Here is a 72089-nt window from a genome sequence, read left to right as displayed (position 1 = left end):
GTACCAAAAAAGTTACGTGAAACACTGCAGACCACTGATTGGTCAGAAGAGAGAAGCGTCACACTTTAATGCCTCGCATAGGATTTCATTATTTGTTTGCAGCAGGAACAAGTGCAATAAACAAAAAAGGATACATTCACTGTGTATTCTGCCTCATTTATTGATGAAACAAAACCAACATCAACACAATTTACCACCGAGCAGAGAGTTTACTCTCACAAAAAGATCGCTGATTTGTTAGCTTATGTGATTGCGTTTTACCGTTAGCATTTGGCTAGCATACATAGCGTGCACAGATCAATATAACTCGCTATTGATTGTTTCTACTAGTAACGTTAATGCTAATGTTAACGTCATCATCCATTTTAAACCGGTTATTACCTAATGCTAACGTTAATGTTAGCAGAATAGACACGAGAGGTAGTGTTAACTTTAGCAGAATAGACACGAGAGGTAGCGTTAACGTTAGTAGAATAGACACGAGAGGTAGCGTTAACGTTAGCAGAATAGACACGAGAGGTAATGTTAATGTTAGCGGAATAGACACGACAGGTAACGTTAACGTTAGCGGAATAGACACACCGAGAGTCTGGTTAATGTTGTTATTGATTGAAAACTGTGTTTTACTCTGGCTTGCTCCAAGCCCCCACGGACATAGCTATGCTCACAGAGCTCATGCTGTACGCCAGCGGCCCCGCCTCCCCACACGGAGACAAACAGAGTACTACCTGCAGTGGAAAAGGAACGAAGTACCAGGTACCTAAAGTGAGTAGAGTAGAGTAGGGTAGAGTCGAGTAGGTACTATGCAATGGAAAAGAGGCAGAGGTGATGGCAGAGAGGGGGATGAGAAGGAAGCTGGCTGCTATCCTGGAGAATCCCTCCCACCCCCTCTACGAGCTCAAGAGGATAACCAGTAGGATAACATTGATGTGTGTGGACTGAGTTTGGTGACACTACACTCTATAAGAGTGAAGATATTTAATGTTTTTTCCTATACAAAATCCCAAGAATTATGAAAAAGCATTTTTTCCAAATCTTAGTGTAGTATAACACTATAATAAATAGGATACAACAGATGATGTGTGGAGTGATTTTGGTGACACTATACACTGTATGACAGTGAAGTTAGGGCTGGACGATATAACGATAACGATAAATATCGCGATATATTTTAATAATCGATATCGAATATCGAAATAAAAAAAAATCGAAAAATCGTTTATATATATATATATATTTTGTTTGTTATATTTTTCGATTTTCTTTTTATTTCGATATTCGATATCGATTATTAAAATATATTGCGATATTTATCGTTATCGTTATATCGTCCAGCCCTAACTTCACTGTCATACAGTGTATAGTGTCACCAAAATCACTCCACACATCATCTGTTGTATCCTATTTATTATAGTGTTAACAAAATAACAAAAAAAAAATATGTATATATATATATATATATATATATATATTTTTTTTTTTTGTGACCTGCAACAGGGCAGTTTTAAAACCAGAGACAGTGGACAGACTTGTCTTTCTTGCCTGCAACTTAAAGCAATGGCTTTGCTTGTCCAAATGACAATACTGACCAAATTGAGATTTATTTTTCTCTTGTCCATTTATTTTGTTTGCTTTCTAATTTAAAATACAGTTTGAAACCGTCTGTACACAGTAGGCTATGTGTGCTAGCAGAACTAGACTCCAGTCACAAGTCACGGTGCACATGTGTGGTTTGTCCACCAAAAAAGCGCCAAAAGATCGAAAATAAACTAGCAGAGCCAGAACTGTTCAACTCCCCTGGAGCCACAGCCAGCAGAGAAGCCGGTTTACTTTCGCTTTTAAACCAGCTGCAGCCTGAGAACTGGAGTGTGAGGGGATGTAACATTAAAGATGGCGGCAATGACAAAGAATTGCTGCAAAATAAACATACATCTGTTGTTAAAAAAAAAGGGGGGGGGGTTTCCATATCGCCCAGCCCTAAGTGAAGTTATTGAATCTTTTTGTAGTGTCTCTTTTCGGCGTTGCACTTTTTAGACAGTCCCTGGCTGCGCACTTGCCTCAAGGCCGACTGCACATATAGATCAATATTAGTATTATTAAATGTACAGCTCCGAGGCCGGCTCGCCTCGTTTAGGTGAAAATAAGGTTGTAGCTCATTGTCTACCTTACTACGATAGGAAAGAGGTGTCTTTTGTGTTTTAAAAACATTTTGCTTAAAGGAAAACTCCAACATTTTGGGAAATTCGCTTATTTAACATCTTCCCTGGAGTTATTGACAGCGGAAATTCGAATCTGTGAATATATTTCTAACTTTACCTAAGTCTCCCGATTCCGATACAATAAAGCGAGTCTTCATCACAAATCATATTCTCAAAATAATCTGACGGGCAGATTATTGCTGGCGGACCTATTTCGGCCTGCAAGCCGCCTATTGCCGACCACTGAACTAGGATATCTGTATAACGTGCGTTTAGACAACACTATTTGGGATTGATTGATTGGTTGAAAACTTTATTAACAGATTGCAGAATGGGTACAGTACAGCTCAATGCACACAATTGTTAAGGGGATGCAGACCAGAGAAAGACTTTCATCTTGTTTACATCAGGGTCCCCCATTTTCAATTCATCAGGACATATATGACATACATGACATACAGATAGACAGTACTGCTACATCTATACATTTATGACATACCAGATTTGCAAATACAGTACTGTTTGTGATACAAAAAGAGTCCAGAAAAGAGAGTATATACATTTGACGTAAAAACTGTACATTGGGGGAGGTTGGGTAGGTGGGGTGGGGTTGGGTGGGTGGGTGGGGGGGGCTGTACATTGGACGTGGTTGGTTAGGTGGGGGGGTGGGGGGGTGGGTGGGTAGGAGGGGTGGGTGGGGAACACTGTACAAGCAAAACTGTACATTGGAATATTGACAAAACCATACTTGGTAATTTACTGTACATTGGAGGCGGTTGGGTTAGGACATTTACAGGGGCCAGTTTTGAATTGCAGTCTCCCTTAGGTGTTCTTTGAGAGTGGTTTTGAAAGTGGGTAGTGATTCACATTCCTTTACAGCTTTGGGTAGGGCGTTCCACATTGATGTGGCATAATTGCGAAATGTGTTTAGTCCCTTGTTTGAGCCGAATCTGGGTTTAACATGATTTGTGGAGCTCCCTCTGGTGTTGTGATTGTGGTATTCACTGACCTTTGGGAAGTATTTTGACATGTACACATGGGTACCTTGGTCGTGTAGTGTATCTTGTAGACCAGGCCCATTGCAAGTTGCTGTACTCTGTCGTCTACTCTAAGCCATCCTAGGTTGTCAAAGTGGGCAGGGGTGAGGTGGGTTCTAGGAGTAAGGTCAAGCAGTAGTCTGACCAGTTTGTTTTGAGATGTTTGTAATTTTGTTTTTAGCGCCTTTGTCATAATCACAGCACGGGCCTAATTCACTCCCCCTCCTTTTCCCCTCACGTCCTCCACACGCTCCTCTTCATCCCCCTCTCTATCCACTGCGCACTCCTCATCATCCTCTCTTTCTTCAGTCACCCCTTCCTTCACCCTCATTCACCCAGCTGTATTCCATCCCCCTAATTCACACACGGGCAAACACCCCACTCTCCCCAGCTGCACCCTATCCTCCCCTGATGAGGGGACTATATCTGCACCTCGACGCTGACCAGAAGCTGTCGTGGTATTAATTACCACTGCCCAGGTACGACGTCTCTGCCACAAGCTCTACTGCTAGATACCCTCCGTGTATTGGCTTACTCTAACCCGTTTCTCTCCTGTGCCCCAAAGGACCACCGTCCCTGTCTGGACGTCACCTGTTCCCGAAGAGGAACACCTGTTCTCCCGCTGCCACCCAGCAGCTCCAGCGTCCCTGTCTGGACGTCACCTGTTCCCGAAGAGGAACACCTGTTCTCCCGCTGCCACCCAGCAGCTCCAGCGTCCCTGTCTGGACGTCACCTGTTCCCGAAGAGGAACCCCTATTCACCCGCTGCCACCCAGCAGCTCCCCCGACAAGCACCAGGACCGCTTGCTCGCTCACTGCCGCCGTGGCAGCCACAGGACAGAACATTAACCCCGTTCTATTTCCCCCCAATTCCTGTGTTGCTCAATTTCCATTAAACACCCTTGAAACCGCTCCTTTCTCTTCTCGTGTATTCAGCAATTGGGCTGTGCTCCAGACTCCAGTTCTCACAGTATACCACGACCATGATGACAGCACCAGCTGTACACGAGGCCGAGGAATGGAAGAAGTTTCAGAAGCAGTCTGTGAGTATCATTAACGGCCAGACCGCCCGGGTAGACCAACTCGCCCACTCCCTAGACGCCGTCACGGCACAGCTGGCCGCTCTCGCCCTCGACTCCGTTGAGCGAGAGAAACAGTATCTACTTATCGAGGCACACTTGGCACAGCAGGGCTCATCAGCCGCTACCCCCGCTGCACCAAGCCCCCCGCATAAGGAACCCCCTGTCCCCGCACCAGAACGTGACGGAAGCGTCTCCAAATGCCGTGCGTTTTTATTCCAGTGCTCGTTAGTGTTCGAACAACAACCCCACACGTTTCACAGCGATAGGTCTAAAGTGGCTTACCTGTCGGCGCTGCTCACAGGCGCGGCGTTGAGATGGGCCACCGCTCTCCACTTCAACAATTCCTTCCTCTGCAATTCGTACTCACAATACGTCGACGACATGCGTAAGGTGTTTGACCACCCTCCAGATGACTCAGAGGGGGCCTCCGGCTTGTTTTCTATCCGCCAGGGAAGCCGCAGTGTAAGCGAATACGCTATCGATTTCCACATCCTCTCCGCCGGCTCCGACTGGGGGAACACACCGTTGCGAGGCGCCTTTCGCCAGGGCTTGAACGACGCTATTAAAGACGAGCTTGCGTCCAAAGAAAGACCCACCTCCCTGGGCGAATTAATCCATTTGGCCAGAGAACTGGACCTGCGTCTTCGGGAACGTCGTCGAGAGAAGGCTAGCACCACTCGTCCGCCTGTACCCGGTCCGCCTCGTCGCGCTGCCCGCGCCGAAGAAAATAGGTCCTCCGAGCCCATGCATCTCGACCGCTCACGTCTCCCTCCCAGCGAACGCAGACACAGGCTCGCTACTGGAGCATGCCTGTACTGCGGTCAAACGGGTCACTCGGTTGCCTCTTGCTTGCTTCGCCCAAACGACGGGGCTCGACAGTAGCGCTGGGCGTCTGTTCGAGTTTAGATATCGCTCCCAGCTCTGGCCCAAACATGGTATTCCGCGCCACGCTGTGTCTGAATAACCAAACACTCCCGTTATCTGCCCTGGTTGACTCAGGGGCCGACGAGAACCTCATCGACGCCGGAGTAGTCTCCCGTTACAACATCGCTACTGACGCCCTGCCGATACCCCGCAACGCCCGGGGGTTAAACGGGAAACTACTCATGCGGATTACTCGCCACACCGTACCCCTTCGCCTTCTGCTATCCGGGAATCACAGCGAGAGTATTCGGTTTCACGTTACCAACTCTCCCCACAATCCCATCGTCCTTGGCATGCCTTGGCTCAAGTTACACAATCCCGTTATCAATTGGCCTACCGGCCTGGTGACCAGCTCGAGCGCCCACTGTCACGTTGCTTGTCTACAGTCGCCTCGGCCGCCACTAGAGGGCGCCGGTTCGTACCCCCCCAAAGAGAACATAGATCTGTCTGCTATTCCGCCGGCCTACCACGATTTGAAGGCAGTTTTCAGCAAACAACAGGCTCTCTCCCTGCCTCCCCATCGCCAATACGACTGCGCCATTGATTTACTCCCCGGGGCGCCACTCCCCGCTAGTCGCCTGTTCAACCAGAGAGAGAATCAATGGAGAAGTACGTTCACAAATCCCTGGCCTCGGGCATAATCACCCCCTCTTCTTCTCCTGTCGGCGCAGGATTCTTCTTCGTTTCCAAGAAGGATCGTTCCCTTCGCCCCTGTATCGATTACCGGGGTCTCAACAACATCACAGTAAAGAACAAATACCCCCTACCTTTAATCAACTCTGCTTTTGAGCCCCTGCAAGGTGCCACCATCTTCACAAAACTGGACCTCAGGAACGCCTACCACCTTGTCCGCATGCGGGAAGGAGACGAGTGGAAGACAGCCTTCAAGACACCACTCAATCACTTCGAGTACAAGGTAATGCCTTTCGGTCTGACCAACGCCCCTGCTGTCTTCCAGGCCCTCGTCAATGACGTTCTCCGTGACGTACTCCACCGCTCCGTATTCGTCTACCTAGATGACATCCTGATCTTCTCCCGCTCCATGGAGGAGCATGTCCAGCACGTCCGCCGGGTCCTCCAGCGTCTTCTAGAGAACAAGCTGTTTGTCAAAGCGGAAAAGTGTGAGTTCCACGTCTCCTCCATCGGCTTCCTTGGCTACATCATAGAGGGCGGCAAGATCCGGGCGGACCCCGAGAAGATCAGAGCGGTGTCCGACTGGCCCCGTCCCACCAACGTTAAACAGCTCCAACGCTTCCTGGGATTCGCCAACTTTTATCTGCGCTTCATCAGGGACTACAGCCTGGTCGCGGCGCCTCTCACCCAACTCACCTCGCCTTCGGTGCCCTTCGTCTGGTCCGACGCAGTGGACTCCGCCTTCGCCGAGCTGCGCCGGCGCTTCACCACCGCTTCCATCCTCGTCCAGCCGGACACGTCCCGCCAGTTCGTGATGGAGGTGGACGCCTCCTGCACCGGAGTAGGGGCGGTTCTTTCCCAGCGCTCTGCCACCGACCAGAAGCTGCACCCCTGCGCCTTTTTCTCACGCCGCCTAACCCCAGCCGAGGTCAACTACGACATCGGGAACCTGGAGCTCCTGGCGGTCAAGCTAGCCCTGGAGGAATGGAGGCACTGGCTGGAGGGATCGGAGGTCCCCTTCCTGGTTTGGACGGACCACAAGAACCTCGCCTACGTCTCAACGGCCAAGCGCCTGAACTCTCGCCAGGCTCGCTGGGCGCTGTTCTTCGCTAGGTTTAACTTCACCCTGACCTACCGGCCTGGTTCCAAGAACACCAAGCCAGACGCCCTCTCCCGGCAGTTCATCCCTGAGGAGGGGTCCACGCACCCTGACACCATCCTCTCTACCTCCTGTCTGGTGGCCACCGCCACCTGGGAGATCCAGTCCGTCGTCAGGGAGGCACAGCGTGCCCAGCCGGACCCAGGTAACGGTCCACCTAACCGGCTTTTTGTCCCTGACCTCGTCCGCTCCCAGGTGCTCGAGTGGGTTCACGCTTCCCGGTTCGCGTGCCACCCGGGGATCGACCGGACGCTATCTCTGCTGAAGAGGTACTTCTGGTGGGTCACCATGAGAGAGGACACCCGCGCTTTCGTCCTGGCGTGCACCGTGTGTGCTCGTGCGAAGGCCTCCCACCGACCGCCCGCCGGACTCCTTCGTCTACTCCCAGTCCCCGGTCGGCCCTGGTTGCACGTCGCCCTGGACTTCATCACCGGCCTTCCCCTCTCACACGGTAACACTGCCATCCTCACCATTGTTGACCGTTTCTCAAAGGCTGTGCACTTCGTTGCTCTCCCCAAACTCCCCTCTGCTGCAGAGACTGCTGACCTGATGGTACTCCACGTCTTCCGGCTCCATGGGATCCCAGCTGACATCGTCTCCGACAGAGGCCCTCAGTTCATATCCCAGGTCTGGAGGGCTTTCTGTCGGGCTCTGGGGGCCACGGTCAGCCTCTCCTCCGGGTTCCACCCTCAGACCAACGGCCAGTCGGAGCGGGCCAACCAGGACCTGGGATCCGCACTCCGCTGCGTGACAGCCCGGGACCCCTCCGGCTGGAGCGCCTTCCTGCCGTGGGTGGAATACGCCCACAATTCCCTCTCTTCGGTGGCCACAGGTCAGTCCCCCTTTGAGTCGTCTTTGGGCTACCAACCCCCGCTGTTCCCTGCCCAGGAAGAGGAGATCGCCGTGCCGTCGGTGCAGGACCATCTCCGTCGCTGCAGGACGATCTGGGAGGAGACGAGGGCTGCGCTGCTCCGGACTGCGGACGCTTCGCCGACCGCCACCGGACCCCGGCTCCCGCCTATGTACCAGGTCAGATGGTATGGCTCTCGTCTCGGGACCTGCCACTCAAATCCGTCTCACGAAAGCTAACCCCCCGTTTCGTGGGGCCCTACAAGATCCTGTCCCTCATTAATCCCTCTGTTGTCAAGCTCCAGCTCCCCCCCATATGCGCATTCACCCTTCCTTCCATGTCTCCCAGCTCAAACCGGTGGTCTCCAGTCCCCTGTCTCCCCCTGCTCCAGAGCCCCCTCCTCCGCTGGTGATAGACGACCACCCGGCCTACGTGGTCCGGGAGTTGCTGGGCGTGCGGCGACGCGGCCACGGCTTCCAGTACCTGGTCGACTGGGAGGGCTCTTTTCGGCGTTGCACTTTTTAGACGGTCCCTGGCTACGCACTTGCCTCAAGGCCGACTGCACATATAGATCAATATTATTATTATTAAATGTACAGCTCCGAGGCCGGAGCTGTACATTTAGTAAGCTACTATGTGTTCTACCCCATAATGCCCTGAGTGGGAGGGTAGTTTGTTTACCAGTGTTGTGGCTATGTTTGTGAAGAAAATGTTTAAGTAATTGGCTACATCCAGCTTGTCTGTGATGAGCGTGTTGTCCGTCTTTATGTTTATGTTTGAGAATCTGGTTTTATGTTTTTTACTGCAGCCTAGTTGATTGTTGAGTAATTTCCAAAGTTCACGTGGTTTGTTTTTGTTTTCCTCAGTTTTGTCATTGATGAAATTCTTTTTTGCAGTTTTGATCATGGAGTTTACGTCGTTTCTTAGTCTGTTTCTTTCCAGTTTGAGTTCAAAGCGGAAAAAAATCTAATCTACGAATTCCAATCTGGCTTCAGAACATCCTACTCCACTGACACATGCCTTCTCTATTTGAACGACCACATCAAACAAGAGGTGGACGCGGGCAAATACTGCGGCATGGTCATGCTGGACCTACAAAAGGCCTTCGACACTGTCAATCACACCATTCTGATTGATAAGCTAAAAGCAATTGGTTTTGATAGTCTATCAGTGAGCTGGATACAATCCTACCTGGAGGGGAGAGAACAGATGGTGGAGGTAAACGGTACCCTACCCCCCCCCCCCCCCCTCACAGTGAGCTGTGGTGTTTCACAAGGAAGCCTACTAGGACCGCTACTATTCCTAATTTATGCAAATTACATGTCGTCAGCTTGTGACTGCAACTTGTTCCTGTTTGCGGACGACTCAGCCCTGCTGGTCTCTGACAAGAACAAGTTACAGGTTGAAAAAGCCCTCAGCTTGGAACTAGGCAAAATCTGCATATGGCTCGCCGACAACAAACTATCATTACACATGGGCAAAACAGAGTCCATTCTCTTCGGTTCAAATAACAAACTCAGCAAGACCGACGGCTTCTCGGTTACAGTGGGTGACAATATTGTCACAAGGAAAGATGAAATTACCTACCTGGGTTCCATCCTAGAGGCTAATCTTTCCTGTGACAAAATGGCATCCAATGTAATAAAAAAAGTCAACCAACGAACTCGATTCTTGTACCGGATCTCCTCTCTGGTAAACAAGAATACCCTGAAGACTCTAGCAGGAGCACTCATTCAAGGGTACTACGACTATGCTTGCACCTCATGGTACCAAAGCACCTCAAAGGCACTAAAAAACAAATTACAAACATCTCAAAACAAGCTAGTCAGACTACTGCTTGACCTGACTCCTAGAACCCACCTCACCCCTGCCCACTTTGACAACCTAGGATGGCTTAGAGTAGACGACAGAGTACAGCAACTTGCAATGGGCCTGGTCTACAAGATACACTACGCGACCAAGGTACCCATGTACATGTCAAAATACTTCCCAAAGGTCAGTGAATACCACGATCACAACACCAGAGGGAGCTCCACAAATCATGTTAAACCCAGATTCGGCTCAAACAAGGGACTAAACACGTTTTGCAATTATGCCACATCAATGTGGAACGCCCTACCCAAAGCTGTAAAGGAATGTGAATCACTAGCCACTTTCAAAAACACTCTAAAAAAACACCTACGGGAGACTGCAATTCGAAACTGGCCCCTACAAATGTCCTAACCCAGTTGTACAGTAAATGACCAAGTATGGCTTTGTCAGTATTCCAATGTACAGTGTACAGTGTGTGTCCCCCCCCCTACCCAACCCCCCCCCCCCCACCTCCAATGTACAGCCCCCAATCACCCACCCAACCCCACCCCACCCCACCCACCCAACCTCCTCCAATGTACAGTTTCTACGTCAAATGTATATACACTCTTTTTCTGGACACTTTTGTATCACAAACAGTACTGTATTTGCAAATCTCCTATGTCATAAATGTATAGATGTAGCAGTACTGTCTATCTGTATGTCATGTATGTCATATATGTTATGATGAATTGAAAATGGGGGACTCTGATGTAAACAAGACGAAAGTCTTTCTCTGGTTTGCATCCCCTTAACAATTGTATGTATTGAGCTGTATTTTTTTTTGGAGGCCCCTCGTCACTAGAGGCCCCAAATATTTGTTTATTTTTTTTTAACTTTTATTTTAAACATTTTTGGAGGCCCCTCGTCACCCCACATTTTATTTTTTTCTTATTTTGGAGATCGATGTCATACTGTGACACTGAATGATTGGCACTGACTGACGCTCTCTGATTGGCCACTGTTTGCCCAATCGTGTGACGAGCTGTGTCTTTGCCCATTTCCTCGTCAAACAGCCTGCAAACTACCTGGCGTTCTATCGCCATGCTCTAAGACAAACTCTAACCTTAACCAACTTCGAAAGAGTGCCTAAGCTTAACCGTCGAAAGAACTTGCCGTCAGCCCGTCACGCTCTAAGACAAACTCTAACCTTAACCAACTTCGAAAGAGTGCCTAAGCTTAACCAGTGTAGAAACAGGCATCGGCCAATCAGAGAGCGTCTTGCCAGAAATGCGGCTAGGTTTAGAAATAACGCGACTAGGGGCCTCCACACTACACACTAGTACTAGTACTAAATACCTATTATGTCCCTATGCCATAAATGTCATGTATGTTGTGTATGTCATAAATGTCTATATGGGGGACCCTGATGTAAACAAGACAAACGTCTTTCTCAGGTCTGCATCCCCTGCCTTAACAATTGTGTGTATTGAGCCGTACTGTATTGTACCCATTCTGCAATCTGTTAAATAAAGTTTTCATTCATTCATTCAGTAAAAAAAATAAAAGAGATGCGAAAATTAGAAATATAGGCCTCTCTCTTATACATGCCTCCTCCTAATACAAGCCTGGTATCCACTACAGTTGAAACAAATACAAGCCGGGGTTACTATTAGAGGAATTACGGTATTCTATATATTTTTTAAAGTGACATATAAAAACGCCACTGTGCGTGCGTGCACGTGTGTGTGGGGGGGCCTCCACAAGAATCTGGCCCAGGGGCCTCTGAAGTCTTAATCTGGCCTTGATTGAGCTGTACTGTACTGTACCCATTCTGCAATCTGTTAATAAACTTTTCAATCAATCAATCAGTCACGTGGGCTTGGAGTTCAGACCACACAGGCCATCTATTACTTCACATAAAAGATCATGTCTAAATGAAATGCACAAAACAAAAAATGTATGTATCACAACGTTACCCTGGTATCTGTATTTATGTATTTTATTCATAACGTTATACATATTCGTTAACGTTAGATCGTGCATGGCTTTTACATTGAAAAATGTACTTGTCACGTGGTTCCGTTCTCCATTCTTCACATCAAAAACGAAAAACGAACTATCAAAACGTACACGGACCAAAATCGGCCCATTATTTAATAATAATCTTAATTAATATTTACTCCTTTTTTTCATTTGATTCTGATACCAAAATACGAAAAACAACTCCATATTTCAGTTTCCCCCTTTTTTTCGATTTTGGTTTCAAACGGAAATAGGAAAACATTTCCGTTTTTCTTTTTTTCGTATTTCCGTTTGAAACGAAAAACGAACTCACACAACGCATAGATATATATAGAACACAACGAACTATCAAAACGTACACGGACCCATGCAGTATGCGTGTACTATACCAAACCAAGCCGCATTTCTCGGAGACGCTCTCTGATTGGCACTGACTGATTGGCCACTGACGCGTTTGCCCAATCCGTGACGAGCTGTGTCTTTTTCCCATTTCCACGTCAAACAGCCTGCAAACTACCTGGCTTTCTATCGCCATGCTCTAAGACAAACTCTAACCTTAACCAACTTCGAAAGAGTGCCTAAGCTTAACCGTCGAAAGAACTTGCCGTCACGCTCTAAGACAAACTCTAACCTTAACCAACTTCGAAGAGTGCCTACGCTTAACCAGTGTAGAAACAGGCGTCGGCCAATCAGAGAGCGTCTCCGAGAAATGCGGCTTGGTTTCAGAAGCTAGGCAGAGGGGTCTGTGCGTGGTCAGGTAGTCTCGCATACAAGTCTATTCGATCATGTCTCTAGCACCCCCACAGCCGTATCTGCAATCACTTAATTGTCAAGGCTCTCATCCACATTCATTCATTTGACCCCCCCGCAATCTCCTCTCCGATTTCAGAATCCCGGAAGTGTTGCGGTGGGCGGTGACGACACGTTTCCTGTTGAATGAAAGGGGAAGTGAAAGCTAAACACACTGGGACGCCTAGACTCAGGCGAGCGTTGTTGTTGCTTAGAGATATAGAAACCACGTTTAATAATAGCATTTAACAACACCTAACTTTGCCTACCGAACCAATACAAATTATAGTTGCATTTGCTATTGGATGAAAAGGTAAGACAAAGCGCAGCGATCTTAAATGGTTCACTCGTTATGCTGTAAACTACTCAGATGATGTGACGAATAAACAAATCTGAACTGTCGTATCACGCTAAATAAGATGGTCCCGACTTGTAGTTGAGTCCGGACTCCGAAGTGCTCTTACTTTTAATAACCCTCTGCTTAGGGGTCATTCCCTAGACCGATGACCCCACACTGAGACTATAATATAGGTTCCCAAAATGAATGGAAGTGAACGAAGAGCCAGACACCCGGGAGGATGGTAGCAGTGGTCGCTAGCTTACTTGTAGACTAACTTCTGAAACGTGACAAGTTTTACTAAAGTGAAATATGTATTATGTCTTTAACCATTAAAACCCTGTCGCTGTGTTGCCACCAGCTATTGTCTGTCTGGACTCCAATTCATAGTCCTGAAGTGTAAACAAACTAATGTTGTATATTATAGTATTATTTTGTTTGTATTCCCCCTGTATACTACATGTTTACATCAGGGGACCCAACCTCAAGTTTGTTTGATTGATTGATTGAAAACTGTATTAACAGATTGCAGAATGGGTACAATACAGTACAGCTCAATTGTCACACTGATGTCGAGGCATTTATTAATAAGAATTAAAATCAAGTTGTATTATAGACGTATTATGTTATGTAGGGCACGTGGGAGGTTTGTCTTTGTGTGTCTTGTCTTTTCGAGTCTATCAAACATCTTGTCTTTTTTTTTGTACCTCATCAGCAATGGATTATCATTTGCAAGACGGGAATATACCGTTCTTCATCATAATAGAGACAGGCCGCATATGCCACATCCGGGAGTCCACATACATCAAAATAAAAAATAAAAAAACGTTAAAGAAGTTGACCGTCACATGCATGGGCTCAATGATGGAATATGAACTTGACGTTTCCAAAGTGGAGCCTTTGAGTATTCAGCAGGCGGAACTGATGCAGGCCTTGGAGACGGACCGTGACAGGCTGAAGTGGTTCAAAGAGAAAGAGACTCTACAAACAGCGCAGGGCCTCACTGAGAACACAGAGGTTACTGTGGAGCTTCATGGGAAATGGCTGAGGGGGATTATCCGATATATTGGAAATATCCTAGAGAAAAGGCCCTTGGATCCCATAGCAGGAACCTTCTTTGGGATTGAACTGCAGGTAAGGATCTAAGCGAAGTGAAGTATTTTACAGCAATCTATTTGTGTCAAATGTGCAGTTTGTCTCAGGCCATCAGGCAAGTCTCTTGACTTCCAAAGTCTAGACTGAAAGCAAAAGGTGATATTGCTTTTTCGGTTTCTGGCCACTAGACTTTGGAATAGCTTCCCTAAGGTTATGTTTGTAGATTAGGTCTGTTTCCTCTTTTAAGTTTATTTTGAAACCATGCTTTCCTAAACTTGGCCTGGGATTGTTGTTGTGTGTGTATGGTTGATCTATATAATATGTAGGCTAATGATTTGTTATAATTTTTTTGCAATAATGAGACTTTATTATAGGGAGGTGTAGTGGTTACGTCATTGTTGTTTCTGGCCGGTCCACCTCTTGAAATCGCAATGTATTTGCCCATTTCTAAATTGTCTCGTTTAAAACAAATAAAGCGTGAACATTTGCATGGTGTACCTTTCTGTGCGTATTCATCCACAATCTATAGCTCAACATGAAAATATTCGCAATTAATCGTAAAATAATTACGTTGCATTTTATTTCAACCAAAAATGCTTAAACAATAATGTTAGTGATGGAAGGGAACTCATTTTGTGCAAAAATGGAATGCTTGCCAATGTTCATGAGGCAGAATTGTTACAATATAATTCATTTTCCCAATGATAAATCCCTAAAATGGGTGGACCTCGCGGGCGGTCCAAAGTGACGTCAGACTACACCTCCCTATTATGTTCTGTTTATCTAGTTTGTTATATTATATAATTATATTGTAAAAATTACATATTATATGTGTAATTTGTCTTTGTTTGTTCTGAATACTGTATGATTTGTTTATTATTATTATTAATCATCATGGTTATATTGTAGGCAATGTGTGGGAAATCCTTCAGTGGTGTTTGTGTTGTTTCATTCAATCCAGGGGAATGACAGGGGAAAAGGACATACTGATGGGACAAGTCATAGCAAAACCCGCTTCACCTGTAACAAAGACTGTGGTGTTTTTGCCCCATTTTCAAGAGTCAGGCCTGTAGTGCCCACCTCACTGCCCCCCAGAGTTAGAACCCAGCCTCAACCAAGGTAACTAAAGGAGGAACATACTGCACAATGGGTGCTACTGTATATGTATCGCACAATTCTTAGCATGTATGCGGAAAGCGTCATCTATTTGAGACCAGAATCCCAATTGGAACTAGAGGAATGCACTCCATAGAGTCAACTTTACTTTCACACTCACTCAACATTTTACTGGGTAGATGACCGAAATGAGAGTTCCCTGTATTGCCATGGCTCATCAACTATCTAACCAATGCATATTGATACCATCAGTAGGATATCACAAAGGGACGACACATTTCAAATCTCATCACGAGCGGACAAGCTGTTGAGTTCATGGTTTTAATTTTGTGAGAGTTGCATCACCATAAGGCTACTCCAAACTTCACAGGCCTTTTCGCTATAGTAGGACAAACACATCTGTCAAGTTTGGAGCACTGATAAGTAGGGATGGGAATCGAGAACCTGTACTACAGTTCCTAATTGTCAGTTTCCTGGAATTGCATGCCTCTGTGACTATCGATTCCTCTCATCGCTGCCATGTTTTTTCAACAGTTGCACATTTTAAAACAATAACGTTAGCGCCACGCATGCAGCCATAGCAGACTATTTGATTCCTTGACTAGGAAAACATAAAGGGCTCGAAATTGCGACAGTTTTTGGTTGCATATGCTCCTGAAATGCTCCCGCTGTTTCTATGTGCAGTGAAAAGTGAAAGTGCTTTGCATTCCTAGTCATTCATTTACGTGTAAACTAACGTTAGCGGCTAGCTAGCTAAATAGCCATGCTCATGATGACAGAGAGAGAACACTGAGCTGGCATGGGTGGGGGCTCTCGCGGGAGGGAGACGTCTCTCTCTGTGTGTGTGTGTGCAGCCATCAGAGGAGGTAGAAGCCTCGGAATTTCGGTAGGTGAATTGGGGCTCAACAATAAATGATAAATGACAATCAGAAATGTCAAGTTGCATGTTGTTATTCTAACCAGCTTAGTTCTGTTGCATTTCCAATTTATTTATTGAAAGTATAAATCGATCAGGAATCGATAAGGGAATCGGACCGATAAGCAGAATCGATAATGGAATCGTATTGGTAAAATCGTATCAATTCCCATCCCTACTGATAAGTAAGACATCAGTTCCTGTTTACCATGTTTATCTAAAATTCAATTGGATCTGGTGGTCACATGATTTGGCCTATCAACTATCTAAGATAGATGCATTTAAAGGAACGCGGAAAGCGTCTTTCTCCGGAGTCAGACAAGAGGATAGATACCAATCTCCTCTGTGTGTTCAGTAGAAAGCTATCTGGCTGCAAGCTAGCCTAGCTGTTGGCCAAAAACATCTCTCCCGGAGTTTTAAGCTAGGCTAGTGGTCTGTGTCCACTTATTTGTGCTAAGCTAGGCTAGTTACATTGCTTGACGTCTCAGTGTCTTACGTGCCTAGGCCTCTGCCGATCCCCAAGTCCCTTGTGGATGTCCGGACCCCCCAGTCCAACACTGATGTCCTGATCATAGGGGACAGGGTCACCTTCTATCCTGACGGCCGCTACTTTGGTCGCCACGGAATGGTGATGGACCTGGAGGATCGGGAAGGACAGCAGTTTGTTCACATCTCCACAGTAACTAATGGTTTTGTAGTTTGATTCATTTGACAATTTTACAACAAACGCCACGTGCAAAAGTGTAGCTTTACCCTCTTAAGCCCGGAGCCCTATTTTCTGAAAATCCGCCTAAAATACATACCTATGTAAATGGAGTATTGCTCCACTTCTACAAGGCCATTTGCATGTTCTTGGTATCTAGGGACATCTATGGACCTCAGTGAATGTATTCCCAGTGTCAGAAATATTGTGTCTATTACTAGGCTTGCTTAAATTGTGATGAAACAAAGGAGAATATGTATTATGATTTTTCTTTGCATCTTTGACCGTGAATAACACCATGCAAAAAATTACCAGACATGAAAAACTGCCACTGAGCTCATTCAGTACCTTCTTGAGATCACGTGTACAAAACATCTAAGGAAATGAATAAAGGGAAGATGATTAAACGGAAGGTTTTGTAGATACAGTACTGAATTCTCCCATCCGGACCAATGCAATTTGAAATATTATTATAGAATATAGAATAGCAGGCCTATAAATGACTTTATTATAGCCAATTTGCACATTTATGGATTGGGCCAAATCTTATCTTTCAAATGGCCGAGTTCAATTTGGTTTTAGTATCACCAGGCGTGCATGAGGAACAGATAATGAAATCTACTGTATGTACAGTAGGTTTCTTATTCTTGCAAGAGCTCTGCCATTTTGAAACTGATTTCAAATAGGATGGTTGCTAAATGCTCAAAATAGGGGAGACAAACTAACTGCGCTCCAATATATGCCAATAATGTTCAGTTTTGTGGTATACAATCCTGAGTAAAAAAAAAAAAGCAAAAAAATAATCAGGAAGTCATTTGTCAAAATTCTAAACGCTCAGTGAAAGCGCTTGATGGACTTCTGGTTTGAGATGTTCGGGTAAGCGGCCATAGAAAAGGGCTCCCGGTCAAAGAATATCGAAAAAAGGAAGTAAAACTATCTAAAACTAAATAAAAAGTGACAATTCAAGGATATAAGAGAAAAGGAAGGATGAACACAAGAAAAAGCGAGAGAAAAGGGACCCAGAAGAAGTACAAACACCGGAGGAAAGTTATCGACACAAGGAGGTGGCGCAGGAGGTAATTCAAGCTACCATGACGCAGGGCGACAGACCAGAGATACCCACCTGGGTAGCGGCGCTACAAGCTAGCATACAGACTAGCATACAAGCTAGCGCAATAGCTAACCAACAAGCTAGCGCAATAGCTAACCAAGCTAACATGCAGAGCATTCGGAGCGACATCGACAGACTGGGAAGAATTAAAGAAGGGTCAGGACGAGCTCAGAGAAGAAATAAATAAGAGACTCGAGACAATTGATGGAAAACTACAGGAACAAGAGAAAGATATAAGGATGCTAGAAGGAAGGACAGCTGAAACGGAGGAATGGAATACAGAAATACAAAAGTCAAAGAAAACATTCTCAGAGTAGCCTGGCAGACGAAGATGGAGGTGGAGAGGCAGAGAATAACCTTCGACCATGACTATTCAACAGAGGTGGCTGTAAAGCGTCGGAGCTATGTTCAGATAAAGACTCTGAAAGGGAAAGGAATCAGATTTCAATCACCAATGACCACGCTGAAGGTTCATTGGAAAGAAGGCATAAAGGTGTACAACGACGTGAGGGAAGCGACGAGGGACATGGACCGGAGAGGATGGAAGGTGCCAGGAGGAGAAGAGGAGAGACCGATGCAGAGGTTGGAGGAGGCGAGAAGATGGACCAGGGTCGGGGGACAAAGAGGAGAGGAGAGGAGGACGGGACGGTGAAGGAGATCTGAACCGATTCAAAGCGGATCAACTGAGAAGAAAGACGAAAAGAAAAGACACAGAGAAGGGGAACAGAGAGGAGACGAGAGGAGACACGGTGATCCAGGGAAGGATAAGTACAATACACGTTAAACTGGTATACATGGGACACACACAATACAAGTAAAGGTAAACATGAAAAGGACTTATACAATGAGAAGATGGTAAAGTACATACGAGATAATTATACCAAAAGTAATAAAAAAACAAATGGAAATGTAAATAAACAATGTAAATATAGAATGGACCGAAGGACCCATGTCACCCTTTTTTCTTTTCTTATTTTTGTCTTTGTTTTTTATTTTTATTTCTTTTTGATACTGTCTTTATAATTTTGTATGTTGAACTGTATTGTCTATGTTGTTGAAAAAATGAAAAAAAAAATGTAGTAAAAAAAAAAAAGCTCTGGATGTCCTCTTCTCAAAATGACTCAACATGACTATATTCACGACGGCCGGTAATTCAAAATGGCCGATTACCGCGATAACAACAACACATTTAAAAAAACTAAAATCGCACTAATAACACTTTAACCTATTGGTAAACAAACGTATTGATGAAATATACATTATAAGAACTGCTGTTGTGACATGGTTATGATGTTTATTCTTGAATACATTTGAGAAAAAAATGCGATAATTATGTCGGACAGTCTGGAGAGCTTGATTCATGACGTGATGTCATTTGCGGTCCGGCCCAGGGCGGGCCGAAGAGGCCCAATCTGTGATACAAATATAAACAAGATGGGTAGCCGCACCACCGTAAATGAGAAATCAGAATGTAGAAATCTTCTCATTCTCTAGTAGTTGATTGATGTAAATACATAAATTATTAACAAAGTGTATCAAGGATACATACAAAGTCATGGTCTTAAGTGGTGTTTTCAGTCGTTAGGTTTAATCACAACACGTCTACCACAGGACACAGATGAGAACGGGAAGAGAGGCGGGGAGGTCAGCGTTCCGCTCGGCTGGGTCATCAAGGAGGAAGTGCTACCCGCAGGTTTGAGAGCTTGATGTGATGTTGTGTGATGCTGTTTTCCCAAATTCTGTCTTGAACTTTACACATGATTGTCTCTCGTGTCTTGTCTCTCGTGATTCGGACCGTAGAGCCTGAATACATAGATACCGACGCGCCCCTGGAAGCACCGAAGCTTGACCGGCACCCCTTGGGTCTGGACATGGGCTATCTGGTAGAGGTGGACATGGCTTCTGATAAATGCTATGGGAAAATCTGCTGGATAGGAATCCTGCCCGATCGACGAGAAACCATGGCTGGACTGGAACTGGTAAAGTATACACTACCCCCTGCTGTTTAGACTCAGAACTACACTAACGTTGCACTGAACTTGCAACATATATATATATATTTACCGCATATACTTACTGAATATACTTGCATATAATCCTTCTATATAACTACTTATACACCTGCACATAACCCATATAACTCTGTATGATAGCATGTACAATAATGCTGTATATACATATATTTATTCTTACTTTATATATATCTATCAACATCTGTCTGTACATACCTGCATAACTCTTCCATACTGTTACATATCTGTACTATATCTATATCTGTACATATCCCTTACCTACTCTTACTAGTTACGCTGCTGGCCAGTATGACTTACTACCATAGTATTGTTATACCTGTATCACTGTACTACAACTCTGTACATACATCTGATTAGCACTATTACTCGGTAGTACTAATTTATACCCGGTTTAATTACCTGTACATTGTATATTACTATTGCACTTTACTGTTACATTTGCACTGTGGTTGGATGCCAAACATCTTTTCGTGGTACTGTACTTGTGATGTACTATATGACAATACATTTGAATCTAATCTAAACGGTTCATGTAAAAAATATCTGAGCCATTCAGTTTGCCCACCACAGTTCGGGGCGTCTAGAGACCAGACCGTCCGGTTCACTTTGCTGCTATAGAACTCTTTGTTTGGCTGCTCGGAGCGGGCTGATCGCTTGCTCCCGCCTAGATCACTAGCTAGAGGAGACCCAGGAGGCGTGAATATTTTCCCTAATGGAGTTGCACTTCCGCGTTCGGTTTGCGCAATCTGATTGGCCACTGACGTTTCTGGTCATGTGACATGTGTGCCAATCGTGCGACGCCTGTTTCTATCACCGGTTAAGCTTAGGCACTCTTTCGAAGTTGGTTAAGGTTAGAGTTTGTCTTAGAGCAGGGCGATAGAACACCAGCCCTGATTCCAAACTCTAACCTTAACCAACTTCGAAAGAGTTGCCTAAGCTTAACCAGTGATAAACTAGGCGTTAGGTAGTTTGCAGGCTGTTCGACGCGGAAATAGGCACAGAAACAGGCGTCACGCGATTGGCGCACATGTCACATGACCAGAAACGTCAGTGGCCAATCAGATCGCGCAAACCGAACGCGGAAGTGCAACTATTAGGGAAAATATTCACGCACCCAGGACGAGAAGACAGAATGATGTAGGGAGGAACCCTTTATAGTGAGAGAGGGGGAGCCCCATAAGATGGGTCAAGTGGGTGGGGGGAAACACAGGATGGGGGGAGGGGTTGAAGACATGTTCTTTGAGGGGCTGAGATATGGGGGGATACTTTTTTGGGGGGGAAATACCATGATACTTTTTTGGGGGGGGGAATACCATGATATTTGTTTTGGGGGGGGGGAAATACCATGATACATCTTTTTGGGGGGGCAATACCATGATCACATCCATCTCAACTCTGTCACTGTTTCTGTCTCCAGGAGAAGGACATAGGGTTGAGTGACGACGGCACCTTCAAAGGGGAGCGGTTCTTCACCTGTCCATCCGGCAGAGCTCTATTCGTCAAGCTGCTTTGCTGCCGTCCCGACTCGCGCTTCCCCAGAGCCAATCACAGCGAGGGGACTGGGACAAGTAAAGGTCAGACTTTTACCCGTCACATAATAATAATAAACTTTATTTGTAGAGCACCTTTCATACAAGAGTTGGAGCCCAAAGTGCTTCACAGCAGTAATGTAGACACAAAATAGACATAGGCATAAAATTAGCATAAAACTGGCATAATTATAGTCATAGGCGGTGGGTGAGCTGAACATTAGGGGAGGCTATAGTTGGGAGTCCTTTTTTCTTTTTTGCTTGCGCAGTGCGCACACTGCCACAAACGGTGCTGTCCATGTTCTGATTTCATACAATACACACCCACTAGGCTACTACAGCGAGCCCCACTCATTTCATATAGTGCAAATTAAGTGTTCAAATGAAGGCATCCAATATGATTAACCATTGGCTTACCTTAATGCAGCAAATAAAAAATGCGACGTTTCCTCTTGGGATCAATGATCTTTTCTGCTTTAAGTTTGTCTGTGAGATCACTTTCAATGTAAAGCAGATTGTTGTTTTTCTTAGCCAGTTTCGGATGCGCCTCATTGCTGAGAAAGACCGTTCACAAGTTACGGTGCTGACGGCAATGAAGGAATGAAGGAAACGTTTTCCGTAATTTGGATATCATCATGCTTTGAAAACAATGTACATACAGTAGCTCTAAAAAGTTTCCACGATTTGATTAACTCTGACTCTCATCATGCCCTCGTAGAGCAAGCCCTTGTTTGCAAAGATAAAGCAACATACAATAGCCTCAGGTGATCCGGTGTTATGCCCAGGGGCAGCCCGGGCAGGGTTCTGAATTACTTTTTGTATATGTTGCCTTGAAAAAGACTGTATATCCATTTTGCTTATTGAAATTTGACAAAAAATATCGCGCTTGTGGTGTTCGCTATAAAGCGATTGGCGGGCAGAAAAATCCGGAATGCAGATGTTTACAAAAAATAAATTATGCTTTGCTTCAGGATGTGATTGGCTACATTATTTAACCTGAGCCTACCCATAATCACCAGATTGTCACCAGGGGGCTGCAGCGACAACACGCACACAATATAGTAGTAGCCTATATAATGCTGCACACATATATTATATATAATTTTCTAAATTCCCAGCATAACATTTGGGCAGGTTTAGCCTACCCTAGCCTTCATTACCCACTGCGAATGCAGACAGGCATAAAATGTGCAGAGAATTGACATTAAAACCTTCCCAAAAATGTTTAATAGATTTCTGTCATGAAGGTTAAATAAATAAAAGGGGGTTCGATTGGAGCCAACTCAATAAAACTTGGCCACACATGACACCCTTAGCAACATTATTATGATTGGAGCATTGTTTAACCAGTAGGTTGGTATTATTCTAGAAGGAGGGGCATAATATATTATCTATAAGCGGATAGATCTATCAGTTCCCGGTTGTCTCAGGCTTATTTGTTGTGAAACCTTTGTGGAGCTTAAATAAGCCTTCTTGCTACGGAGTGTTTTATTCAAAAGAATATTCAGATGCTAAGTCAGATACTTTGATTCCGATCAAGTGTGGATATCTTTGGTACTAGAGGCTGACATGTGAGTGGATTTTGACTCCCGCTCCTTTCCCGTCCCAATCCCGAGCCAAACTTTTATAGAATCCCACTCTCACCCAATCCTGCTCCGTTTTTCTTCCTCAGTATAAAATATGCAGTACATGGGTCACATCATGTCTGCCTTAGTTAAATATAAAACCACCAAACATTTACATCTAACATTGCACTGTAATTATTGAATAATAATACTTGTTCAAATATCACTCTCGTCCAAATCCTGTTGATTTTGTTGTCATAGTTCCCAGTTCCCACTCCCTTCTGCTCCCGTTGACTTTTACTCCCGTCTCCCGGTCCTGCCCAATCACATGATTCAAAGTGAAATTGACTCCCAGCCCGCGGGAATCCCGAAAAGATGTCATCCTCTATTTGGTACAACAGTTGGACTTATACCGACTATTCATCATTAGTCATGGTTGTAATGAGTTCTGTGTGTGTGCCAGCATTGGCTTATTATATGTGTGTGTCTTTCTGGACTTGTGTGCGTGCGTACATGTTTTTGTGTGTCTCCTCAGAAAAAGAGAAGTTGGAGAATGTTCCCCCGATCAGCACCGAGGACGTGGGTCGTGTTCTGATTGGACGGATGAGGGGGATCCAAGGCCACTGTAACTCCTGTTACATGGACGCTGCCCTCTTCAGGTTAGGATGATAATTGGGGGCCAAGCAGTGAAGCTGTGTAAGCCACCTTGAGGGATTGTACCGTTTCTTCTTCTTCTTCTTCTTATTCTGCTAATGGAGTCTATGGCAACCCATAGAACCGTATGGGAGAAAGTTATGAAAATTGGCAGATTGATTTGGGACAGTCCCGTGACCTCTGTCACAAAGTCCCTTGTCCCCAGCTCCTACACTCTAGCGCCACCAACGTGACAAAGTTGGAGGTGCATTTATGCACACAACTTTTGAAGCGTGAGTCAGATTTTCAAAAACAAGGTACCGTTGGAATCCTTGGCTCAAGCCGAATGACGTCATGTCATTTTCCGCCATATTGGATTGGCGCCATTTAGCATTTTGTGAAAACATTTGTCCCTCTCACGCCGTGAGAACTATATTTAGTGAATGAACACAGTACAAATGCATCAGTTAAATACAATGGCGCTTAGCTTGCGCATGAAACAAAGTGCATTTACTCAAAAGAAATAAAATACCTCGTTGGCCACTTGTCAAGAAAAGAGGTTCTTGAGTCCTTGTCCTATGAAATAGGTTTGACGGTCTGCTTCAACTCTAGCCATCCATAAAATGTTGTTTAAAACTTGTCGAGCAGCATTTTACACTTGCTCAACTGACATCCATCAGAGCGCGCCCGCTCTGTCATTTCCACAGTTAAATGTGACATACTCGTGAGACTTTGTGCCTTATCACGTTTAACTGTTGACTAATGAATTTAGCTTTTTAGCACATTATTTATCTAATTATTACTTTATACATGAAAATAAGAAATCAATCATTAAGCAATGAATTATGAATATATAATATTTATGCAACAGCACTTACAACTCATACATATATATAAACGTTAAGATAAGATATTCCTTTAAATAAATAAATAACTAGGCTCTGATGTATATTGTTCACCCTGTGACAGGTTGAACGACGACTCCCCCCCCCTCCATTGAGACCAATGGAGCCACACTCTAACTTGAAGCAGAAAATTACTGAATCAATGTTGTGTTTGTAATTCTTCACCTCTCCTACACTTTTGAAGAGAGGAAGGCATATTACACTTCAAAATGTTCGTGTGATTGTCTGGATTCAGAAGCTGCAAATAGTTAAGCCATGCTATGTATACTTTTCACCCTATTCCAATTTAAAAGACGACACACCCTCTCACTAGGGGTGGACGGTATAAACGGTATACGGTATAAACGGTATTAATTTGCTCTACGGTATGGATTTTGACTATACCGTTTAACCGGTAGAGCAGCTCTAAAATAGCAATAACGTCATGTAACCACAGCGCGACTATTTCAATCGCATTTGCCCCTAAAAAGAGATAGAATTAGTCATAGATAATAGATATGTGCAAACTGGAAAAAGTTATTTAGGAGGCTTCGCGCAGTAGGCGTGTCAACACGCAATTGTCATTTCATAATAAACACATATCACCGCGGCGCACAGCAAGTTTCAATTTCAGTTACTGGCATTTTTAACCAGTGGAGAAAGGTAAGATATTTCCCTATCGTTTTTCTTATATGAATTATTCTACGTTAATAAAACATACCTGGTGATCAACTACAGTTTGCTGTAAACATTACGATATGTGTGTAGTGTTATGATAACGACGGCAGCAGCGGGAGCCGGGAGGACGGCGTGCAGCAGTGGATTTGCGAATAGCATGCAGCCGCAGAGCCAGTGGCTCTTTCAGGTCTGGTCACAGGCCCGTCAAACAGCGCCCCCCCACCCAACGGCTGAATTGCCAATGGCTGAAATGAATGACCTGAAAGAGCCCCTGGCTCTGCGGCTCTGCAGCTACATATGCTTCTAGCAAAATCCAGCCCCGCTGTTTGCAATGGGAGCAGGAGTCTCGACTCGGGACTTATTTTATATGGAATATAATGACTTTATACGCAAAAGTAGCCTAGTTTTAAGTTAAAATATTATAAATCTACATGCCTTGAGGATGTCATTCTTTATATAGCCTGCCTATCAGGCAAAAAAAATTATTCTAACAGAAACACTGATACCGTGATATATACCGTTACCGTCTATGCTTCAAATTATACCGTGATATAAATTTTAGACCATACCGTCCACCCCTACCTCTCACTCAACCAATAGGAAGCAACTGTGTGAAGGCTGAGATGCCACAGGGTCGGCTCAATTCAGCAGATGAGGTTTAGCTCAGTTGGCAGCATGTCAAGCTCAAACACTAGGTCCACTCCAGAGTTCGAATCTCGCCCCGTCCATGTAGTGATTCATTAACCCATTCAGTGCCAACCACGAGATTAGTCGGGTTAACTCGCCATGCGTTGAGTGCCAAGACATGAGAAAACTCGGGTTTTAATCGTTATTTCTTTTATTAGCAATATCCATTCATTTTTCATCCATCCAGCCTGACGTTATCAGTGGGAATGGGTCTGAGCTCGATAAGGGCAAATACCGCCGCCTATCGTCTCCCGGATGGTATTACACATCATTGGATTGGGTGGGACTGTGCATCAAAAAAATAAGTCCGGTCCAGGTTTTACTTCTTGGGCATGCAGCTGGATACTATTGCATTGAGTCCCCCCCACTGGGAGCAGCGTCGATTATGTGTTTTGGTGCTATAACGTTGGATCAATAAACGGCATCAATATTTGGAATGGCGATCAGGAATTGGATTAATCTTTTTGCAGAACATCTGATGTGAGGTAAGGACTCTATTTTACCAGTCTTGGGTTAAGCAGATGTTTTTTTCTCCGCCATCGCAGTGTGTGTGTGCGTGCGTAACGTTAGCGCTGACCACAGCATGGATAATCGATTTTTCAGCCCGCTTCTCTAGCGTGCATAAGTACACATATTAGGGATGTCCCGATCGCATTTTTTTGCTCCCGATCCGATCCTGATCATGTGATTTTGAGTATCTGCCGATACCGATCTTTCCTGATCCGATCTTTCACATTAGTAACAAATTTGACGCATTTTTGTCAGAAACTGGCGAAGCGAGACAAGCCCCTCTGTTGCCTCAATAGCCCATCGAGCCCGGCGGCTCACATTACATTAAACCTGAGCCCCTGACTACGAGAAATATTCAAAGTTTCAATCTGTTTGCACATTAGTATACATTCACAGTGTTCGACTTATGTAATGATTTGCTCCATTTTGGTCTGAAACGCAGACAATAATCCTCAAAGCGAATGTTATCTTCATTCAAGCGAGGCATTGCAATCAATACAGCTGTTTGGCAAAGCACCAGCCGCCTCCCCCATTCCTTTGCTCGCTCTAGTCACATAACGTGACGTATTAGATTGGTCGTGTTGAACGCAGCTCTGTTCTTTTCTCCACGCGGAACGTCCGCCTTGCAAACATTGCAACTGGCTATTGGATTGGACTGGCTTCGGTTTCAATTTTAAAATGCTTCCAAACTTCTGACATTTTGTCTAGCTGCTCCGAGTCATCAGGTGGACCTGCCGGTGTTGCGGGAGCGAAGCATTGTGAGCTTGTACAGTACTGAGCTTTCGGCATACTTCACTGTCGTGCGACGGTGTAAATCAAAGGAAATGCGTTTGTTTTGGCAAATTCTTCTGCTCTGTTCAACAATAAATAAATGAATGATATGTAATTTAAAACCAAAACTAAGGCCTCAGTATGAGTTTAAGATGTGAACATGGTCGGGCGGTCAGGTGGCGTAGCGGAGATTGCGTTTGTCACCAACCCCGGAGACGCTGGATTCGCCTGTTCGAATCCAGCTCACAGCTCCGGGGTTGTCACCAGCTTGGCTGGCCGTTCACACTAATACAATTGGCAGTATTAGAGGGTGGGAGAAGCTGGCGGGGTGGGTCCGGGTCGTTGTAAACAGCGACTCCTACAGTTCGGTCGGGGCGCCTGCTAAGCGCGGATAGGATCTAAGTGGGATAGTGTGATCCTTCCACACGCTACGCCCTCTCAGTGAGAGTCCGCGCTGCCAGGTGAAAAGAAGCGGTTGATTGGCTAGACGTGTGTCGGAGGAAGCACGTGATAGCCTCCACTCTCCCAGACCGACTGTGGGGGGTAAGTGCGCAGCGACCAGGAAGGGGATTGGGAATTGGCGGAAAAAAAAATCGGAGGAAAAGGGAGGGGGAAAAAGATAATATAAAAAAAAATAAAAAGATGTGAACATGGTCATGTTTGTTGAATAAAAAATTTTTTTACTCTCGATTTTTCCCTCCCGATCTTCTGAAAATCATGTGATCGGATCGGGACATCCCTAACACATATACTATCGATAATCTAGCGTTTATTTGAAAACTATTCATAAATCAGCCGAAAAATTACAACGTGTTTTGTAGGGATGCACCGAAAATTCGGCTACCGAAAATTCTCGGCCGAAAATGGTTAAAACGGCTCTTTCGGCTTTCGGCCGAAAGGGTTTTAGCACAGAAAATATGACCGAAAGTCAAATAACGTGTTGTTGTGATGACGTCATCAAAACGCGACTACTACAGACATACCGGTAGCATGCGCAACATGTAACGTGAGCAGCTTGGCAGCTCTTACTGCATTCTACAGCCTGTGATAACTAACTCCTCTTGGGAGTAGGGATGCCCCCCGAAACCCGGTTCTAAACTAAATTAGAAAAAAACGGAGTATTGATCAGCTTTAACGGTACTGCTATCAGTAGTCTAGGAGCGGATTAGCTACGGAGCTAACAGTGTACCATCCATCTGCGACGCAACGGTGGCAGCAACAGTGGACACTGAGTAATGTTTTTTTTTTTTTTTTTTTTTGATCTTTTTCCCCCTCCATTTTCCTCCGATTTTCTCCCATCCCAATGTTAGTCGTATGCCAATTCCCAGTCCCTTCCTGGTCGCTGCGCACTTACCCCCCACAGTCTGATCATCTGGGAGAGTGGAGGCTACCACGTGCTTCCTCCGACACACGTCCAGCCAATCACCGCTTCTTTTCACCTGGCAGCGCGGATTCTCACCGAGAGGGCGTAGCGTGTGGGAGGACCACACTATCCCCCTCAAGTCCTATCCGCGCTTAGCAGGCGCCCCGACCGAACTGTAGGAGTCGCTGTTTACAACGACCCGGACCCACCCCGCCAGCTTCTCCCACCCTCTAATACAGCCAATTGTATTAGTGCAGACGGCCAGCCAAGCTGGTGACAACCCCGGAGCTGTGAGCTGGATTCGAACAGGCGAATCCAGCTCACAGCTCCGGGGTTGGTGACGAACGCAATCTCCGCTCGGCCACCTAACCGCCCTGACACTGAGTAATGTTAACGTTATGACGAGTTCATACTACACTATGAACTCGACATAACGTTAACGTTACTCCGTTTAAATGAAGTGTTTAATTAGCAGCAATCTGTTGTTGAAAATGTATCGTTAAACCGCAAATGGAAATGCGAGGACAGGAAGTCGTCATCAATCGTTGTAGTCTCTCGTAAGCTACGTCATCCCCCGCTAAGAGTCATGGGAGATGTAGTAAATGCAACAGTCCTGTGTGTGTGTCTTTATGCAATCGTTATGCAGTTTTAAAGCACCTTGGCTTTGTTCTGAATGCACTTTGTTGTAATTATCCTACAGAGAAAAGAAAATGCACTTGACTTTAATGCACATTTTGTTGTATGCAAAGAGAAAATGTTTAAATTGTACAATCTTTCAGCAGTCAGTCTGGAATTAATGTATGCATTCAAAAGTGCTGAATAAATGTTTTATGGGCCCATAATAGTGATTATTAATATTATTTAAGTTAAGTTTAGCCATAATCATGTCTTTTGCCATAATCAGGTAGCTAAAAAATAAATAAAAAAAAACATATATACCGGTATATATATTTATATTAATCATTTTTGGCCTTTCGGCATTCGGTTTTCGGCCAACTGTTTCCTATTTTCGGTTTCGGTTTCGGCCAAGAATTTCCCATTCGGTGCATCCCTAGTGTTTTGTGTATTCCAGTAAAGGGCGATTATCGCAGAATTTCTCTGGAATTACTAGACATCTCCAAAACTACAAAACTTCAAAACGGTATAAAACGGAAATGTACCAATGAAAAAACTATCCGTTTCGTACATGTTGACTGCAAGCAAGTCATTGATAAGCGAGGGGTGTTTTAGACCCATAGCCATAATTTAAGATATAGTTTAACCGTTCGCAAATGTCCCCGTCCTCCCATTGACTTGCTAGCCCTAATATGGTCAAAGGGGCGTGGCTCTGAATGAGTTAAAGGGGAACTATCTTATAAATGGCCTTTTCCAGTGGTTTGCATTGTTTTCTAGCAATGTGGGGTTGTACCAACACTGACTAGATGTGAAATTCTCATTCAGTCTCGTTCCTCCAGTTCAGATGAGACAAGATCATCCCCCAGTGAACTAAGCCGTTCAGAATTGACTTGCTATCCTACATGGTAATGCGCTGCTGATCTGCGTAACCTCAGCTTCTGTGGTTGTAGCCACCGCTCACAATCAACAATTCGAGGAAGTTAGTGTAATATTGGGTTAGGGTTAGGGTTAGTTATCCCCCAAAGTTATCTGCCAGTGCAGGTGGGTGACTGTCACTCAAAGCGCATTGCGAGTATGGGTGGAGCCCAGCCAAAAACAGCTTGGAATCTGGCAGGGCAGAAAGTGGTCCACCAAAGTACTTGATAAAAAATACAAAACAATTAATTTTATTGAAAAAAAACCTTACAGATGTGTTCCATAGACTCACAGGAATAGTGTAAAATTGCCCAAATAGTGAAAGAAATAGCTAAATAGTTCCCCTTTAACACTTTGATCGCCATGGTTCAAATTCATAATTTACCATCCCTAGCCAGCTCTATTTGTCTATGGAGAAGTTCCCCTTCTTTGCAGGGCTATAACTTTTTTAAATTTCTAAATTGCCATTATTATGGCCCATTCAATGTCCTATATCCATTGTTCAGGGTGTAGCAACGATATACGTTTTCATTCACATATTCATACTAAAATATGGTCTAAAGTATAAGTATGTTTTTATCGTTTTCTACAGCTTTCTCCAGAACTTGATTTATAGCTCCAAATGCATTATATTAATGATCAAATACAGTTTGGTAGCGATCGTTGCCAGATGAAAAATTTCAACTGGAGGTACTTCTAGAAGTTACTACATATCATCTGATATTGACCGGATGGGCGAGGGGGCGTTTATAATTCCGTGGGCAACGTTATACCATTCATCTAGTGTGGGTCATATGATCATCAGATCAGTTAGTATAGAATACGTTAGAAAATAACGCTGGATCTTACCATATCTTCCTCGCGCCGTTGGACGATCAGCGTGGAGTAGACAGTTTTCGATTATGGGATGTTGATCCTGATGAACCATTTCCAGGTTGTATAATACTATATACGTCCAAATAACGTTGTTTATTGAGTTAGGGCGAGCGATTGATTATCCAGTGTGTTGAGATGGAGTCCGGCTACCGATCGCGAGTGCCCGGACGGATTATGGATGAGCACTTCCTGTTTGGCGCGCCCCTCCCTCTTGGCCGATCTGCCGATCGGCCACCAGATGGCCCTTTCGAACCGTTAGACAGTTGAGTGGAGCTCACCAGTACATCTCATGTCTCCGGAGGAGAAATATGATTTCGATCACAGGTTTTTGAATTATTGATATCAAAGACGAGTTACGGCGTCTTCGGCAGAATGAGCATGGCGAGGAATGACGTCTAAACTCGTCATCGGCGATTAAAGTGTTAATATTACGCCCTGTGCACAACTTCATCAGTTTTTGAAAAACGAGGTCCTGTTGAATTCCTTGGCCAAAGCCAAATGCACCGCCCTCAATGACGTAATTTTCCTGTGAAAAACACTTCAAATGCTACTCCTCCTACATATTTTCACAAATCTGCATGTTCAAAGGTATGCCTATGCTTGGCCCCCACATCCCTGCTTGCAGGTATATTAAGTGTTTATTATACTTTATACTTGTACTTTATATATTTTATTTTATTTCATATCTTGCGATGATGATAAAACGTAATCAATCCTGCCACAGCAGGCCGAGGGTCAAAATAAGGTTGGAAAACCGTGACCGGGACGGAGCCCTGCCAGTGTGAGAGGCCTAAGAGTCTTTGTTTATGTGAATCAGGGGTCCAGTCATAATAATAATAAACTTTATTTGTATAGCACCTTTCATACAGGAATTGCAGAAATAAAAAAGACATAGGCATAAAATGAGCACAAAATGAGCATAAAATAGACTGCAGCAAAATAGACAGTCATTAATCGCATAATTGTTCATATTAGGCTCTAACATCTCAATATACATTGTCATGTTGCCTGTACAGATCTTATTTAAGGACCATGCTGTGGCCATGCATAAATTATCAAGATGTGCCATGTGTTTGTCTTTGCTGCTGTCAAGACTCGTTCCGACCGCCTCCAGCCAAGTCTAGCAGCGCGGCTGCTTTCAATACATTTCCGATGTAAAGGAGCATATGCAGCCACGAGGTACACAATGTAGAGGGTGTAGAGGAGTGTATGCAGCCACGAGGTACACAATGTAGAGGAGCGTATGCAGCCACGATGTAGAGGAGTATACAGCCACAAGGTACACAATGTAGAGGGGCGTATGCAGCCACGAGGTACACAATGTAGAGGGGCGTATGCAGCCACGAGGTACACGATGTAGAGGAGTGTATGCAGCCACGAGGTACATGATGTAGAGGAGCATATGCAGCCACGAGGTGCACTATGTAGAGGAGTGTATGCAGCCACGAGGTACACGATGTAGAGGAGCGTGGAACCATACAGGCCTGTTAAACTGTATTACAGGTTACATGTAGTAAATGGTTAAACCTACTGAGTGGTCCCTGACAGAACTGATAACAGGAATGGCTCTGACATCATGTCCAGCTAAACACTAGGGGGATAAAGCTTTCAATAGCAAGTGAACCAGTGGTCATTTATGTTCCAGCTCTGTTCCTCTTGTCTTTCAGCTTGTTCTCCTGCTCCTCAGTCCTGGACTCCCTCCTGTTTAAATCAACAGAGCCACGAGATGCTCCGATTCAGGACACCATGCTCCATGACATTGTCAACCCCCTCCGCAGGTGTGTGTGTGTTTGTGTGCGTGCATGTCATCATTAATCATCATTCATCATTAAAGGACTATGTACTAGTATTTCTAATTGTACCGTGTACTTGTACACTACTATGCTAATATGTCTACTATGCGCTCAGAGTGTAACATTCAAGCTTAGTATCGTCTGCTAGATTAATTTATTTTAATTGTATTTATTTATGTATTTAAAATAGGGACAGTACATATTTACGAAACATGTTCATGTTAATATGCCAGATTATAGGCAGAGGCAAATTTCCGTCTGTAGTCCTGTTGCAGGTTGATTTGAACAGAGCAGACAAATTACAGATGTACACAAACTTCATAACCACAAGAGCAGACAACAGTACATGTGCAAGTTACTAAACTACACAAACTTCATAACCACAAGAGCAGACAACAGTACATGTGCAAGTTACTAAACTACACAAACTTCATAACCACAAGAGCAGACAACAGTACATGTGCAAGTTACTAAACTACACAAACTTCATAACCACAAGAGCAGACAACAGTACATGTGCAAGTTACTAAACTACACAAACTTCATAACCACAAGAGCAGACAACAGTACATGTGCAAGTTACTAAACTACACAAACTTCATAACCACAAGAGCAGACAACAGTACATGTGCAAGTTACTAAACTACACAAACTTCATAACCACAAGAGCAGACAACAGTACATGTGCAAGTTACTAAACTACACAAACTTCACAACCATAAAAAACAGACGGTAGATGAAACAGACAAACTTTTACTATTATGCACTTTGCTACTAAGTAATCTACCTTGCCTATACTATGCTAATATGTCTTCACTACTATGCACTCAAGACTGTAGCACTCAAGTTCGACACTGTTTGATGAACAATCTTACTTACCCATAGCTGCTTGTTGTGCAGAACTTGTAAGTCGCTTTGGATAAAAGCGTTGGCTAAATGAACATGAACAATACCACTTAGCCCCCACAGGTGTACCCCTCCTGCTGACTTGTTGGGCTAAATTACTAACTGTTATAACGGTCGGATTGAGAAGAATCAAATGCTCCCGATGCATGATGTGTAGTGGATTATGTTGGCGACATGATGGACATCAATACTCGGAATCGCGATCAGATAATTGGAATATTTTTTTTGCGGTACATCCTAGTTAAGGTAAGGGCTCTATGATATCAATCTTCCGCTGATCCAAGCATGTCTTCACCTCGATCCGAACGTGTGTGTGTAACGTTAGTCCACAACGTATGCCGTTGGTGGCGATCAAAGCATCAAAAAATATAATACCTATGATAGACTTGATTTGAGAATAATAGCGGGTCCAGGCAAGAAACGGCAACGGTTATAGTATAATACACTTATAAGGCTATTCCTCAGCATTTAAGGAATTACCCCAGCCGATGTGCTGTAGTTGTGGTGGGGAGCATAGTGTAGCGTTTAGGGGGTGTGAGGTGATGAAGGAGGAGGTCGAGGTGATGAAGAAGGAGGTCGCGGTTCGGAGAGTGAGAAGGGAGGGTAAGTTGTCGTATGCTGAGGCGGTTAGCAGGGTAGGACAGGGCAGCCAAGAAAGGGTGCAGGGGGTTGTAGAAGTGCATTTGGCAGAGAGGGTAGAGCAGGAGGATAGAGAGAGGGTAAGGAAGGAGAAATTAGGTATTGTGGCCTTCGTGGCAGGGGTAGTTACTGGCCTGGCAGAGGCTAAGGGTAAAACAGAGAGGGTGAATGAATGAATGAATGAAATGAATGAATGAATGAATGAAAACTTTATTTAACAGATTGCAGAATGGGTACAATACAGTACGGCTCAATACATACAATTGTTAAGGGGATGCAGACCTGAGAAAGACGTTTGTCTTGTTGAAGATGATTGTTAGGATAGCGGTTCAACATTTGGGAATGGAAGGTCTGAAATGGGAGGAGGTGGTTAGGGAATTGGGTGTGGGGGCTGAGAGGGACCAAGCAGCCCAGAATAAGATCGCAGGGGGCAAGGAGGGTCCCGCGGAGGGGGGCTCAGACTGGAAGTAGCAGCATTAGCTGCACTCCAATGGACAATGTAGGGGATGACGGGATCCAGTAGACTGCGGGAAAAGAAGAAGAAGAGCCCATCAAAAGAATTGCGGAGGGCAGTAATACGCCACGATGCGTCTACACTGCCGGAAAATCAAATAAGAAGAAGAAGATCTAAAAACATACTTATATTCACCACGGTATAACGCGCGAATGTATGCATGGAACATTTTTCTCTTTTTTGCATCTTGACCGGAAGAAAGTCACTGTCAAATAACCAGAGTATTGTATCCATAGCTATAATATAGAATATAGTTATAGCTCTACAAACAAGGTGACGGACTCCTATCTTTTAAAGCGTGGCAGTGAATAGATGGGGCCCGAAAACAGCGCAGCACTCAAAGTGTTAAAATGGAAAATAGTGCTTAGAAAAGTACTTTAAAGTCCTTGAATTTAATTGTGCAATGTCTGTGGGAACCCTGGTTGCAGTGAGGGCTTTGTGGAAGGGAGACACATCATGAAGCTCCGCCAGCAGCTGCAGGAGCACGGCTACAGTCACTCCTTCACCACGGATGAGAAAGGTAAACACTACAGTAGGGCTGTCCCCGACTAAGGATTTGGATGGTCGACTAGGATTGGCCAAAATTTGCCGTTAGTCGACTATTGGTCGACTAAAAAATAAATAAAAATAAATATATAATATTTTTTATTTCTTACATTTTTTTTTATCATTCCATTTGGGCTGTGGGGGTGCTTAATGTCTGAAGGAGTCGACTGAAGGCTTCTTGTCCTCTGCAAAAGCATGCAATTGGTCCACTGATGGATACATCTTGATATTTGTCTAGTCTAGTGTGTTCATTGGATGGGTGAAATCCTCTTTCAGTGCCTCTGTGCCTGTTTTCGTAGGCAGTTAGCCTCTGGTATGCGTGCCATTAGCGTTAGCCACGCTTCTAGGCCTCTTTTCTTTTGGAAAGAATGATAAAAAATTTAAATAATAATATTATTTAATTTTTAATTATATTCGACTAAGAGGTTGGCCAGTCGACTACGGCTCCTTTCGACCGATTAGTCGACTAATCGATTAATAGGGGTCAGCCCTACACTACAGTCACTCCTTTACCACGGAGGAGAAAGGTAAACACTACTGTAACTGAGGGGTACAATTCCCTGACTGTATTGATAAGTATGGTATCATTAAACCACTACCGCTTTATGTACTTTAATTACTGGCCATACAGTACATGATATATAAATATGATGAACACTTCCCACAATGAATCGGTTCCACACAAAGTGGTAATTAAGTATTTATTGCAGCAAAAGGTACATAATATACTTCTCTATTTTACTTTGGATGCGCTTATAAGGCAAAGGAATGTGCGTAGGCAAATCAATAATGAATGTCCATTCTCTGGTTACGCAGGAGGTAATTATACAACCTGAATCTTAGGGAATTATATCTATGGTACACTAGTAATATATAGCGGGAGATACTGGAAGGGTCCCCCCGGTTGTAAGCCAGCAGGGGTAGAGGATCTGTCGGTAGTAGAGAGTCTGGTCAACGATGACTAAGGAGACTCCAAGTACAGGAGACGGTGCAATAGTCTCTTGATCGACAGACGAATACAGCTGTTCTCCGTAGACTGTAGCTCCACAGTGAAGAAAGCTAGCCGGCCTCAGGCTCTCTGAGGCGCAGACTCGACGTGGCTCCTCACAGGGTAAATCCCACACGTGTAGGCGTCGGCGATTCTCCGCTCCATAAATCACAGGACCAAAAACAAATATAATCCAGCCGCAAAGGGCTATGTAGTCGTCGGGTAGATTAATCCAGTGTACATGTCCACACGGTTCTCGTCTAGGTCTCCTCGGGTGAAAGCGCCATGAAAGCAGCCCAGCCTGGATAAGCACTCTAGCTGGTACGAGGAAGCGTTGGTGATGCTGGTCACTGTAGAACTTTAGCCGCACGATATACTATACACAAATAGACTATTACTGACTTAATAGAAATATGTCGCACTCGACGGTATAGCGCCAAACTCTGACAATTCAGTTATTAATTCGCACGCGGTCTCAATGCTCTATTTGGGGCCAAACAGGCCATACTTCACCGCATGGAGTATCGTGGGTGAGGCTTCAACTTATTGGGTAACTCTACTTCTGTATTCACCTGCGCCATATTTATATGCACGGCGAACAATCTAGTGCCAACCTCATTTCTGTCTCGTATCCCTGGGCAAGGCCGGGCATGTACAGACATGTCTTGACGGTGGCTTTGAACCTGACTCCGGAGGCATGGCCCTGGCGCCTGTGGACCGCTGTCCAATAGGAGAATGAAATATTATGGTCTGTACTAGGCTAAAGGGACATTCCGTGTATATGTACAAGGAATATACAAGGGATATCAAACGATATACAAATACTATGCAATATATATCAATCAATAAATATATATATTCGGTTTAATCTGATCCTTTGTAACAACTACAGTCACTCCTTCACCACGGAGGAGAAAGGTAAACACTACAGTCACTCCTTCACCACGGAGGAGAAGGTAAACACTACAGTTAGGGATGCCTCAATCACGTTTTTTGCCGCATACCGGATTACCGATCGTTTTTGGTATACAAATATATATATATATATATATATAATTTTTATTTTTATTTTTTTTATAAAAAATATATATTATATAATCATACTTGTAGTTGTATTATCTGCGAGACATTGCCACCACGCAACAAGTCAAAATGCTCGCTATCTGCAAACAGCTCCACTGTCCGTGTGTACTCGAGTAGCCTCCAGCTACGGCCAGGATTCTCCGGCGCTGCAGCTGGACCCTATTGGTATACTGTGCTTTTGTCAAATCACATTCAGCATGCCCTCAGCTCTAATACGCATTGAATCAATGTTATAAGACATTGATATCAGGAGCTATCTGTAGCTACTGCTAGCCGGCTAGATAACGTTAAGACAACGCCTCAGTGAACTATTTAGTGGGACATTTCGTTTTGAACAGTGAGCTAACGTGAGCTATCATGCACTACTAGACTATTGCTGGAGCATTTGTTGATATCAGGAGCTATCAGTAGCTAGCCGGCTAGATACCGTTAGACAATGCCTCATGTAAAAGTGAATAGTTGACTGGGTCATTCTGTTTAAACAGTAACGGTAGCTAACGTTAGCTCACGGAGGTTGCATGCACTAGGTTAGAGCAGACTATTGCCCGAGCTTGTTTACACGGGTGCGGGAGGGGCAGGAGGAGGAGCGCCAGTTTGCAGCTCCGTGTGTCTGAGACTGAAGTCAGCGAGTGAGATCTCCGCTAAGAATTGGATCATGTTTTTCGATCGGTTTTCACGATCGGCGAAAATAAAGCATTATCGGAATTCACCGATCTCATATTTATACTGAATATCGGCCGATACCGATCGCTGGCCGATCGATCGGGGCATCCCTAACTACAGTCACTCCTTCACCACGGAGGAGAAAGGTAAACACTACAGTCACTCCTTCACCACGGAGGAGAAAGGTAAACTCTACAGTCACTCCTTCACCACGGAGGAGAAAGGTAAACACTACAGTCACTCCTTCACCACGGAGGAGAAAGGTAAACACTTCTATCCCCAGGCCATCAGGCTGCTAAACGAACAATGAATGAACACTACACAACAACAACCACCAAACGCACATAGCACACACATCCACACGCACACACTCACTTTAAACAAACACACTGTAGCACCCACTCCACACACTTATAGCACACACCCACTTTAAACAAACACACTGTAGCACCCACTCCCCACACTTTATATTTATGGATGAAGGATTGCACTACAACTCGTACACCTTACTGTAAATTGTACCTAAAATTGTACCTCATCCCATTTCTGCTTTGCACTAGATAGTACTGTACATTAGTACACTGCATAGTATTGTGTATTGTATATTATATGGTAACTCAGAACATTGTACATATGTCTATACCGAACACTGTGACCTCATTTTCTTCTTCTAAATTCATGCTATATTATGTTATTATGTTATTTGATACTATCTTGTCTAGCACAGTCTCTGGAGCGTAACAGTAAGAAGCATTTTGTATGAAAGTATTCTGTACTTCTGTATGACAACTATTAAAGAACTTGAAAGAACTTGAACAGTCACTCCTTCACCACGGAGGAGAAAGGTAAACACTACAGTCACTCCTTCACCACGGAGGAGAAAGGTAAACACTACAGTCACTCCTTCACCACGGAGGAGAAAGGTAAACACTACGGCTCCGCCTGCAACGCACCGGTGCTCATAGGTTCCCCTTTGTATGTGTTTTATATTCCCTGTTTATATGTTTATATCGTTTTCCCTAGAATCCTAGATAGATACTGTATGTACATACATGTAAGATGTAAACAAATTGTTACCCGCAATGCTGCTGTGACTTTTTGTGACTTTTGTAAATATTTCACTGAGGGATTAATAAAGTAGATCTATCTATGTGTATGTGTATATATATATTAGTGCTGTCAATAGATTACAAATTTTTTACTAATTAATCTCACAATTTTCTGTAATTAATCTAGATTAAAAATAGCATTTTTCTACATAAGACCGAAGCTTGTAACAGATATTTAAAGACTATTTTTATAGCTTTCTTTGAATACAGTTTCTCTCCTATGAAATACAAATGTTCAACATTGACTCAGCTAGACCTCTTTCTTATATCCGCGGCGCTAAGATTGAAGATTTTTCACTCCATAGATTAATCTAGATTAATTTATTTTAATGCTTTAATAAATGTAAATGAATCTCCAGAGTTAAAGCATTCATTTTGACAGCCTTAACCGTTTCCCGGCCAACCACGGACATGTCTGTGTTTCGGATCCAACGCTAGAGGGCCAACCACGGACATGTCCGTGGCTAGGTTGTTTTGGCTTTTATTCCATTTTAATAACCTACTCAATGTCAGAGTCCCTACTCTTTGAATTTGAAAAAGTGCATTACCGGCCAGATCACGTGTGAGCGGCTCGACTCGCGATTGTGTGTAAATGCAGGGGGAGAGATAGAGAGAGGGAGAGACAGATAGAGATAGAAAGAGAGATAGAGATAGAAAGAGAGAGGAGAGATCGCTCCATGAGCGTGCGTGTGCGCGGCTCGACTCGCGATTGTGTGTAAATGCAGGGGAAGAGAGAGAGAGCCTCAGAGAGCCTCTCCGTATGAGAGCCTCTCTCTCTATCTCGGGGCCTTTGCTGCCTCCTCCCTCTGGAATGCCCTCCCCAGCCATATCCGTGATGCAAACACCCTGACATCTTTTAAATCAGCCCTCAAAACCCACCTTTTCAATCTTGCTTTTGACCTCTAATTCTGTCAGTTTTATTTTATTTTGTCATGTATTATTTTTGTTCTGTTTTTTGTTTTGCCATAGTTTTGTCTCTTCTACCCATGTAAAGCGTCTTTGAGCACCTGGAAAAGCGCTATATAAAATAGATGTATTATTATTATCTCTGTCTCTGTCTCTCTCTCTCCCTCTCTTTCTCTTTAGAGGAAGTGTCAGTGACAGGGAAACCGCTTCCGCATTATTCCCACTGCTCCGTTGTTGAGCGAATTGTTGATTGTGGGCGGTGGCTACAACCACAGAAGGAGCTTAGATATGCAAATCAAAATATGCAATAGACAAGCGAGGCAATTCTGAACGGCTTAGCTCACTGGGGGAGGATCTACTACCAATCGACTATCGGCACATTTTGGCCATTCAAAGTCGACTATACAAATCCTTAGTCAGGGACAGGCCTAGTGTGTATATATAATATATATATATATATGACAGAAGTTATTGATCAGCTGGTTTACAGTATACTGTGTAACTGTTTGTAATGTTTTCTTCCCTTCAGATCCAGAGGAGTTCCTTACTGTCATCATGCACCATATCCTCGCCCTGGAGCCTCTGCTCAAACTGTACGGTTATCATATACTTATCGTATACGTACTGTATATCATATATCATATATTACATATACTGCTTACTCAGTAGTGTTTTGTGTTCGTAGGTGTATAGACCTGTTCGCCGTATACGTCAGACTCAGCGTGCGCACATCACCGGGGCAGAAAGGAACGTAATCCTGGTCAGAACCACGGGGCAGACTACAATATATTTGCATTTGTTAGCCATGCTAGCGATCTAAACAATCAATCCATGCCAAAGCTAGATATGGCAAAGGTGGAAGACTCACACTCACAGCCATGCTGATTTGGCTAAATGACATCCAGCCGTTTTCGTTTGAAACCAGTTTTAGTCCGGGGAGTGCCATGGTTTCTCCATAGAGCCCCGTTGTACTTCTTTTGGCGCAGCAGCTCCCGCAGGTAGGGGGTAACTTATGGTGCTTTCTCACTCACCATCGGGGTCGAATCAGCACCGTACCGTCTCGTTCCGTCTTTGGGTGCGAACTCCCCCCCCCTCTCCCCCCTCTAGTTTGTGTACACACTTCAGTCTTGGTTCGCTCCGGGTTCTGTTTACGGTTTGCGTTTTGAGACTGGATGCTGATATAAAATAAACAAATAACCAATAAATATGAAGTTATATTTGAACCTCTGTTGTCAAGCCTTGTCAATATAACCCACCCCTTTTTCTCACGAATGGAACTGGTGTTGTAGAGTCCGCTTTTGAGCGTTTTCCAGGGCTAACGCTAAGCTAACGGCTAACGCTAGTTAGCTTAGCCTGTTCAGCAGCTAACATTATCCCATCGCTCATGGCAATTATATTGAATGTCATTGATCTACCGGTCGATCACGGCCGACTGGTTGGGCACCACTGGTCTATAGAAATAAATGCATTCGAACAAGAAAGTATAGTAGACATAGCAATGGCAAACGCTAACGCTAAGCTAACGGCTAACGCTAGTTAGCTTAGCCTGTTCAGCAGCTAACATTATCCCATTGCTCGTGGCAATTATATTGCATGTCATTGATCTACTGGTCGACCACGGCCGACTGGTTGGGCACCACTGGTCTAATAGAAATAAATGCATTCGAACAAGAAACCAATGTATAGACATAGCAATGGCAAACAAGATTGCCAGGCCTAATGCGAGCCAGGGAAGTGTGCTTTGTGTAACGTGGCTTCATGTTTTCATCCACTGAGCTGTGAGGCTCCACATGCTTGTTTTGGTTGAGGTCTGAACTCGCAAATTGCCCATAAATATAGTTTTTGTGGGTATTGTCCAGTTGTTGCTGTGGTTTTATCTGCCCAAAATCCAAGCAAGCATGAAAGCATTACAGTAACGACGTTGTGTGTGTCATGCCCCCCGCTCCCACTAGCGCGCACCCGAGACCACCTATTTCACCGGTCCAGGTTCAGCGCCCCCGGGGACGAATCAGCGGGGGCGGGGGCGGGGGGGAGCGTTCTCACTCAGACGGACACACCCTTTTCTGGTGCGACCCGGCGCTGATTCTACCCCGAATGGTGAGTGAGAAAGGGCCCTTAGTCACGTGACTCAGTTGGTATTGCTGATTGGCTCGAACATGGTATATTTGTAAACCGTGAACAGGTCTATATGGCATGCGTTTTATCTGATCTCATCTTACCTCACTAAGCAACATTGAAACTGCCATTGATGTCGAAAAGGTGAAAGTTGTATGAAAGTCGCTAGCCGTGGGTCATTCCCCCATGTGAATAGATACTACAGCGCTGTTTTTAGTTTCGCTAACACTCTACCACAAGCCTGCATGTCAAACCTCCACACTCAGTGGGTGCGCTTGTAATTAGCTCTCGGTTGATACACACATTTGAATGGCTTGCCGGTTGAGCAGTACCGTAATATTAGTGAATGTAAAAACTTGAATTACTTATGCAGAGCGACTTTCAAGTTTTATGGAGTATATTTCTACCCCTTTTCAACACCAACGGCAGAGTGAAAGGTAGGCTGAGATCTACCAACACATACACAATCTCTGGTAATGGCGAGAAGTCAATTAATTCCCATACAGTATTTGGACAGGTCATTAAAGGAACACGCCAACTTTTTGGGAAATTCGCTTATTTGCCATCTACCCTGGAGTTAGACAAGCAGATACATACCCTTTTCTTCTCTGTGCATGCATTAGGCTTAGGGAACAGCTGCACCGTTAGCCTTGCTTAGCGTCATTCACTGGAAATAGGTGTGCCAGTGTAGCCTAGTTCCCAACTGTCATGAAATACACTCCAAATACAACTCCAAAACGTTCCTGTAAAACATGTGACCTGTGTATTTACCACACGGAGAAAAAATATATAAAAATTTGACATTTTCGTTTTCTTTGGCCGAACCACTGCTGCCTGGGCGCAGTGATTTCATCACCTCAAAAGCCCTGTTTTTCAAAAAACAACAGGGCTTTTGAGGTGATGAAATCACTGCGCCCGGCCAGCAGTGGTTGGGCAAAACAAATGTCAGAGTATATATATGCTTAGAAAATGAATGTAAAAAAATAATAATTTTTGTGGTAAATACTCGGGGTAACAACATGTTTACAGGAAAGTTTTGGAGTGTATTTCATGACTGTTAGGAACTAGGCTACACTGGCACACCTACTTCCAGTGAATGACGCTAAGCTAGGCTAACGGTGCGGCTGTTCCCTAAGCCTAATGCATGCATGGAGAAGAAAAGGGTATGCATCTGCTTGACTAACTCCAGGGTAGATGGCAAATAAGCAAATTTCCCACGTGTTAAACATGTAAATAGACTATGTAGACAATAGCATTGCCAGCACACATTTATGGTAGATTTACGTATATTTGGAACTGGTATCTTCCCTGCCTCATCCCCCTCAGGTCAGCCGGGGGGAAGGTGCAGGACAGCTACTGCTACCAGATCTTCCTGGACCAGAGCCACAGCCTGGTGCTGCCCACGGTGCAGCAGCTGCTGGAGCACTCCTTCCACGGGGCGGGACTCAAACTGGCGGAGGTGCGCTCGCCTGGCTCTCTCTGTTGAATGAAAAGTTAATTTTTCGGTCTTGTTTACAGACAAATCAAACAGACCAGTGTGGATTTACAAAAAAAAAAAAAAAAAATTACATATGCAAGGCAAGCTCACACACAAAATCCAAAATCGACTGAAAAAAAGGAATAGGCTGAAGCACATGCTTATTTTTGCCTATCCCTTACAAATTCTTAAAAACTAAATATATTTTTAACCCATTCTCCGCCATTACCGTGTTAAGGCGTGTTTCTCCGCCATGCGTTTTCTGCCAATCACGCCGTAAAGCGTGTTTGAGATAAATATTTCATATTTTCGTCATGGTATTCATATTTCACCCACGGAGTCTTGGCTGATGCTGTCTGAGCCAGCACAACTCTGCAACGCTTCAATACTGCCACCTGGTGGCCGATCGGCGAGTTGCCAAACCGGAAGTGCCCGTTGGAGCTCGCTCCGTCCCCTAATTTCGTCCGGCCACTCGTTTATCGTCCCGGGGCTCAATACAGATACCGTGGATATGGATCTTTGCCATAACTCAATAATCAACATGATTTGGACGTGTATTAGTAATATACAAACCGGAAATGGATCGCATCGATCAACATCACATAATTGCGATCTGTTTGCTCCACTCTCATCGCCCAACGCTACGAGGACACTGACGTGAGTTTCAGCGTTTTTCTTTATCATTTTCGATACAAACTGCTCTGATCAATATATCACCCATACTACATAAATCATTTAACGTCGGTCATTGAATTATAAACGACCCCCCCCCCCCCTGTTCACCCGCAGAAGATCAGTCATGACGTTTAGGACCATGTACAGTTGAAATTTTTAACATAGCATGGATCGGTATCAAACTGCATTTGATAATCTAATATATGCATTTATGCCTATATCTCACGTTCTATGAAATACTGCAGAAAACGATAAAAACATATTTATACTCTAGACGGTATTTTAGTATGAATGTGTGAATGAAAAAGTTAAACGTTCCTACATCCTGAACGATATATAATTGATGTTGAATGGGCCATAGTAATGTCAATTTAGCAATACAATTTAAAAAGTTATAGCCCTGCAAAGAAGGTGAACATCTCCATAGACAAATAGCGCTGGCAGAGGATGGTTTAGGATGGTCAAAGTGGTGGCAGAGAATGGGTTAATATAAGAAAGAAAAACTTAAAATATGCTTTAAGATGTAATTTTTTAAAAGAAAAAACAAATGTTTGATGTTTTTACTCAACTGTACTCCTGAATTATTTTATCCTTTTTAAGGCTTTTTTTTTAAATCTCCCCTGAGAAGTACACAACTTCAACCCGTCACTAAGGCTATTCCATAATTTGACTCCCAAAATTTAAACACATCTAGCTTTTACATTAAAATGTCTTACCTTTTTACTAGGGCTGTCGGTTTATCGCGTTAATTAGATAAATTAATTACACAGCAAATTATCGCGTTATGAAAATTAACTCAAAATTAATGACTAATTATTATTATTTTGTATCATTCATTCCATAAGAATGTAGAATACACATTTACAGAATTCTTTTTTTAATATGCCCATTTGCATGTTCTTGGTATCTGATTCTAGGGACATCTATGAATCTCAGGGAATGTATTCCCAGTGTCAGAAATACTGTGGGCTAGATCCACAAAGAATGGATTGCACGGTGCAAGTTGCACCCTTACTTACAATTCATTATGAATTGAAAATGGGGGACCCTGATGTAAACAAGACGAAAGTCTTTCTCTGGTCTGCATCCCCTTAACAATTGTGTGTATTGAGCCGTACTGTATTGTACCCATTCTGCAATCTGTTAATAACATTTTCATTCAATCAATCAATCATGATTGATTGAATGGAAATTTTATTTGAGTCAATTGTAATGAACCAAATGAGAATATCAATAATTTTGTTTTTATCTTTGACTGTGAATAACACTATGCTCAAATTGACCAGACCTGAAATCTAAGCAAATTAATAGATGGAAGATGATTAAACAGAAGGTTTTGTAGATACAGTACTGAATTATGCCATCCGGACACATGCAATTTGAAATATGATTATAGAATATAGAATATCAGGCATGAAATGGTTATGCGATTAATTGGATAAATTCATTACAAATCCTGTAATTAATTAGATACATTTTTTTAATCGCCTGACAGCACTACCGTTTACATTTTATCTACTTTTTTCACCCCATTTTTCTATTTTTCTCCCATCCCAATTTCGTATTATCCAATTCTTCCCTCCCCTGTCTCGGACGTTGCTAGACCATGCCTCCCACTGGTTGGCTGCAATGTGGACGAAGCCTTGCATCACGTGTCCCCTCCGGTACACGAGGAGGCAGCCGTCGCATCTTTTCACCTGTACAGCGCGATCTCTCAGTGGCGAGGAGTAGCACGTGGGAGGCTCACGCTGCCCCCGATACTTTCCTGATTCTGCTGTACAGGCGCACCAACCGACCTGTAGGAGTCGCTGTCCACAACGTCCGATCCCCACCCACCGGCTTTCCCACCCCCTAATACTGCCAATTGTATTAGTATGAACGACCAGCCAAGCCGGAAGCAACGCCGAGAGCTGGGCTCGAACCTAGCATATCCTGCGTTAGTGGTGAGCACCTTGCCCACTGCGCCACTTAGCCGCCCTACCCTTTTACATGTTTTAAGAATACATAACCCTCTTAAATTATGCTTTCCTTCTCTTGATTGAAAGAGACATTGAATACAAACTGGTAGGCTTTTACTCTTAACACTGCTAATCCACACAGGGTCTGTGCACGTCACTTCCCAATTAATCGCTTCAGGAATGCACCATAAGAGCCTCTCATATCCCGTAGTGAAATGTTTATTTAAAGGTGTATTATGCAGTTTGGGAGATAATAATAATAATAATAAAAAAAACTATTTGTATAGCACCTCTCATACACTCAACCACTGCCCGGTGGGCCTGAGAGGGCAAAGGGCTAAGGGAGCAATACCCAGACAAAAAATGCACCTCTAGGTGGGCCAATCACCCGCTTAGCGGAACAAAATTATTACAGAAACATTCATGGAAAATACACAGCGAAGTTTGGACGTGGAAGGTGTCTCTCCCCAGACAAGTATGGTGCTGGACAACTCAAGCCAAAAGGACGTTGCCCAGCTGATCCCCCTTCTCACAACTAAACACATTACAAAGATCGGCTCCTGGAACATTCAAACAATGTACCAAGCCGGTAAAGCCGCCCAGATAGCGTCGGAAATGAAACAGTACAACCTTTCTTTAACACTTTCCATGCCGTAGCTCGGTGCCCCGGAAGCGTGTATCACTTCCGCAACGGATTTAGTCGGATTTCGGTTTCCGGGTTCGCCTGATTGGCCGCGACGGCCACGTGACACGCTGTGGCACGCCCCCGCGGCAGCGGCAGACTCGGCAGGCTTGCCGCTGCGCGCTGCTGTGGCGAGACGCTGGAGTTCACTTCCCCTTTCACATCGCGCCACGCTTATGCTGTCTAGCACAGTCTCTAACAGTAACAGTAAGAAGCATTTTGGATAAAAGTATTCTGTACTTCTGTATGACAACAATGTATGCCTTTCAAATGTTAAATGATAAATGATTAAATGATACACACTGAAATCTACGCTCTCTCATCCTGCTTTCCACAACGCGACAATATTATTAAACAGCAGCTCTGTGCTGTTCAGTATAGACATATGTACAATGTTCGATGCAGAATAGAAGTAACTGAGTTACCATACAATATACTATGCAATGTACTAATATACAATACGGCTCACTTTTCCCACTTCAATGACAGCTGCTGTTTAATAATATTGTCGCGTTGTGGAAAGCAGGATGAGAGAGCGTAGATTTCAGTGTATCATTTAATCATTTATCATTTAACATTTGAAAGGCATACATTGTTGTCATACAGAAGTACAGAATACTTTTATCCAAAATGCTTCTTACTGTTACTGTTAGACTGTGCTAGACAGCATAAGCGTGGCGCGATGTGAAAGGGGAAGTGAACTCCAGCGTCTCGCCACAGCAGGGCGCAGCGGCAAGCCTGCCGAGTCTGCCGCTGCCGCGGGGGCGTGCCACAGCGTGTCACGTGGCCGTCGCGGCCAATCAGGCGAACCCGGAACCCGAAATCCGACTAAATCCGTTGCGGAAGTGATGCACGCGCCCCGGAACCTCCTTGAATGCCGCGACCCACTTCAATGTTAGCATTAAAAACGCCTAATCTATGTTTTAAATTATGGCTATGTGTTGAATCTGCCCGTCGCTCATCAATGACTTGTTTTCCAGTCAACATTGTCGAAGTGGATTGTTTTTTTATCGGTTCATTTTCGTTTTATAGCATTTTGAAAAGCCCTCGTTTTCAAGGAAAATATAAAGATTCCATGATAAAAGACATTTACTGGAATATTCTAGAATACACAAAAACTTTGTAATTTTTTGGCCTATTTATGAATAGTTTTCAAATAAACGCTAGATTATCGATAGTATATGTGTACGTCAGGGCTCCAGACTAACTTTTCTCACCACCGTCCCGGAACCGTCCCAAAATACAATTGTTACCGTCCCAAAGTGAATGTAAACCGTCCCAAAAATCTAAATGTCGTATCTTTACTTTGGTTTTTCCGTCTATAGTTATTATTGCCATAAAGACACCATTCAAATGATTAGGAAATAAAAAGATTTATTTGAAATAATTATTTATTTGAACAATGGGCATGTTACGACCCTGGCTCAAAGGGGCGCAACATAAGTGCAAACAGACACAGGTACATAACAGGGCACATTATATCAACAGGTAACAACAAAACAACAAATAACAATATTGAAACACCTTTCTTATTTTATTGTCAGGGTAATACTGTGTGTGTGAATGAGAGCAAGAATCAAATCTCAGTCTCAGTTGCCTGCCTCAGTCTTTGTTTCTGTAGAGAAAGAGAAAATAAATGTATTTAGTCAAAAGGCAACTTATTTCACAAGAATCATTATGATAAAAAATATATATACTGTATATATATATATATTGTTAAGTTAATGATGTCTTGTAGATTATTATGGATATTTGCCACTCTTATTATTTTAAGGACTGATAGGATAGTTTAAGAAGTAATAAAACATGTAGTGAAAAGTACAGAAATCATCTGACATATCTAAGGGAGTCAAAGTGTCCAATTTCATGGATACTGTAAGGAATACAAGTGTGTTCATTCAGCCATATTTATTCCAAACTGAACATTTTCAGTGGCAGCATAGAATTTGAGCCTAGTGGATTCCGTAGTTGTGTGATGATGTCACACCAGGCAGGAAGTCGAGACACACAGTTGTAAGCTAGAGCATAGATACGAGCTAGAGTCCGACATGTAAACCAACAGCCAATAAATGTGAAGTTAACTTTGAACCTCGGTTGTCAAGCCTTGTCAATATAACATATACACCTATATGGGGCGGGCTGCTTTGAGCACACACACACACACGGGGCTAACGTTAGCTAGCAAGCAGCTATATGGCTAAATCGCTAGCTTTGAGCACACACACACGGGGCTAACGTTAGCTAGCAAGCAGCTATATGGCTAAATCGCTAGCTTTGAGCACACACACACACACAGGGCTACCGTTAGCTAGCAAACAGCTATATGGCTAAATCGCTAGCTTTGAGCACACACACACACACGGGGCTAACGTTAGCTAGCAAACAGCTATATGGCTAAATCGCTAGCTTTGAGCACACACACGGGGCTAACGTTAGCTAGCAAGCAGCTATATGGCTAAATCGCTAGCTTTGAGCACACACGGGGCTAACGTTAGCTAGCAAGCAGCTATATGGCTAAAACGCTAACTACTGTATACAGTTCCAATAGACTAACATTACACCTCTGTGATTTAAATGTGTCCTTACCTTAGACTCGAGGGTTGTACTAGGGTTGGATGCAGTTCCCCGTTGGTCTGTCTGTCTGTTTTCCATCTTCTGCTGTGTTTAACGTTATCTGTTTGCGAGTGGCCGAGTGCTCCCTTGACTGATGGGCAGTAGCCTACCGCGGGAACTTTTATTAAACATTCTATATGTCCGCGTGTCTTGTGCAGTGCTCTCGTGGCACTGTCAACTAAAGCCAGCACTCAGAAGACGCGCACCGTTTGCCAGTGCAGTGATATGCGCACTGACAGTCGGCGCAGTTGACATCTTTCAAATAAATCCTCTTCGTCCCCACTGCGTCCCGCAGAGGATTTGTGTTCGTCCCAAATACATATTTGATCGTCCCGGGGACGACGGGACATTGTTAGTCTCGAGCCCTGGTGTACGTATGCACGCTATAGAGGCGATCTGAAAAATCGATTCTCTTATTTCCTCATCAGCGATCACGCACACAGAGGGCCCTTTCTCACTCACCATTCGGGGTCAAATCAGCGCCGGGTCGAACCAGAAAAGGGTGTGTCTGTCTGAGTGAGAACGCTCTCCCCCGTCCCCGTCCCCCGCTGATTCGTCCCCGGGGGCGCTGAACCTGGACCGATGAAATAGGTGGTCTCGGGTGCGGGCCAGTGGGAGCGGGGGGCGTGACACACACAACGTCGTTACTGTAATGCTTTCATGCTTGCTTGAATTTTGGGCAGATAAAACCACACAGCAACAACTGGACAATACCCACAAAAACTATATTTATGGGCAATTTGCGAGTTCAGACCTCAACCAAACAAGCATGTGGAGCCTCACAGCTGAGCTCAGTGGATGAAAACATGAAGCCACGTTACAAAGCACAGCACTTCCCTGGCTCGCATTAGGCCTGGCAATTTTATTTGCCATTGCTATGTCTATACATTGGTTTTCTTGTTCGAATGCATTTATTTCTATTAGACCAGTGGTGCCCAACCAGTCGGCCGTGGTCGACCAGTAGATCAATGAGCGATGGGATAATGTTAGCTGCTGAAAGCGTTATCCTTAACTCTGCAAAACGCTCAAAAGCGGACTCCACAACACCAGTTCCATTTGTGAGAAAAGGGGGGTGGGTTATATTGACAAGGCTTGACAACAGAGGTTCAAATATAACTTCATATTTATTGGTTATTTGTTTATTTTATATCAGCATCCAGTCTCCACCACCGTGTTAACACACTTCCTGTGTTTACATTTGCGTGCATGACATCATCGCCTACGGCAAGCTTACAAGCTCAAAACGCAAACCGTAAACAGAACCCGGAGCGAACCAAGACTGAAGTGTGTACACAAACTAGAGGGGGGAGAGGGGGGAGGGGAGTTTGCACTCAGAGACGGAACGGACCAGAACGGATCGGAACGGACCCGAATGGGTGAGTGAGAAAGCCCCCAGAGAGACATCACACATGGGGCAAACGCTGAGATCTCAGCGAATACAACTCTGATTATCCCAAGACTGGTAAAATTGATTCTTTACCTCAGATCAGATGTTCTCCAAAAAGATCATTCCAATTCCTGATTGCCATTCCAAATATCGATCACGCTTATTGATTGAGTATTGGCTGCTGTAAATATATATTCCAGGCTGAATCCCGTCCCGCGATGACTTCCATGTTGATCAGACTTATTGCCAGCACAAGGAACCAGCTGGCTCCGCCCCTACATATCTACAGATCCCAGGTCAGTCTAAGCGACTGACCTGCAGTTACACAGGGATAGACGATAGGGGGTGATTTTTTTCCATTCTGAGCTCCTCTAGGGGCTGCTGTAACAACGGGAGACTTGGTTGATGAAATATGATTTCAGATCGTTAATAAAACAATAAAACGATATTTGTCGTCATCGGCACTCAGTGGGGGGGGGGGGGCTAATAAAACGAGATATGTCGTCCGCGGCACTGAAAGTGCTAATAGGACTCAGTGAAACAAGATGGACTCAATCAGGAACAGCACAACTTTCAAGTGGAGAAACAATAATATACTCTGCTCATGAGCAAGACAATGCCCCACACACAGAGGGAGTAGGACTCATGCTCTCAAGAGAAGCAGCTAGGTCCCTCATGGAGTGGGAGGCAATAAATGCATGCATCATCACAGCTAGATTTTTCACCAAAAGCAAAAAAATCACTATCATACAATGCTACGCACCCACTAACGAGGCAGAACAGCAAGCAAAAGATAATTTCTACGATATACTACAGCAAGTCATCAACCGGCAGAAAAAGAAAGACATCATCATCCTGACAGGAGACTTCAACGCAAAAATAGGACAAGACAACACAGGAAAAGAGCAAATAATGGGCAAACATGGTCTAGGGGAAATGAACAACAATGGTGAACAATTCACAGACTCCTGATAGGAACTCTCCGGTTAAAACTCAAGAAATTCACCAACACGGCAAAAAAAGTCAGTACAAGGTACAATGTCAGCCTCCTCCAAGATCAGAACACCAGAGAGAAATTTAAAATCAGCCTCTCAAACCGGTTCCACCCCCTGAGCCAACTGGAAGAACATCAATCCATCGATGAACGTTGGCAGAACATGAAGAGGGCATGGACGGAGACATGTGAGGACACATGTGGGAGGAAGACAAGGCACCACAAGGAGTGGATGACAGGAGAAATTCAGACTCGCAAACAAGCCAAGGACACTCAACAATAGTCGCACAAGAGCTGCAAAAGTAAAAGCACAACAAGACTACACCACGGCAGACAAGCGGGTAAAAAGGAGCATCAAGAATGACAAAAAACAATTCATCAACAACCTGGCAACTCAAGCAGAAGAAGCAGCAGCTCAACACAACATGAAGGAACTCTACGATATCACAAGGAAACTGGCTAATAAACGCAAAACTCCGGACAGACCAATATTAGACAAAGAAGGAAAAACACTCACAAAGCAAGAGGCTCAGCTGAAGAGATGGGCAGAACATTTCAGAGACATACTGAACAGACTCAAACCGACAGCGCTAGCCAACATCCATCCAGCGGTACACTCCCTACCGGTCAATACCAGCAAGCCCAATAAACAAGAAATAAAAAAGGCCATTCAAAAACTGAAAAACAATACCCCCAGAGGCCATAAAAGCAGACCCAGAAATGGCAACAACACTACTTCACAAACTCTTTGGACAAATCTGGGATGAAGAAAAGGTGCCAAGCGACTGGGCAGAGGGATACCTGGTGAAGCTCCCCAAAAAAGGCAACCTGAAGGACTGTAACAACTACAGGGGCATCATGCTCACATCTGTGCCAGGGAAGATTTTGAGCAGGATCATCCTGGAAAGACTGTCCAAAGAAGTGGACAAAAAATTCCAAGAAGAACAAGCAGGTTTCCGACAGGACAGATCATGTACAGATCACATTGTCACCCTCCGCATTATCATAGAACAGACCCTGGAATGGAACACATCTCTCCACCTCACATTCATCGACTTCCACAAAGCATTCGACAGTCTAGACAGAGACACTATGGAAACTCATGGCACATTATGGTATCCCAACGAAGTTCATAATCATCATCCAACAGCTGTACCTACAATCATCCTGCAGAGTAATACACACCGGCCAGCTCACAGACAGCTTTACAGTAGAGACAGGAGTCAGACAGGGCTGCCTGATTGCTTTTACCAACGCGTTCGTGTTTCTGCGTCTCTGATTGGCCAGGTCATGTGACATGTACGCCCAATCGTGGGACCGCAAGTTTCTACACTGGTTAAGCTTAGGCACTCTTTTGAAGTTGGTTAAGGTTAGAGTTTGTCTTAGAGCATGGCGATAGAACGCCTGCCCTGATTCCAAACTCTAACCTTAACCAACTTCGAAAGAGTCGCCTAAGCTTAACCAGTGATAAACTAGGCGTTAGGTAGTTTGCAGGCTGTTCGACCCGGAAATAGGCGCAGAACTTGCCGTCCCACGATTGGCGCACATGTCACATGACCTGGCCAATCAGAGCGCAAAACGGGAACCCGGAAACACGAACGCGTTGGTAAAATCATGGACGCGACAGGGCTGCCTACTGTCCCCTTTCCTCTTTCTTCTGGCAGTCGACTGGATCATGAAACAAACCACAGTCGAACAAAATCTGGGCATTCAGTGGACAATGTGGTCTCAATTAGAGGATTTGGACTTTGCCGACGACATAGTCCTCCTCTCGCACACACAAACACAAATGCAGACCAAACTCACAAAACTTGCCACAATTGCAGCTACCACAGGACTACACATCAATAAAGCAAAAACAAAGGAGATGAAGATGAACCACAATTTAGAAGAGGCCGTACAACTGGACGGAGAAGCACTGGACGAGGTGGACACCTTCACATACCTGGGAAGCATCGTGGGGAAGGACGGAGGCAGCAACAAAGACATAAAAGCAAGAATAGGGAAGGCAAGAACAGCATTTTTAATACTGAAGCAAACATGGAATTCAAACCACATCTCCACAAAGACCAAACTCTGCATCTTCAACACCAATGTCAAATCAGTTCTATTATACGGAGCAGAAACATGGAGAACCACAAAAGCAACCTCAAACAAACTGCAAACCTTCATAAACAGATGCTTACGACACATCCTGGGAATCTACTGGCCAAACGCCATCACAAACTAACAGCTCTGGCAAACCACTCAACAAGAACCACTTGAAACTCTAATCAAACATAGGAAATGGGGCTGGATTGGACACACCCTGAGAAAACCATCCTCCAACACAACCAGGCAGGCCTTAACTTGGAACCCACAGGGGAAGAGAAAGCCAGGAAGACCCAGAAACAGCTGGAGAAGGTCTGTCGAGGCGGATCTCAAGGAAGAAAGAACATCATGGAAGGAAGCAGAGAAAATCGCCCAACACCGAACCAGCTGGAGAGATTTCATGAATGACCTAGGCTCCCCAAAGAGCAAAAGGGTTTAAGTCGAGTCTCAAAAAAGAGCACATAAAGTGCAGGCATATGAAATCACAGTTTTTCACATTAGGATCTAACATCCCAACAGGCCACCTTGTTTATGGTTTGATTCAGTTTAAAAAATAGACAATAATAAAAAGAGTAAGATAGAATAGACAGAGTAAACACTACGAGATGTGTTTACATTTGCAGAGCCTGCAATTAAGTTTACAAAACGTATATACTATACATTTAATTATTTCTATCATGTCATTGTGAATCAAAACTAAATAATTTTGTGGCACTGTGAACCAAACGTAAACCTAGAAGATATGTATTGGAATAATGACTGTTTACAGTATAAACTATTTAATTGCAGGCCATTATAAACGGCAGTGAAACGGTAACTTTTCAGGTAACTTTAGCAACAGTCCCACAGCAGTTTGTTAATTCAGTTGTGAAAATGTATCTCTCCCAGAACTACATAGTGCACCTTTTTATTTAACCATTTTTAAATGACTGATTGCTCTATAGTGTGTTAATGACGACAACCTAAATGAAGATCCTCTTCAGTGAGGTTGATTCTAATCTCGGAAACAAATTGCATTCATTCAGTCTCTCTCGATATGCCAGGAGAGATTCAACTGTGTTTCACACACCCCTCAAGTTGTCCCCTGCTTCTCCTTTAGATGGCAGTGTTGGTCAACATTCTCTGTAGCTGCTCAGAGAGTTGTCTCACCTCAGAGCCGATGCATGCAGTATTTCACGAACATGGATTTATTTTTAAAGATAAAAATAGATTTCCTAAACTGATGAAATGACATATTAAAAGTGCTAAATTACCTATTTTGAGCACTGCCCTCTTTTCTTGATCCACCAATCACAACTCTCTCTTTCCTCGGACAAACCTTATATTTTAAGTGACTGTAATCTGGTAACTGTAATGGATTACAGTTAGATATCAGTGTGGTGTAAAAGTATGTGTTTTTTTCTTCTCCAATCAGATTCCCTCTTGCCTCATCCTCCAGATGCCTCGCTTTGGCAAGAAATTCAAAATGTTTGATAAAATCGTCCCCTCACTGCAACTGGACATAACTGACCTGCTCACAGAAGGTACTGTGCGCTCGCTCACTCACTCACTCACTCACTCACTCACTCACTGACGTTTTTAATACTAACACACACAGTGGGATTAAAATATTGATTGAGGTTCCACATGCTTTTGAGGACATTGCATGACACGCACACGCACACACACACACACACACACACACACACACACACACAAAATCACGTGTGATATCCAGTGTGCTCTGTGTGCGTTCCAGGTCCCCAGCAGTGTGTGTGTGTGTTCAGGTCCCCAGCAGTGTGTGTTGTGTGATATACTGTGTGTGTGTTGTGTGATATACAGTGTGCTCTGTGTGTGTCCAGGTCCCCAGCAGTGTGTGTTGTGTGATATACTGTGTGTGTGTTGTGTGATATACAGTGTGCTCTGTGTGTGTCCAGGTCCCCAGCAGTGTGTGTTGTGTGATATACTGTGTGTGTGTTGTGTGATATACAGTGTGCTCTGTGTGTGTCCAGGTCCCCAGCAGTGTGTGTTGTGTGATATACAGTGTGCTCTGTGTGTGTCCAGGTCCCCAGCAGTGTGTGTTGTGTGATATACAGTGTGCTCTGTGTGTGTCCAGGTCCCCAGCAGTGTGTGTTGTGTGATATACTGTGTGTGTGTTGTGTGATATACTGTGTGTGTGTTGTGTGATATACAGTGTGCTCTGTGTGTGTCCAGGTCCCCAGCAGTGTGTGTTGTGTGATATACTGTGTGTGTGTTGTGTGATATACAGTGTGCTCTGTGTGTGTCCAGGTCCCCAGCAGTGTGTGTTGTGTGATATACAGTGTGATCTGTGTGTGTCCAGGTCCCCAGCAGTGTGTGTTGTGTGATATACAGTGTGCTCTGTGTGTGTTCCAGGTCCCCAGCAGTGTGTGTTGTGTGATATACAGTGTGCTCTGTGTGTTCCAGGTCCCCAGCAGTGTGTGTTGTGTGATATACAGTGTGCTCTGTGTGTGTCCAGGTCCCCAGCAGTGTGTGTTGTGTGATATACTGTGTGTGTGTTGTGTGATATACAGTGTGATCTGTGTGTGTTCCAGGTCCCCAGCAGTGTGTGTTGTGTGATATACAGTGTGCTCTGTGTGTGTTCCAGGTCCCCAGCAGTGTGTGTTGTGTGATATACAGTGTGCTCTGTGTGTGTTCCAGGTCCCCAGCAGTGTGTGTTGTGTGATATACAGTGTGCTCTGTGTGTGTTCCAGGTCCCCAGCAGTGTGTGTTGTGTGATATACAGTGTGCTCTGTGTGTTCCAGGTCCCCAGCAGTGTGTGTTGTGTGATATACAGTGTGCTCTGTGTGTGTTCCAGGTCCCCAGCAGTGTGTGTTGTGTGATATACAGTGTGCTCTGTGTGTTCCAGGTCCCCAGCAGTGTGTCTTGTGTGGGCAGCTGGCACGGGAGGAGTGTGTGGACTGTTTCAGAGAAGCAGTCTTCAGCACCACCGGGTTCAAGCTCTTCTGCCGGACGTGTTCCCATCAGGTGGGGTGTGAGTGTGTTCAGGTGTGTGTGTGTGTGTGTGTGTGTTTTCAGGTGTGAGTGTGTCTGTGTTCAGGTGTGTGTGTGGTCAGGTGGGGTGAGAGTGTGTCTGTGTGGTCAGGTGGGGTGTGAGTGTGTCTGTGTTCAGGTGTGAGTGTGTGTGTGTCTGTGTGTTCAGGTGTGAGTGTGTGTGTGTGTTCAGGTGGGGTGTGAGTGTCTGTGTGTTCAGGTGTGAGTGTGTGTGTGTTCAGGTGGGGTGCGAGTGTGTGTGTGTTCAGGTGTGAGTGTGTGTGTTCAGGTGGGGTGTGAGTGTGTATTTTGTGTTCAGGTGGGGTGTGAGTGTGTGTTCAGGTGGGGTGTGAGTGTGTATTGTGTGTTCAGGTGGGGTGTGAGTGTGTATTGTGTGTTCAGGTGGGGTGTGAGTGTGTATTGTGTGTTCAGGTGGGGTGTGAGTGTGTATTGTGTGTTCACATTCCACAAGTGAGGGAGGATTTAATACTAGACTACTTCAGGGATTTGGTCATAATAGTGTGGTTATATACTGATTAACCTGAATGAACCCTAACCCTTTTGTCAAGTGGCTTAGTGGATTCAGACTTTTAACAGTCAATTTAGTCATTTCTCCACTGAAGATGTTTTGGGAATAAACGAGACATACAGTATCAAATAATAATAAACGTTAAAAAAATATATACAGGCATAAGCGAGCATAAAAAAGATGGAGGTAGCAAGGTAAGGTAAATCAGTTTTTCATATTAGGATCTAGCAATACAGGTTGCCTACCTGCCAAAGTGGCTAGTGCGTTAGTAGTATGGACTGCATTTATGCCTCACATTCACCCATTCACTCACACATTGGGCAACAGTGTGAGTCAGGAGGTAGAGCGCTCATCTGGTAATCAGAAGGTTCCCAGTTCGATTCAGCGTGTCGAGGTGTCCTTGAGCAAAACCCCCCCAACTGCTCCCAAAAGCACTTTGGATAAAAGCACTATATAAATGCAGTCCATTTACTATTTGCATTCACACAACGATGGCGACCACCATGCAAGGTGTCCCGCCCCGGACACTTTGACAGGCTGCCGGGAGGAGCCGGAATAGAACCGGGAACCTTCAGATTACCAGGCGACCACTCTACCTCCTAACCACTGTCGCCTATTACTCCTATTATTACTAATAGTTTTGACCAATTTAAAGGAACACGCCAACTTTTTGGGAAATTAGCTTATTTGCCATCTACCCTGGAGTTAGACAAGCAGATACATACCCTTTTCTTCTCTGTGCATGCATTAGGCTTAGGGAAGAGCCGCGCCGTTAGCCTAGCTTAGCGTCATTCACTGGAAGTAGCTGTGCCAGTGTAGCCTAGTTCCCAACAATCACGAAATACACTCCACATACAACTCCAAAACTTTCCTGTAAACATGTTTTGACCTGTGTATTTACCACAAAAAAAAAAGATGATTGTGATTTCATCGCCTCAAAAGCCCTGTTGTTTTTTGAAAAACTAGGCTTTTGATGGCAAATAAGCAAATATCCCCAAAAGTTGGCGTGTTCCTTTAACAGCAAAAAAAAATCCAAAGTGAAGTGTTATTGTGATGACATTGTGTGTCCGGGTTCAGGTGTTATTGTGATGACATTGTGTGTCTGGGGTCAGGTGCACACTCACCCGCAGCGGAGGGCTCATCGTCCCACCACCCTGCAGATCCCTGAGGGCCTCCGCACGGAGCCTCACGTCCTGGCGAGAGACAAACTGGAGCTGTTCGCCGTGCTCTGTATCGAGACGAGCCACTACGTGTCCTTCCTCAAGTACGGACCCAACAAGCAGGACTGGATCTTCTTTGACAGCATGGCTGACAGAGAGGGTGAGTGTTTTTTGCTTTTCCTCATTTAGTTTCATTGGACGCAAACTATAGAGCCCGGTGATTTAATTGACCAATATAGGCACCAATATTCTTTTTTTGTTAAGTATTGTGTGATTTTGTGTGAAGGGCGGACTAGCAAAGTAAGATTTTCATTGTACGGCAAACTGTCTATTTAACGTGCACATGACAATAAACAATCTTGAATCTTGAAAACCTTTAATCTTTTTACAGAACATAATGCAGGGCTCGATAGTGCGAGTGCTTCGCTCGCATTTGTGGGGAGAAGATAGATGTGTGTGTGAACCATATTGTCCTCTCATAATGCACGGACCTTCTATGATATCTAGCCATCCTGACCTGTGGCGACTCCTCTCTCGTGTGTGTGTGTGTGTGTGTGTGTGTGTGTGTGTGTGTGTGTGTGTGTGTGTGTGTGTGTGTGTGTGTGTGTGTGTGTGTGTGTGTGTGTGTGTGTGTGTGTGTGTGTGTGTGTGTGTGTGTGTGTGTGTGTGTGTGTGTGTGTGTGTGTCATCATTTTTACTTTAAAAGCTAGGCTACAGGTTTTACCATCAATGCTCAACCTTTCCATCTGGTTCCCTGGCAGTCATAGCCCACACTGCATACACCATGGTCACGAACAGACAACAGAAACTATGTCTCACATACTCAATGGCTGTCATGCATACAAAGGGCTCTACATTTGTAGGCATGATAGGATCGTGAATCTGATTGCAGACAGTGTCAGTTCCACACTCGGGTCACCTGCAACATATAAGCTGTATAAGCACACCAGTGTGAAGCCATATATGCTTTCATATTCATTGTTCTCTGATATTTCAGCAAACACCCCCGATGTTGTTATTGTTAATGAGAATAACAGAGAGGTTCTCATCCTAGAAGTTGGCTGCACGTTTGACTACAGTCTAGAGGAAGCCTTTACAACCAAAATGTTAAAATATCAACTGTTAGACCATACCATATCACAACTCGGCTACAACTGTAAACTTTCAGTCTTCATATTTGGAAGCCTGGGTCATGTCCATAAGTTGGGTGTTAGAGGCCTTCAGATGGCCGGTCTTCCGAAGAGAAGAGCCAAACAATTAGCAAGATATTGCTCAGTGTCAGCAATTATTGGCAGCCGGGCAATTTGGAGAAGACGCTGCTATCTGTATCCATGAGCTGTGTGTAGATTGTCAGGTTCATCATCCATGTGTGTCTAACTTTGGTTGCCATTGTCAATTTGGGCACGACTGTATCAGAATAACCCACAATGTACAAGTGCACTGATAATATTTGTGTCCTTTAAACATTGTCTTTATGTGGACATAAATAAAGATTCTAAAATGTGTGTGTGTGCGTGTGCTCGCCAGTCAGTCAGTCAGTCCCACTCCAATGCGTCTAGCATGCTTTGCATCCTCGCCGTCACAGTAAAAACCTAAACTAATGTTAGCTGCTAACTTCTTTTACTCTCTAATGTTAGATTAAAATTCTTATTATACAGCACAAGTACAGTACAACAAAAAGAGGTTTGGCATCCAACCAGAGCGGCACGGTGGTGTAGTGGTTAACACTGTCGCCTCACAGCAAGAAGGTCCAGGGTTCGAATCCCGCTTGGGGACCAGGTTTCCATGGTGCCAGTTACCCAGGTGGGGTATCTCCCAGGCCTTTCTGTGTGGAGTTTGCATGTTCTCCCCGTGCTCGCAAGGGTTTCCCCCCCCGATAAGATAAACCCAATGGAAAAACATGCACAACAACAAGATCGCTAACGCTGTGGCGTCCTTGACGAAGACTGACAGGAGCACTTGGATTGGTCCCCTGGCGCGGCTCACGTTGTGCCTGTCTGCTCCCGGCTGCCCTTGGGGGGGAAGGACGACGGGATGGGTTAATCGCAGATACGAATTGCATGCATGCATCGCATGTGTGCCAATTGATGACCTCGGAGCAGGTCCTAAATTATTATTATTATTATTATTATATCTTGAGAACCATTCATCCGATCGACTTCCCACTCTGTGGGTGTATGGCTGAGGACCCAAGGGAGAGCAGTGTGAAGTCGATCGGAGGAGAAGGTTCTCGAGAGCAGCGCTTCCGGGGGGGCAAGCGATCAGCTCGCTCTGAGCAGCCATGCTCTCTGAAGGGGCCTCTGTGCATACGTTTGTGGGGGGAAACCTCTAGGAGCCCCAAACCGTGGTGGACAAACCAAATGGCCGAATGGATTATTTTTTACATGAACCGTTTACGTAGATTAGATTCAAATGTATTGTCATCATACAGCACAAGTACAGTACAACGAAACAAGGTTTGGCATCCAACCAGAGTGCAAATGTAGCAGTAAAGTGTGATAGTAATATACATTCTCAAATTTGACCGGCAGGTAAATGCCGTTGTCAAGTCATGTTTTTTCCAACTCCGCAACATCACTAAAATAAAACCAATCCTTTCACCCGTCAACCTGGAAACAGTAGTTAATGCATTCATCACTTCACGCCTTGACTACTGCAATGCCCTCTACACCGGCATCAGTCAGGCAGCCATGTCCCGCCTCAAAATGGTACAGCACTCTGCAGCTAGGTTCCTTAACGGCATCAGAAAGAGAGAGCACATCACACCAGTTCTAGCCTCCCTACACTGGCTCCCAATAGACTTCAAAATCCTCCTCCTGACCTTTAAGGCACTATCGGGTGCAGCACCCCTATATATAACAGAGCTCATCACCCCCTACGCAACACCCAGGTCATAAAGATCCTCCAACCAGGCTCGGCTGGTCCCCCCCCCCCCGCACCAGACTCAAAAAGAGAGGCAATCGCTCCTTCAAGGCCATGGCCCCCAAACTGTGGAACCAGCTACCCCTGGAGATCCGATCTGCCCCCTCGCTGGAGACATTTATGGCCAGTCTAAAAACCCACTTTTATTCCCTAGCCTTCAATTAACCCTGTTTCTCACACACCCTAACTCACACACTCCCATGCAATTTTATCCTGCCCCCTCCCTCTTGTATCTCTTCTTGTGCTCCTCTGTCCCCTGTGTGCTATACTGTGCTTTGTGCTCCCCTATCCGCTTGTTGGCCTACTGTTGTCCTATTTTCTCAATGTACTGTCTTGTCCTGTTGTGCCTTTTTGTATTTGTGTATTTTATATTATGACATTGATTTTTTGCTTTGATTGTACAGCACTTTGGTTGGCTCTTGAGTTTTAAACGTGCTTTATAAATAAATTAGTTGACTACTTAAATATAAATTAGTACTACTGAGTGTAGTGCTAATCAGATGTATGTGTAGAGTTGTAGTATTAATATGTACAGTGATACAGGTATAAAGTAGGGATGCACCGAATGGGAAATTCTTGGCCGAAACCGATACCGAAAATACGAAACAGTTGGCCGAAAACCGAATGCCGAAAGGCCGAAAATGATTAATAGAAATATATATATATATATAATGTATTTTTTTTGTTCAGCTACCTGATTATGACAAAAGACATGATTATGGCAAAACTTAACTTAAATAATATTAATAATCACTATTATGGGTCCATAAAACATTTATTCAGCACTTTTGAATGCATACATTAATTCCAGACTGACTGCTGAAAGATTGTACAATTTAAACATTTTCTCTTTGCATACAACAAAATGTGCATTAAAGTCAAGTGCATTTTCTTTTCTCTGTAGGATAACAACAAAGTGCATTCAGAACAAAGCCAAGGTGCTTTAAAACTGCATAAAGATATGCACACACGAGAGTACTCTGTATTTTTGTATGACAACTAATAAAGAAACTTGGGCGGCTAGGTGGTGTAGTGGGCAAGGCGCTCGCCATCAACGCTGGAGACGCTGGGTTCGAATCCAGCTCTCGGCGTTGCTATCAGCTTGGCTGGTCGTTCATACTAACACAATTGGCAGTGTTAGGGGTGGGAAAGCTGATGGGTGGGTCCTGGGCGTTGTGGACAGCGACCCCTACAGTTCGGTCGGGGCGCCTGCACAGTGAGGGTAGGATCTGGAGGGAGGTAGTGTGTCCTTCCACACGTTACACTCTCCCGGTGAGAATCTGCGCTGCCAGGCTGGCTGCCGGCTGGCTGCACATGTGTCGGAGGAAAGCATGCGACAGTCTCCGGCCTCCCGGACCAACAGTAGGGGGGAGTGCGCAACAACCAGGAAGGGGGTTGGGAATTGGCATAACGACTAACAGTGGGATGGGAGAAAAATCGGAAAAAGGAGGGGGGAAAAAGATAATAATAAAAAATTTAAAAAAATAATAAAGAAACTTGAACTACTGTCATAATTCACGGCGTTCTAGCCTACATGGAAGGACTGTTGTATTTACTACATCTCCTGTGACTCTTAGCGGGGGATGACGTAGCTTTAAGAGAGACGAGTGAAAGAGGACCGGAAGCCTTGTTAGCTAGCTTAACGCTAACGTTAATTAAAAAGGTTTTTAACCGCGACGGGCATATAGTAATGGCGAGGATATAAAGCATGTTAAAGACTCATTTATTGGACGCGTGCAGAGTTTACATAGAAACAGCGCCCGAGTCCCAAGAAGAGTTATCGCAGGCTGCAGAACGCAGGACTGAAGAGCTCACGTTGCGCATGTAATGACTGAAGCCGCGTTTTGATTACATCATCACAACAACACGTTAGGTAGGTTACGAACTTCCCTGTTCTTTGACATTCGGTGATATTTTTTCGGTGCTAAAACCCTTTCGACCGAAAGCCGAAAGTGCCTTTTTAACAATTTTCGGCCGATAATTTTCGATGTCAGAATATTCGGTGCATCCCTAGTATAAAGACACTGTGGTAGTAAGTCATACTGGCCAGCAGCGTAACTAGTAAGAGTAGGATATGTACTGATATAGATACAGATATGTAAAAAGGATTACATGCCGGTATGTACAGACATATGTGGATGGCTATATATATATGGTAAGAATAAATATATTATATAATACTGTATATACAGCATTATTGTACATGCTATCATACAGAGTTATATGGGTATATGCAGTTGAATAAGTAGGTATATTGAAGGATTGTAACAGGTATATTCAGACCGATATGGATATATCCCCAGACCCCAGCCATCCCAACAACGAGCTTGTTTCAACTGCTGCCTTCCGGGAGGCGTTACCGCAGCCTCAGAGCCAGGTCCAACAGGCTCAAGGACTCATACTATACGATCAAGCCATCAGACTCATGAACAATATCTAACAATTATGATTTTACCCTGTGTTTTATGTATTTAGTATTTTAAGTATTTTTAAGTACTGTATGTTACAAAGGGTCAGATTAAACCGAATATATATATTTATTGCTTGAGATCCCTTGTATAATATTTGTATATCGTTTGATATCCCTTGTATATTCTTTGTATATATACACGGAATATCCCTTTACCTGGGTACAAACCAGACCATAATATTCGCTCTCCTATTGGACAGCGACCCCTAGGCGCCAACGACCATACCCCCAATGGCAAGTTCAAAGGCAACGCCAAGGCATGTCTCAACATGTCCAAGTTTGCGCAGTAATACGAGACAGAACTGAGGTTGGCACTAGATAATTCACCTTACGTATAAATACGGCGCAGGTGGAAACAGCAGCAATTCGTTCATTACTAGTAAAGCCTTCACCACGAGTCAACGACCAAGTGAAGTGAGCAACCTTGCGTCTAAATAGAGCACTTAGAACATGTGCGAATAGGATAGTAAAAGTGTCAGAGTTTAGTGAAGTAACGTCAAGTTCAACCTAGTCTAATGTGAAGTATAGTGCACAGGAGAATCTACACCGGCGATTGCAGAAACATTTCTGGTTGGATTATATTGCTTTGGTACCGTTACCGCTGGAGGAGAGTACCGTGGATTCCACTATCGTTTGGGATTTACCCCCCGTGAGGATCATCACTCGGGCCCGCCTCTAGGAAGAGGCTGGCTGGCTGTCGTCCATGCTGTCGAGCATACTTGGATTACAACTGCTGCTTTGTCTGCCGATCAAGGGAGTACATGTACCGACTCCCGTAGCTGGAGCCTCTTTATTCCTCGTTGACCCAGACTTTGTACCCGAACATTCCTCTACCCCTGCCGGCCTTGCACCCGGAGGGAACCCCCCAGTGTCTCCAGCTGGTACTAGTGTGCCCTATGTAATTGCTATGCCACAGGTGGCGTCAGTTTAGACCCATCTTAGTATTCTCATTGACTTACGCTCTTGACTTACTTTACGTGTGTTCTTCGCCTTACAAGCGCGAGTATAATTCTCAATCTGTAACCTAACGTTGCTTGCTCTGATAATAATAAATACCCTCCAAAGAGAACTTTATGTGTCAATGCCGTATTCTTGTGTGGGTGTTCACCATATATATTCATGTACTGTATGGCCAGTAATTAAAGTACATAACTAAGTAGTGGTTTAATATACCATACTCTCAATACAGTCAGGGAATTGTACCCCTCAGTTACACTGTATGTACATTTTATTCTACTGTTGCACTTTTTTGTCGCCACTCTCAGCACTGTCACTTTTTCTTAAACTATTATGCTGGTTTCTATTGTTTTTTTCGTATGTATTCTATTGTGTATTTTATTGACATGCTGTAGGTCGAGGGGGCAAGACCCAACAATTGTGCTCTTTTTGTATGTGAATATGACAAGAAGATGCAACAATAAAACTGAATAATCGAATGCGGTAAATATAAATATCAGTATCGGTCGGGCTCTAATGCAAACTGTTTCACTTTTCTTTGTGTAATCTTTGTCTCTGGGAGGCTTCCGCTGACTCTGCCTCTGTGTGTCTCCATCAGGAGAGAGCGACGGCTTCAACATCCCCCAGGTACAGGCCTGTCCTGAGGTGGGCGTGTACCTCGACATGCCCCCCGTGGAGCTGGCCAATCTGGTGCCTCGGGACATGAAGGGCGTGGCCAAGCGTCTGTTCTGCGACGCCTACATGTACCTCTATCAGAGCACCACGATGAGCCTCTACCGATGAGAACGGGGGAAGACTGAACTGGAATAAAGTCGCTGCTTTATTGCGAGTGAGGAAATACTAAATATCATAGCTGTATTTACTGAAGTGCCCTTTGCCCGACCAAATACTTTGGCTTGTGAGAATGTATGAAATTTTACATGTGGATGTCTGAAAACTTGATTTTCCTGATTTGTGGCAAGAGAAAATACGAGTTATATTAGTATTTTTTATTTTTTTGCAGCTACTGTAAATTAGAGATTTTATGAAAGGGTTGTTGATTTGTCATACATTTTGAGATGCAATCTCTCAAGAGAGAGAAATAAATGTAATCAATGAGACGAATGGGACATTTTGCACTAACCTTTATATGGGAGGCCTGTCTTGGTGGGAAAGATGTATCTTTGAAACATGGAATCGATGGATGTTCATCATCGTGTACATAAAGGTGAATGGAGCCGTCTTGCTAACATTTAAGTTAAGTCGATAGATTATGAAGAGGACCAGCTGACTCACAGGACAGGTACATGCTACTCCTTCATACTATAAAGTACATTTAGTATTCCCCCGATAAGCTCACCCATGTGCCTTATTTACACGGACTCAAGGATTGCTGTAATTGTGGTAGCTGGACCAAATCTGAATTCGATTTACAGTGAATCTGTTTGAAAGGGCTTAATTGAATAGAACATTTTATGTCTTTTTTTTTCTTTTTAGGGAAGAGTATGTTTCTTATATAACATAGAATATTATATACAATGCTTAGTTTGGTGCCTTCTAGAAATCGACATTGTCTGCATAATGTCACTGGGTTTATCCTTTTGAATATTTTACATGATAGGAAAGTACTTTGCCATGATAAAAAAAAAAGTTTTATCCCAAACCTATCCCTTATTCCAATGTAATCACTAATGTATGATGTTAAGGATATAATTACATGTATATTGCACTACACCTCAAAACTAAATAAATAATATAAAAAAGCATATAAAGACCTTCTCTCGAATGTTAATTTTCATAATGGAAGATGAGAAGATAATATCATATGTGGTATGTCATAGATGTATAGATGTAGCAGTACTGTATCTGTATGTCATGTATGTCATATATGTTACGATGAATTGAAAATGGGGGACCCTGATGTAAACAAGACGAAAGTCTTTCTCTGGTCTGCATCCCCTTAACAATTGTATGTATTGAGCTGTACTGTACTGTACCCATTCTGCAATCTGTTAATAAAGTTTTCAATCAATCAATCATTTAAAAAAATATATATATTTATTTGAAATAAAAATTTCAGAGATGTTTTATTGGAGGTCTCATGAAAAAAAGGATGGATGGCAGATGGAGTGCAGTGAGCGACAAGTTGATGAGCCAGAGACGTAGAACTGAGAATGTCATGGAGGATCATGTGTCATATCTGGCTTCTAAAGCCATGGGCTCAAGTGAGAGCATGACGCTGCATGATGATTCATCAGACTAATAACTCCTGATGGACGCGTCCCTGTCACCACAATCAAACCCAGGTATTGCCACAACCAGTGTTGTAGTCGAGTCACTAAATCTCGAATCCGAGTCACCAAAGAAGAGTCCGAGTCAGAGTTATCAAGGTGAGTCCACTCCACTCTGGCAGTCAAAGAGCTGACATACAAATAAAAAAAAAGTACATTAAACATAAATTACACAACGGTCACCATTTCAAAGGGAGTTTATTTACTTTGTGACACAATAGCCAAACAAATGCCTAGCCATCAATATCTTATGCCAAATGATTAGGGCCTATTACTGAAAAAAAGAAACGACTAATTATCAATTAACAAGTTTGAGTCTGCACCTTCCGAAGGCAGTCAATGCCGAGTCGAGGCAGGAGTCCTGAAAATCAGTCAGTGACTCAAGTACTACAACACTGGCCACAGCGACCATATTGTACTCAAACTCACATAAGGGCATAAGTCGGGACCAATCGAAGTGCTCCTGTCCGTCTTCATCAGGGAACGCGACAGCGTTAGAGATCTGTTGTTCATGTTTTTCCATTGGGTTTATCTTATCGCAAGGGCAAACCCTTGTGAGCACGGGGAGGACATGCAAACTCCACACAGAGGGGCCCGGGAGATACCCCACCTGGGTACCTGGCAACACGGAAACCTGATCCTCAAGCGGGAATCGAACCCTGGACCTTCTAGCTGTGAGGCGACCGTGCCACCATATGTGGATTTGTTAACAGAATTCGGCTATAGGGCGACAATAATGTGGTCAAGAGGCATGGTTTCTATCTTGAGCCTTAACTGGCGTGGTTTATTTATTCACATGAAGAGCAGCAGTAACATACAGGTCTCTCTGAGAGGCATGGGGGGAGAGAAAGTAGTGGGAGGAGACATCTATTTATACTCGCCACCTGGTAGTACTCCTGAGTGTCTCCGCCTAGAGCGTCCTCTAGTGGGAACAGTTATATATGCAGATAGACAGTTACTAGTGTAAATATATGCAGTTAGACAGTTACTAACAATCCTACACAGAACCTCTGCCTTCAACACTCCCACTTAGGGTTTAGCATACTGGCTGACTTCTTGGAAAAACATTTTACAAAGGAAATAATATAATCCCCAAAACATCAACAGGGTATGACAGTCAATATCTTCACATTAAACATGACCCTTGCAAATCCCTTCAATTTTAATTTGAAACAGGTTTCCTCATACTAGTGTCTGCTACTCTGTCGTCCATTGGACAGTAAACCGGTGCATTCTTTCTTCTCTGATGACATACCTGATGAGATAATTTTTTCTATAATGGCATGTTTACATCTATGTTGACACATTGGGTTCCTAGCAATCACAATGGTCCCCTAGGTTGCCCTCATAAACAACAGTCTCCATATATACACAATGTCCATCATTTTTAAATGGTGTTGACAGAACGCCCCTCATCTTCAAAAACACCATATTCGGTATAGAGGATACATTTCAATTACCTACTACATTTTGAGCAATATATTCATAATCTTATCTCCATCACTTCGAGCAGTTCTAGATAAACACATTTTGCATTGTCATAGCTAGAAACATATACTCAGCTCCACAGGCTGATAGTATCACTGTGGGCTTTAAGCCTTAAACCTTTGCTGTCTTTTCTGAAACACCGCTGTCCGTCTGCTGCACCTCTGGGATAACGAAAAACATATTTTTGACGTAGTTCAATGCTTCTCTGTGGGGTCAGCAAAAATACTGTGACACTCTTACTCACTACAAAACATAGGTCAGGGCGAGTACAGGTTGTCTAACAAAATGAAGCTACCCACAGTTTTTCTATACATCTCTTACTTCAGTCAAAACATCTCAGGATCTTTTCCACATATCTCTTCTGGGATATTTTTACACAATTGGCAGACTGTTCGAAGTCCATACCTATAAAATGGTTTAACCTGCCTAGGTCTTTCTATTGTTGTCTGGTGCGATGATCAAATCCTCCACTTCTGTATTTAAACATTGTAAATCACCCACCTCTGTACTTAAACATGGAATTAATCATAAGATTCATTTCAGTATTTCAAACATGGTAACTCATCCACCTCTGTACTTAAACATGGGACCCATTTCTGTATTTAAACGTGGTCTCTAGTCAGACATTCAAACCTGGATTCTACTACTCCTTCAGCATTTAAGCAATTTGTCACCCTTCTTCATTATTTAAACATGGGGGGTTAAGCAATTTTCTACAAACCATACTGTAACTGAGGGGTACAATTCCCTGACTGTATTGAGAGTATGGTATATTAAACCACTACTTAGTTATGTACTTTAATTACTGGCCATACAGTACATGAATATTAGGGATGCTCGATATTGGCTTTTTTACCGATACCGATATTCCGATATTGTCCAACTCTTAATTTCGATACCGATACCGATACCGATATCAACCGATACCGATATATGCAGGGTTTCCCCCCAAAAAAACGGAATAATTTCAGGTAATTAATAATTTCACTGGATGCATTCAAAAGGCTTTCTAAATGTAAGCATTATCTGTGCAAAATATGATAATTAAAAAAGTAAAAATTAACATTACATATCTCTTGTTGTTGAATTAAACCAACATGCATACTTTTGACAATAAATAAAATAAGAATTGGTTCTTACTTGCTTGCCTGGGTAAATAAAGGTTAAATAAATGTAATATCGGTCGGCCGATAATATCGGACATCCCTAATGAATATATATGGTGAACACCCACACAAGAATACGGCAATGACACATAAAGTTCTATTTAGAGGGTATTTATTATTATCAGAGCAAGCAACGTTAGGTTACAGATTGAGAATTATACTCGCGCTTGTAAGGCGAAGAACACACGTAAAGTAGGTCAAGAGCGTAAGTCAATGAGAATAGTAAGATGGGTCTAAACTGACGCCACCTGTAGCATAGCAATTACATAAGGCACACTAGTACCAGCTGGAGACACTGGGGGGTTCCCTCCGGGTGTAAGGCCGGCAGGGTAGAGGAATGTTCGGGTGCAAAGTCTGGGTCAACGAGGAATAACGAGGTTCCAGATACAGGAACCAGTGCAGTACTCCCTTGATCGGTAGACAAAGCAACAGCTATAATCCAGTATGCTCGACAGCATGGATGAAAGCTAGCCAGCCTCCTCCTAGAGGCGGGCTCGAGGGATGCTCCTCACGGGGGTAGATCCCACACAATAGTGGGGTAGACGGTTCTCTGCTCCAGCAGTCACGGTACCAAAGCAATATAATCCAACCAGAAAAGGTTCTGCAGTCGCCGATGTAGGTTCTCCGGTGTACATATCCAACAGTTCTCGTCTAGGACTCCTCGGGTGGGGGCACGAGTTTAGGCCGCCCAGCCTGGATAAGTGCGCTAGCTATATACACGACGAACCGGTGGTAATGCTGGTCACTGAAGAACGGTAGCCGCACGATACACTATAAATGATAGACTATTACTTCACATTAGAATAAGTCGAACTCAACGGTACTGCGTTAAACTCTGACACTTTAGCAATCTATTCGCACGCGGTTCTCAAGGCTCTATACAGAGGCAAAGTTGCTCACTTCACTACACGTTGTCTCGTGGTGAAGGCATCAACGTTTTAGTGCTAAGTGCTGCTGTATCCACCTGCGCCGTATTTATACGTAAGGTGAATTATCTAGTGCCAACCTCAGTTCTGTCTCGTATTACTGCGCAAACCTGGACATGTTGAGACATGCCTTGGCGTTGCCTTTGAACTTGCCATTGGGGGTATGGTCGTTGGCGCCTAGGGGTCGCTGTCCAATAGGAGAACGAATATTATGGTCTGGTTTGTACCCAGGTAAAGGGATATTCCGTGTATATATACAAAGAATATACAAGGGATATCAAACGATATACAAATATTATACAAGGGATCTCAAGCAATAAATATATATATTCGGTTTAATCTGACCCTTTGTAACAGCCGCCTCCTAATTAGTCCGCACCTAATTAGATAAAGCAAAGACAGATTAATCGTCTTGTCAACTACTCAATGTCTGTTGTGGGGAGTAGGGCAATCTACAAAGTCAGTGGGTCATGATCGTCATCAAGGGAATCAGGGAGCCTTGGCAACTCTATCAGCCTCGCCACGGGTCGGGTGTGGCGGTGAGGCAGGTCGGCCCTCCTGGGTATACTGGGCTGTGCTTGGCTGTGTCTCCACCTCCTCCGTCTGTTCCTCTTGTTTGGTCTGTACCCCGTCTGAGGAGGGGCCGGTTCCGGCCGCCCCATCAAGAAGTCGTTTGGGGTGCTGGGTTCGAGGTCAGCTACGTCGCTTGGAGCGCAGCTGAGGGGGGTGGAGTTCGGAACTCCCTCTTCTTGGGCCCACGGTTCTCTCGCAGGCCTCTCGTCTAATGTCAATAGCCTCTCAACGGGCTGTACGAGAGAATGGCCGGTGTCGCTCACCTTTGTGTGCAGGCAGCGTGTAGACGTGGGTTGACTGTCAAGTCCGTAGAGGGGGCCCTGGAGCGTCCACCCCAATCGGGTCTGAACCGCGACTGGGCATCCTTTGGGTCCGATGTGGGCCGCCTCAATTGGGAGGATGAGGTCCGCGTGGTCGGAGCCTATGAGCAGGGTCGGTGTGGCGCCGTCGATGAGCGGTATAGGTAGTTGACGTAGGTGCACGTACTTCGCCATCAGCTGTGGGATGGGGTAGGTGTACTGTGACAGGCCTATGTCGTGGCTGGTGAAGACGTTAGTTATGCTATACTGCTTCTCGGGCTGCTCGATCGCTGCTATCTTGAAGGAGACATTTTCACCCTTTATGGTCTTCTGGTCTCTTCTAATGGTACGGATTGTCATTGTTCCTTTGGCACC

The 72089-nt window shown here is 44.2% G+C and overlaps 1 protein-coding gene across 1 annotated transcript; it reads left to right on the top strand.

Annotated features, from left to right (window-relative positions):
* The first annotated feature begins 12654 nt into the window (after positions 1–12654).
* On the top strand, positions 12655–66706 carry cyldl (cylindromatosis (turban tumor syndrome), like). The gene is made up of 16 exons (XM_084307624.1): positions 12655–12800; positions 13540–13958; positions 14881–15038; positions 16456–16630; positions 19377–19458; positions 19566–19744; positions 21216–21372; positions 23428–23551; positions 32492–32602; positions 35105–35196; positions 40501–40564; positions 43413–43545; positions 55378–55486; positions 56830–56948; positions 58596–58803; positions 65591–66706. The coding sequence occupies exons 2-16, from the start codon at positions 13542–13544 to the stop codon at positions 65773–65775; spliced, it is 2313 nt and encodes a 770-aa protein (XP_084163750.1). The 5' UTR covers positions 12655–12800; positions 13540–13541; the 3' UTR covers positions 65776–66706.
* Positions 66707–72089: the final 5383 nt, after the last annotated feature.

This window comes from Notolepis coatsorum (assembly GCF_963971535.1).
Source record: "Notolepis coatsorum genome assembly, chromosome: 2".
Classification (NCBI taxonomy): Eukaryota; Metazoa; Chordata; class Actinopteri; order Aulopiformes; family Paralepididae; genus Notolepis; species Notolepis coatsorum.
Note: the sequence above shows the minus strand (reverse complement) of the source record. Positions and strands in the feature narration are given on the sequence as shown.

Bases quoted from the DNA above. Each gene is read 5' to 3' on its own strand.
- cyldl (XM_084307624.1), top strand. From the start codon at position 13,542: ATGGATTATCATTTGCAAGACGGGAATATACCGTTCTTCATCATAATA. The intron at 19,745-21,215 runs GTAAAGTATACA...TTCTGTCTCCAG, and splicing joins CCATGGCTGGACTGGAACTG to GAGAAGGACATAGGGTTGAG. The intron at 32,603-35,104 runs GTGTGTGTGTGT...CCCTGGTTGCAG, and splicing joins ATTGTCAACCCCCTCCGCAG to TGAGGGCTTTGTGGAAGGGA.